Genomic DNA, 72,089 nt, shown 5'->3' on the forward strand with positions numbered 1-72,089 from the left:
TGTATGCAATATTTGAATGAAATGTTTGAAACGAATTTTTGATTCACACTTAGCATGACAGTTACTTATTATTCCTCCTCCATTTATGGGGTTGAGATCGTTTATTTTCCTCCCTCTCTGGCTTGCCAGTTGAGGTTGTAGATCGGATGAGTACTCATTAGCTAGCTAGCCACCTCCCTCATTGGTTTCGATTAATGGGGTTGAGATTGCTTTGTCGTGGTGTACAACACGGCATTGATCGGAAATTTTGTGTCATGGCTTAAGTTGTGTACGACTTTGGCAACACTGTGTTTATGCAATTGTTTGACTAAACTGTTGTTTAATATATTATTTGACAAAATGAGTTGTTATGAGCTTTGATATTTGCGAAATGTGATTGTGAAGTATTCAAATTATGTTTCATCAATAAATGATTTATGTATCGCATTTTAAATCTTTATTGTGCACCACTGAGTATGTTTATACTCAGCGATAGTTTAATTTACTGTCGCAGATAAAAGCAAGGAGAAAGCAGCAGAGTGAGCTACGGGATTGACAAGATCTTTTTGATCCCTTTTTGTACGGGTATTGTTTTATACCCTTATGGTTATTTTGATGTAAATCTCTGTAATGTCATAAGTATCAATGTAAATTGAGCGATTGTAAATAAACTATAATAATATTATTTTAGATTTTCTTACAGAATTTGATATTTGTACATATGGATTTTCTGCCTTATGTTTTGTGAATGGAATTATTGAACCTACTGAGTTGACAAATTTGACTTGGATTGTGAAACTGTTTTGAAATGGATTGACTTGAGTTGAATTGTGAATTATTGGAGGTTAGGAGTTGTAAAATAGTTTTGGAAGTGCTTTTTACAGGTATTTGAAGAACTGGTTTCTCAAAATACAGAGGGAACTCTGTCAAAATTTTTATAAAATTTGCGACAAAATTTGAATGGACAAAAATTTTTACTAGTATTTAAACTTTGAATAAATGGTTTTTAATTCTTACCAAAATGCTCACCACTTCCAAAATGTAAGAAAATTGTTTTAAAATCCCTTGTAGGGTACTTAATGAGTTATCGGTAGGTGAAGTTCGGTAGTTCATTAAGTATTCTACGGGAGCATGCTATGCCTTACGGAGGGGTAAGGTGTGACATGTTTTAGTGGTATCAGAGCATGGTTTTACAATAAATTTTGGCTATGTGTATGAACATTTTATTGATAAGTACTGTAACACCCTCCCTGTAGCAACTCCGTACATTCTACTGTTCCGGTGACCGGTGTCGGTCCGGACAGGTAGAACGTCTGGAAAAATATTTAAACTAAAGTCAGGAACCATAATTAACTCAAATATTAATAAGAAAAATTTAGTAAAAATTTTAGAAAAAAAATACAACCAAGTTAAACGAGCCGATGCCCTAGCGAGGGGTAAACCAGAGGGAAGTTGCGATTCTCGCAACGAGGAGCCCTAGACCCGGGGAAAAATTCATAAAATAATTTTTGGGACTCCAGAGAAGGGTCATTGAGGTTCCTATGGCATTAGAATGCCAAGAAAATATTTAGAAAAATTTTTCAATCAGTACAGACAATTTTGACCCGTTAAGCCAAACGGAGGGCATTTTGGTCATTTCGCCTTCAGAGGTGATTTTTGGCCAACTTGTCCAGTTGAGTAAATAATTAATATGACATAAAATATGGATAAACATTACTAGAAATTAAATTGAAGATGAGTAGTGGAGGAAAGAAAAGAAAGTGAAGAAAAAGCTTATTTATGACATCATTGTGATGTCATTTAAAATTGCCAACCAATCACCATTAAGTAACCATTTGACTAACTAATAAAAGAGCTAAATAAAGACTAAGGAAGACCAAAAACCAGCTGCCTTCTCTTCAGCCAAAAACGTGAGTTTCTCTTCTTCCTCCCTCCATTGATGTTCAATCAAGCAAGCTTAATTTCCTACCTTGTTTCATCATAAAAACCTAACCCCACTTCATTAAAATTTTACCCTACACCTTAAACAAGCTTTTGGCAGCCAAGAAGGGGAAAGAAAGAGAAGTTTGAGTTGGGAAAAAAACTGCCCTATTCAAGGTTAGTGCACTATATACCTAAAACTCTTTAATTTCATGAAATGGAACTTGAATTTACTAAGAAAATGTAATTTAAATGAACAAAATTCATGTGTATGTGTACATGAGTTTTGGCTACCCTAGTGAAGGAATAGGAAGGAGTGTTTTTGATGAGCTTGAAGTGAACTAGAATCATGTAGGAAGTTTAGAAACATAAGAATAATAAGTTGGTATGCTAACTAAGGCATTTTGTAGAAAACCTAATGTGAAGCTAGGGTTTTGGGGAGTGAAAATTGATTTGGCTTAGGAAATTGTTAGAGCACATTTTAATGGTCAATTAGTGACCATCTTAGGTAAGTTGACCATAAAATGGACTGAAAAATAGGATTGCAAAGTGAAGTTGCAGGCTGCCCTAGGACAGCAGCAGAGGGACTGAAAATTCAGTCCACTTGCACTGCCATAACTTGGGCTGTGTTGGTCCAATTGGTGTTTGGCCAATTGGACATGAAACTAGGCTTATAATGGCACATTTTTGCTGAAGAAACCATGCCCAAAAGACCAAAGCAAGAGGACCAAAACTTGGCCCCAATCCGGACACCCTGCAACAGCCCCTGCATAATTGACCAAATGAACAGTAACTGTTCATTTGGCCATAACTCACTGTAGATTTGGTTAATTGACCTGAAAGTTTTACAGCAACAAGATAAGATATAGACAAACAACTTTCATGAAGAAACCTACCCCAAATAATGCCATTAACCCATTCAAATGATTGGGCAAAGTTAAGTTATCAAACCTGCAACTCTGCAGATTTACATTTGAACAGTAATGTTTGGATGACTATAACTCCCTCTAGAAAACTCGGATTTAGGCGATTCTTGAACCGATGGAAACCTAAGGTATGGTAGAACATTTCATATGAAGAAACTTAGGCCAAATTATGAACTTAACTTGATCAAATTACTGACCAAAGTTGGACCAAAATCTGCCAAAACCCAAAAGTGCAGTATGAACAGTGCACGTGAACAGTAAACTTATTTTGGCCATAACTTGAGCTAAAAAACTCCAAATGGAGTGATTCAAAAAAGGAAATTCAACTAGACAGAATAAGGAACAACTTTCATGTTTACCATTTCCTCAAATTCCCACTGTAAAAATAACAAATGGAACAGTAAAGATGAAGCACCAAATCTGAAAATTTTGTTCAATTAGCATTAAGCTTGGAAATGGTATTGGCAACCAATACCAACAAGTTTTAAATACAAAATGTGGTATGTTTGGGGTGTTAAAACCAATACACCTATTTTTTATCCAAAAGTCAACATTTTTGTTGACCAATGAGGTGAATAGTGACACCAAAACCAAAAATTGGCAATTTTGCCAAAATGACCTAAGCTTTGAGAAAGTGACCAAAACCAACAAGTTTTGAATACAAAATGTGGTGTGTTGGGAGTACTAAAACCAATGTACCTATTGTTTATGCAAAAGTCAACATTTTAGTTGACTAATGAAATGAATAGTGACATGAAAACTTGAAATTCAAAAATTGTGAAACTTAAAAATGCAAAATGCCCTAGTAGGCCTAATGTGATTGGTTTGGATAGGTTGGCATGCCAATAGGGTATTGTTTTAGCAGTACTGCGAAAGGCTTTATGCCTGTATTCATGGCTTTATGCCCGTATTCATGGCTTTTATGCCCGTATGCATGGCTTTTATGCCCGATTATGTGATATCATGGCTTTTTAGCCATCTTGATCGCATACATGGTTGGCGTTCTGCGTCCCATGGTATGACGGCCGAGGCACCTGCGGTGTCGGTGCCAACGACCCGTTATCGATCCGATCGTTGATATAGGTTACTTGGGCATGGAAAAGTATAACTGTGATTGAACTGATTATTAAAGAAAATACGAAAATTAAGTATCAGGAATGATTACAAAAATACAAAGAAGCTCAAGATCATGAAGAAAATAATTAACGAAATGCATGAAGAACTTAATATCATAAAACATGATTAGCCCTCGACTAAACAATAAGTTGGTAATTATTTATTTCTTATGAACACAATAGCAAGGAAATTATTATTTTATTTGCATATTATATTTTCTTGTATTATTGGCACCACTAAGCTTTATGCTTAGCGCGTCGCTTTTGCAACGCAGCGTAGTGCGAAAGATTTGGACAGAGGGCCCGGGCAGTTACGCATAGTGTCCGTGTCACCTCACAAAGCTGATGCATTGGTAGGACACTAGGTTTCATTTTGGTATTTTGTAACTAATGTTTATTTTCTCATATGTAATTGAACGTATGTAACATATTTTGATGTTCATGTAAATAATGAAAATTGTATTTGTGAATGGAAGAGTGAATGTCTATTTATGACTTGTACATGATTAACAAACGAGATGAATGATTGAGAAATGAATGTGAACTGAAAAATATTGAGATTTTGATAAATGGAGTTGAGATGAATGAATAAGAATATAGGAAGTGTTTTTCACAGGTCCCGAAGAACGGTTTTCTCCATTTTTAGCCGGTACTTTGCCGGATTTTCTATAAAATTCTCGGAACCTCAAATAAATTATAATTTCGATAAATGGCTTAAATAAATTATATTTCACAAGTTATATTCAAAAGGAAGAATAAAAATGAATTAAGATAAAATAGAGTGCTCGGCACACTGAGTGGCATAACTTGCTCGGCTACACTGTAGTCGGGTAAGGGGTGTCACATTTATTGGTATCAGAGCGCGGTTTAGGCGTTTCTGGGCCTAGATTGAGTCCATACCATGCATTGCATCTGTAAGAGTCGAGGTGACACTAATGCAGATCCGTTTGTCTTTCTTATTTTGAATAGGATATGGACCCTTCATCACAGAGAGCAGTCGAGGAGGAAGTGGAGAGTCATGCTCCACCTGTAGCGGTGAGGCGGGGGTAGGGGAGAACCTACTCCACCAGCTCAAGTAGAGCCTGCTCAGCCTCCACAGGCCATGTTCCAGCAAATGGCCGATTTCTTTAGACAAATGGCCGGAGTAATGCCAGCACCACCACCACCACCACCACCACCAGCTCCACAGTAGAAATCACACCTGGAAAGGCTAAGAAAGTTTGGAGCAGTGGACTTCTATGGTAAGAGAGAAGATGATTCTGTTGCAGCCGAAAATTGGTTGAATAGAACAGGCAGAATTCTAAAACAACTCCATTGCACTCCAGAGCAAAACTTGGAATCTGCTATATCTCTGCTGCAAGACGATGCATATGAATGGTGGGACACTGTGTCCAGTGAAGTGCAGCCAGAAATAGTGACATGGGACTTCTTTCTCTCCGAATTTAAGAAGAAATATGTAGATCTTGTATACCTAGAAGAGAGAAGAAGAGAGTTTATTAACTTTGGCGAGACAGTTGTCAGTGGCCGAGTATGAGAAGGAATTCGTAAGATTGAGCCGCTATGGAAGGGAGATAGTCCCTAATGAAGCTGAAAGGTGTAAGAGATTTGAAGAGGGATTGAATGATAATATAAAGATCATGATCACTGCCTTGGGGATCACAGACTTCGCTAAGTTAGTGGAAGCTGCATTAAAAGTGGAGAAAGTGAGAATAAATGAACAAAATAGGAAAGATAGGCAGCGTAAGAGGGAATTTGGACCAGGACAGTCAAGTATACCAACTGATAGTAAGAAGTTTAAGGGTTCTAGTTCACAAGATCAGACACAGGGCCACAGAGGCCAGATTGGAATATCTATAGCTAGTTCCCAGGGCACAATAACAAGGGGATCAACCGGTGCTCGAATGTATGCATTGTGGTAGAAGACACAGAGGGGAGTGTCGACTGTTAACTGGGGAGTGTTTCAAGTGTGGGGCTACGGATCATTTCATAAGAGATTGCCCTCAGAGGAGTGGTTCAATAGCTCCGGTACAAGTTGATAGACCTTCCCCTATAGTTCAAAGGGCTAAAAGATCGGGTAGAGCAGAAACGGCTGACATTTCACAGAAGATTGTTTCAGAGACAGTTGAAAAGCCCGAAGTCAGGGTGGTACCACAAGTATATGCTATGGAAGCTCAGGAAGAGCCAAACCCAGACACTGATGAGGCGATACAAGGAAGTGAAGAAACAAGGAGGTAGCAACTCCTCGATTACTTAAGTCAGGTAAATTTCGAGGACGAAATTTAAATTAGAGGGGAAGAGTTGTAACACCCTCCCTGTAGCAACTCCGTACATTCTACTATTCCGGTGACTGGTGTCGGTCCGGACAGCTAGAACGTCTGGAAAAATATTTAAACTAAAGTCAGAAACCATAATTAACTCAAATATTAATAAGAAAAATTTAGTAAAAATTTTAGAAATAAAATACAACCAAGTTAAACGAGCCGGTGCCCTAGCGAGGGGTAAACCAGAGGGAAGTTGCGATTCTCGCAACGAGGAGCCCTAGACCTGCGGAAAAATTCATAAAATAATTTTTGGGACTCCAGAGAAGGGTCATTGAGGTTCCTATGGCATTAGAATGCCAAGAAAATATTTAGAAAAATTTTTCAATCGGTACAGACAATTTTGACCCGTTAAGCCAAACGGAGGGCATTTTGGTCATTTCGCCTTCAGAGGTGATTTTTGGCCGACTTGTCCAGTTGAGTAAATAATTAATATGACATAAAATATGGATAAACATTACTAGAAATTAAATTGAAGATGAGTAGTGGAGGAAAGAAAAGAAAGTGAAGAAAAAGCTTATTTATGACATCATTGTGATGTCATTTAAAATTGCCAACCAATCACCATTAAGTAACCTTTTGACTAACTAATAAAAGAGCTAAATAAAGACTAAGGAAGACCAAAAACCAGCTGCCTTCTCTTCAGCCAAAAACGTGAGTTTCTCTTCTTCCTCCCTCCATTGATGTTCAATCAAGCAAGCTTAATTTCCTACCTTGTTTCACCATAAAACCCTAACCCCACTTCATTAAAATTTTACCCTACACCTTAAACAAGCTTTTGGCAGCCAAGAAGGGGAAAGAAAGAGAAGTTTGAGTTGGGAAAAAAACTGCCCTATTCAAGGTTAGTGCACTATATACCTAAAACTCTTTAATTTCATGAAATGGAACTTGAATTTAGTAAGAAAATATAATTTAAATGAACAAAATTCATGTGTATGTGTACATGAGTTTTGGCTGCCCTAGTGAAGGAATAGGAAGGAGTGTTTTTGATGAGCTTGAAGTGAACTAGAATCATGTAGGAAGTTTATAAACATAAGAATAATAAGTTGGTATGCTAACTAAGGCATTTTGTAGAAAACCTAATGTGAAGCTAGGGTTTTGGGGAGTGAAAATTGATTTGGCTTAGGAAATTGTTAGAGCACATTTTAATGGTCAATTAGTGACCATCTTAGGTAAGTTGACCATAAAATGGACTGAAAAATAGGATTGCAAAGTGAAGTTGCAGGCTGCCCTAAGACAGCAGCAGAGGGACTAAAAATTCAGTCCACTTGCACTGCCATAACTTGGGCTGTGTTGGTCCAATTGGTGTTTGGCCAATTGGATATGAAACTAGGCTTATAATGGCACATTTTTTCTGAAGAAACCATGCCCAAAAGACCAAAGCAAGAGGACCAAAACTTGGCCCCAATCCGGACACCCTGCAACAGCCCCTGCATAATTGACCAAATGAACAGTAACTGTTCATTTGGCCATAACTCACTGTAGATTTGGTTAATTGACCTGAAAGTTTTACAGCAACAAGATAAGATATAGACAAACAACTTTCATGAAGAAACCTACCGCAAATACTGCCATTAACCCATTCAAATGATTGGGCAAAGTTAAGTTATCAAACCTGCAACTCTGCAGATTTACATTTGAACAATAATGTTTGGATGACTATAACTCCCTCTAGAAAACTCGAATTTAGGCGATTCTTGAACCGATGGAAACCTAAGGTATGGTAGAACATTTCATATGAAGAAACTTAGGCCAAATTATGAACTTAACTTGATCAAATTACTGACCAAAGTTGGACCAAAATCTGCCAAAACCCAAAAGTGCAGTATGAACAGTGCACGTGAACAGTAAACTTATTTTGGCCATAACTTGAGCTAAAAAACTCCAAATGGAGTGATTCAAAAAAGGAAATTCAACTAGACAGAATAAGGAACAACTTTCATGTTTACCATTTCCTCAAATTCCCACTGTAAAAATAACAAATGGAATAGTAAAGATGAAGCACCAAATCTGAAAATTTTGTTCAATTAGCATTAAGCTTGGAAATAGTATTGGCAACCAATACCAACAAGTTTTAAATACAAAATGTGGTATGTTTGGGGTGTTAAAACCAATACACCTATTTTTTATCCAAAAGTCAACATTTTTGTTGACCAATGAGGTGAATAGTGACACCAAAACCAAAAATTGGCAATTTTGCCAAAATGACCTAAGCTTTGAGAAAGTGACCAAAACCAACAAGTTTTGAATACAAAATGTGGTTTGTTGGGAGTACTAAAACCAATGTACCTATTGTTTATGCAAAAGTCAACATTTTAGTTGACTAATGAAATGAATAGTGACATGAAAACTTGAAATTCAAAAATTGTGAAACTTAAAAATGCAAAATGCCCTAGTAGGCCTAATGTGATTGGTTTGGATAGGTTGGCATGCCAATAGGGTATTGTTTTAGCAGTACTGCGAAAGGCTTTATGCCTGTATTCATGGCTTTATGCCCGTATTCATGGCTTTTATGCCCGTATGCATGGCTTTTATGCCCGATTATGTGATATCATGGCTTTTTAGCCATACTGACTGCATACATGGTTGACGTTCTGCGTCCCATGGTATGACGGCCCGAGGCACTGCGGTGTCCAGTGCCAACGACCGTTATCGATCCGATGAGTTCAAGATAGGTTACTTGGGCATGGAAAAGTATAACTGTGATTGAACTGATTATTAAAGAAAATACGAAAATTAAGTATCAGGAATGATTACAAAAATACAAAGAAGCTCAAGATCATGAAGAAAATAATTAACGAAATGCATGAAGAACTTAATATCATAAAACATGATTAGCCCTCGACTAAACAATAAGTTGGTAATTATTCATTTCTTATGAACACAATAGCAAGGAAATTATTATTTTATTTGCATATTATATTTTCTTGTATTATTGGCACCACTAAGCTTTATGCTTAGCGCGTCGCTTTTGCAACGCGTAGGTACTGAAGATTTGGACAGAGGGCCCAGACAGTTCTGCATAGTGTCCGTGTCACCTCACAGGCTACAGTGCATTGGTAGGACACTAGGTTTCATTTTGGTATTTTGTAACTAATGTTTATTTTCTCATATGTAATTGAACGTATGTAACATATTTTGATGTTCATGTAAATAATGAAAATTGTATTTGTGAATGGAAGAGTGAATGTCTATTTATGACTTGTACATGATTAACAAACGAGATGAATGATTGAGAAATGAATGTGAACTGAAAAATATTGAGATTTTGATAAATGGAGTTGAGATGAATGAATAAGAATATAGGAAGTGTTTTTCACAGGTCCCGAAGAACAGTTTTCTCCATTTTTAGCCGGTACTTTGCCGGATTTTCTATAAAATTCTCGGAACCTCAAATAAATTATAATTTCGATAAATGGCTTAAATAAATTATATTTCACAAGTTATATTCAAAAGGAAGAATAAAAATGAATTAAGATAAAATAGAGTGCTCGGCACACTGAGTGGCATAACTTGCTCGGCTACACTGTAGTCGGGTAAGGGGTGTCACAAGTACAACTGCTCAAGTGTCTTTAATTGATACATATGACATATTTACATCATGAATATGCACTAATGGAGGTCAACCTCCTTGTGTTTGATCTTAGGAAGTAGAAAATTTGTAAAAAATGGAATGGAAGGAGGAGATCATTCCGAAGAACAATCTGTTGAGGCTGAGGTTCAAGGAGAAGCCCCAGCACTCCAGAATGTGAGTGGGTCAGCCACTCCAGCTCCTGCTCTAGCACCGCAGTTTCCTGCTCAATTTATGCAGCAGATGGCTGCCTTCTTTCAGCAAATGGCGGGTAATGTGCCACCCTAAGCTCAGATGCCAGTACCTACAGCACAACCACAGCCCTCAGCTAGGCAGTATGAAAAATTGATGAAATTTGGGGCCACCGAGTTTAAAGGCACTGTGGATCCACTGGAAGCAGAACAGTGGTTGGAAAGAATGGAACGGGTTTTTAGAAAGCTGCGAGCAGGCGTAAGAAATGAAGTTTGAGTATTCTGTCTCCTTATTACAAGGGGATGCCTATGAATGGTGGAAGACCATCCCCCACAGCCTGGTGGAGCCACCTATGTTAACCTGGTCAGACTTCTTGAGGGAGTTGCAACAGAAATGGGTTCCCGATGCATATGTGGACATGAAGTTGCAAGAATTCTTGAGTTTGAAACAAGGGAACCGAACTGTAGCAGAATATGAGAGAGATTTTTCAAGACTAAGCCACTATGCTGGAAGCTTAGTCTCCACCCCCAGAGACAGATGCAAGAGGTTTGAGTCCGGGCTAAGGCAGAGTCTGAGAATGCAAGTTGTGGGATTCAGACATCAGAATTTTGCCGAATTGATCTCACAGGCCCTAGAACTAGAAAGGATAGAATCAGAAGGGGCAGTGAAGAAGGGTCCACAAGAGAAAACTGAAAAGACTACTGAACAAACATCTGGAAGTGGTTCTGGGAAGAGGAAACAGTTTGGGGGATCTAGCTCCCGTAGAGGCCGAGGTAGATTTTCTGGCCAAAGACCACCTCGGTCTGGTCAACCGACCCAACAAGCTTCTCGAGGATCTCTATCGGTCCGGCAGTGTGAAACGTGTGGTAGAACTCATGGTGGGGTTTGTTTCAAAGCTACTGGAGCATGTTTTAACTGTGGAGGGAGCGGACATTTCGCGAAGGATTGCACTAGTCCGCGCCGGTCTGGATCTTTCACTACATCTGAAGGATCAACCCAAGTCTCTGCACCCAGAGGGTCACAGTCAGCTGCTAGAGGCAGAGGCAGAGGTAGGGGTCCTGGTAACACCCCTGGAAGTCAGAGCACTGTCAACCAACCAGCACCCAGTGGCGCACCAGTCAGAGTGTATACTATGCATCAGAGGGAGGAAGCTGAAACATCAGACGTTGTGGCTGGTATTTTCTCCATCCTTGACCAAGATGTGTATGTGTTATTTGATCCTGGCTCCACACATTCATATGTTAGTGCTAGTGTGATGTGCTCTACTGCTATTCAGTGTGTACCAATGGACTATGATGTGCTAGTAACTAGTCCATTAGGCCAGGAGGTCAGGGTAAATAGGCTATATAGAGATTGTCCTTTGGTGATCCAAGGACACACTTTTTTGTCTGATTTAATTGAAATGCCCTTCAGAGATTATGACATTATCTTGGGTATGGATTGGTTAGCCAGGCATCATGCTATGATTGACTATAGACTGAAGACAGTCACTTTTGGTCTTCCTCAGTATGGTGATGTAGTAATACAGGGGGAGAGGCAGTTATTATCTTCAAACATCATTTCAGCTGCACTGGCTAGAAAATTGATTAGAAAAGGGTGTGAGGCGTACTTGGCACATGTGATAGACACCCAAGTGGGGAGTCCAGCACTGAAGGACATTCCTACTGTATGTGACTTTCCGGATGTGTTTCCTGATGAATTGCCAGGATTACCTCCAGAAAGAGAAGTGCAGTTTGAAATTGATGTTATGCCTGGTGTGGACCCAATCTCCATAACGCCATACAGAATGGCACCAGCGGAACTAAAAGAATTGAAAGTGTAGTTGCAAGAGTTGCTTGATAAGGGCTTCATTCGCCCTAGTGTGTCACCTTGGGGAGCGCCAGTATTATTTGTAAAGAAGAAGGATGGCACTCTCCGGCTATGCATTGACTATCGGCAGTTGAATAAGGTGACAATAAAGAACAGATACCCATTACCCCGTATTGATGACTTGTTTGATCAGTTGAGGGGTGCAGCTGTATTCTCCAAAATTGACCTGAGATCAGGTTATTATCAGCTGAAAGTACAAGAGTAGAGTATTGCTAAAACTGCCTTCAGAACCCGCTATGGCCATTATGAGTTCTTGGTCATGCCATTCGGGTTAACTAATGCTCCGGCTGCTTTTATGATCTGATGAACACTATCTTCAGACCATACCTCGACCAGTTTGTTGTGGTATTCATTGATGATATATTGGTCTATTCGAGGAATGCAGAAGAGCATGATAGACATCTGCGGATTGTACTACAGACTTTGAGGGAGAAACAACTATATGCCAAATTGTCAAAATGTGAATTTTGGCTGAATGAGATATCCTTTTTGGGGCATGTAGTATCAGAAGAGGGCATTAAGGTAGATCCTAGCAAAATTGAAGCTGTCCTTAATTGGAAGCCACCCAGAAATGTCACAGAGAATCGCAGTTTTCTGGGGTTAGCTGGATACTACCGTCGATTTGTGAAGGGATTCTCCATGTTGGCATCTCCATTGACCAAGCTGCTTAGAAAGGATGTGAAATTTCAGTGGACGGACAAATGCCAGCAAAGTTTTGATGAATTGAAAAGATGTTTGACAGAGGCTCCAGTCCTGACTTTACCTACACCGGGTAAAGGGTATACAGTTTATAGCGATGCTTCTCACAATGGGTTAGGTTGTGTGTTGATGCAAGATCGAAATGTTATTGCCTATGCATCACGCCAGCTAAAACCGCATGAGAGGAATTATTCGACGCATGATTTGGAGCTTGCAGCCATTGTGTTTGCTCTTAAGATCTGGAGACATTATTTGTATGGGGAGAAGTGTTACATTTACACAGATCATAAGAGTTTGAAGTATTTGGGCACCCAGAAAGAGTTGAATTTGAGACAGAGGAGATGGTTAGAATTGATAAAAGACTATGATTGTCTGATAGACTATCAGCCAGGGAAAGCTAATGTTGTGGCTGATGCCTTAAGTCGCAAGACTATGGCAAGTCTACGGGTTACTCCTTTGTCTTTGGTACATGAGTTAAGATCATTGCATGCCAGCTTAGAGGTTAATGATGATGGGCAAGCAGCAGTTGCATGGCATGTACAGCCAGTGTTGATTGATCAGATTAGAATGGCTACTCAGAATGATCAGAAGTATCAGAAGCTGTTGGGAGAAGTCCGGCAGGGCAAGAAACCAGAGTTCTCAGTTAGAGATGATGGTTTACTGCTACACCAGGGCAGAATATGTGTTCCTATTGATGTTGAATTGAGGAAGATCATTTTGAAGGAAGCACATGAGTCTCCTTTTGCCATGCACCCTGGTGGCACAAAAATGTATAAAGGGTTAAAGGAGCATTACTGGTGGATGGGTATGAAGAGAGATGTGGCAGAGTTTATTTCTAAATGCCTAACTTGTCAGCAAGTAAAGGCAGAGCATCAAGTACCCGCTGGGTTGTTACATCCACTACCCGATGCAGTGGAAATGGGAGAGAATAACAATGGATTTTGTGATGGGACTTCCGAGGACACAGAAGAGTCATGATGCAGTTTGGGTCATTGTTGACAGACTAACCAAGTCTGCTCATTTTCTGCCAGTCCGAATGAACTATAGTTTGGACAGATTGGCCAGGTTGTACATCGATGAGATTGTGAGATTGCATGGAGTGCCAAGATTCTATCGTGACGTATGCAGATCCTAGGTTCACTTCTAGATTCTGGGGTAGTCTTCAGAGAGCCTTAGGAACTAGATTGAACTTCAGTACTGCATTCCATCCACAGATAGATGGCCAGTCTGAGAGGGTAATTCAGATTTTGGAGGATATGCTACGGGCTTGTGTGATTGAGTTTGAGGGTAGTTGGGATACACACTTGCCTTTGATTGAGTTTGCTTACAACAACAGCTACCAATCAAGCATTGGGATGCCTCCATATGAAGTTTTGTATGGCAGAAAATGTAGAACCCCGTTGTGTTGGGATGACGTGGGTGAAAGAAAGATGATCGGACCCGAAATTGTTCAACAGACTGAAGAGAAAATTAGGGTGATCAGAGATCGACTTAAAGCTGCGTCAGACCGTCAAAAGTCCTATGTTGATTTGAAAAGAAGGGATATTGAGTATGCAGTGGGTGAGAAAGTTTTCCTCATGGTTTCTCCTTGGAAGAGAATTATGAGATTCGGCAGAAAGGGAAAACTAAGCCCTCGTTTCATTGGGCCATATGAGGTTCTGGAGAGAGTGGGTCCTTTGGCTTATCGTTTGGCACTACCTCTAGAGTTGGAGAAGATACATAATGTCTTCCATGTGTCTATGTTGAGGAGGTATCGATCAGACCCATCTCATGTACTACCAGTAAAGGAAATTGAAGTGAAACCAGACCTCACATATGAAGAAGAACCCATAGAGATTCTGGCATATGAGGTGAAACAGCTACGGAACAAGTAGATACCGTTAGTAAAAGTACTGTGGAACCATCATTCGGGCCAGGAGGCTACTTGGGAATGAGAGGAGGACATGAGGAGACAGCACCCACAGCTATTCAGAGATTGATACCAGGTAAAATTTCGAGACGAAATTTATTTTAAGGAGGGGAGAATTGTAACACCCCCGTTTGCATAGCCTGGTATATTTCACTGTTCCGGTGACCGGTGTCAGTCAGGACAATTATTGGGATTAGGGCCACATCTAAGACAACTTGAGAAGCCATAAACATAAATAATTAGTAATGTTTAATTAGTTAACTATAAATAAGAAAAACAGAACAGAAGAGGTTAAACGAGCCGAGAGTCACAGCGATGAGTGACCTCCTCGGGAACGACTGCGAAGTCATTTTAAACTCAAATTTCGAACCGTAAAAAGTGACGCTGCGGTCCTTAGGACCCTTATGAACACAGTGGAAAAGAGAAAATCATGAAAAAGAACTGTTAAGCCAGTCAAATAATTAGGTCAGGGAGCCGGAAGAAATATGGAATTATTTACAAACCGGGATGAACCGGTGAGGGGCAATTTTGTCAATTGACCCCGAGAGCTGACTCCTTACCTAACTGTCAAATAAAATCGGAGAAAAGAAAATTTTGGAATAGAGAATTAAATTAAAGAACTAATAGAAAAAAATAAATAAATAAAAAAAAAAGAGGAAGAAGATGGAAAAGTCAAAGTTGATGACATCATGAATGATGTCATAAACAAATTAATTTAGTGAATTATTAAATTGGGATTTGTGGTCTTCCATAAGATAAACAAAAGAAAAGGAAAAAAAAAATAAAACACAAATCTTCTTCTCCCAAAACGTCACTCTCTCTCCCTCACCCTCTCCCTCTCTACAAACTCCCTTAAAGCTCAATTTTGAGCTTGAAAATCATAAGATTTCACCATAGAAAAATTAGGCACCATAGTTAAAGCTTATCTAGGCAACTTGAGAAGAGGATTGAGCAAGAAAGAAAGAAGGAAAATTTGAGGGAAAGGAGGAAGAAAGTTGCTACACAAAGGTTAGTATGCTAAACTCTTTATTTATCCATTCAAATGCATAGGTGATGGTTGAAAGTGAGCTTAGAACTTGATTAAATGAAACAAACATGGGAGAATGACCATTGCTGAAATTTGGCCTGGTTGAAGGGAGTATGAATTGCATGAATTTAATGGGTTTGAATGAGTTTAGAAACCTTCCTTAGTTGAATGATTAGCATTAAAATCATTAAGTGTGATTAATTGCACAATTTGAGTGAATTAGGGTTTGAATGTTAGGGTTTTGAGGCAAAATTTTGGAGAAATGCATAAATGGCATTTTTAACCTATTGTGAAGTGATATAATGGTCAATTATGACCAAATAACTTGTGTGGGAATGATAGGAAACTAAGTTAAATTCGGAGGTCCAATGGTCATGCTGCTGGCAGCATGACCAAACCCACTTTGAAGGACCAAAACTCAAATTTTACAAGTCCAATTGATATGCCACCAATTGGAGATGAAAATAGACATAAAAGATCACAATTTTCATTAAGGAACCATGACCAAAAACTGACCAAAACTTGGTGAAACAATTGACCAAAGTGAATTGATAGCAGGCTGCCCTGCACCAAACTGACCAAATGAACAGTAACTGTTCATTTGGTCATAACTCGAGCTAGGTAGGTCAAATTGACCTGAAAATTTACCAGAAATTAGATATGATATAGACCTAAAACTTTCATGAAGAAAACCAACCCAAATTAGGCCATTAACTGATTCAAATCATTGAGCAAAGTTAAATTTACTGTACTGAGATTCTGCAGATTTTTCATTGAGCAGCAATGTTTGAATGGTTATAACTCTCTCTAGAAAACTCGGATTTAGACGATTCTTGAACCGATGGAAACCTAAGACATAGTACAACATTTCATATGAAGAAAGTGAGACCAAATTATGAACTTAACTTGATCAAATTATTAACCAAAGTTGGACCAAAAATCTGCCAGCACCAAAATCTCAGTATAAACAGTACACGTGAACAGTAAAATTATTTTGGCCATAACTTGAGCTACAAAACTCCGATTGAGGTGATCCAAAAATGAGAATACAATTAAGACAATAAGGAACATTTTCTATGAAGGAAGTTTTGTCAAATTCTAACAGTAGATCGACCAATGGAATAGTGCAACTTCGGAGCACAAAACCGAAAATTGGCAATTTTGCCAAAATGACCTATGCTTTGAAAAAGTGACCAAAACCAACAAGTTTAATGAACAAAATGTGGTATGTGGGTGAAGTTGGAGTTCCCGTACCTATTAATCCTTAGAAAGTCAATTATTTGACTTAAATAGTGCAGTGAATAGTAACCCGAAACACAAAATTTCGAAAACGTCGAATTTAACACGTTAGAAATAGGTAAATGCAAAGTTAAAATTTATTTTGGGATTTATGTTAAGTTCTAGTACTGAAACATTGTAAAATTTTGTGTTTCAGTTGAAAAGAATATCGGGAAGGAACCCGAGGAAACGAGTCGAGGCTAAGGGACGACTCGCTTGAGGTTTGTGCACAATAAACCCTATTTAAGCATTTTATCCTTGAAAAATTGATTTATTACGCATTATGAATTCATGAACTTTTGTGTTGCCACCTTGTGATCAAATTGTAACTTTGGAAATGGATTTGATTTTTGTATGCAATATTTGAATGAAATGTTTGAAACGAATTTTTGATTCACACTTAGCATGTGATTACTTATTATTCCTCCTCCATTTATGGGGTTGAGATCGTTTATTTTCCTCCCTCTCTGGCTTGCCAGTTGAGGTTGTAGATGGGATGAGTACTCATTAGCTAGCTAGCCACCTCCCTCATTGGTTTCGATTAATGGGGTTGAGATTGCTTTGTCGTGGTGTACAACACGGCATTGATCGGAAATTTTGTGTCATGGCTTAAGTTGTGTACGACTTTGGCAACACTGTGTTTATGCAATTGTTTGACTAAACTGTTGTTTAATATATTATTTGACAAAATGAGTTGTTATGAGCTTTGATATTTGCGAAATGTGGTTGTGAAGTATTCAAATTATGTTTCATCAATAAATGATTTATGTATCGCATTTTAAATCTTTATTGTGCACCACTGAGTATGTTTATACTCGTGATAGTTTAATTCTTGTCATGAGATAAAAGCAAGGAGAAAGCAGCAGAGTGAGCTGCGGGATTGACAAGATCTTTTTGATCCCTTTTTGTACGGGTATTGTTTTATACCCTTATGGTTATTTTGATGTAAATACTGTAATGTCATAAGTATCAATGTAAATTGAGCAGTTGTAAATAAACTATAATAATATTATTTTAGATTTTCTTCTGTAAATTTGATATTTGTACATATGGATTTTCTGCCTTATGTTTTGTGAATGGAATTATTGAACCTACTGAGTTGACAAATTTGACTTGGATTGTGAAACTGTTTTGAAATGGATTGACTTGAGTTGAATTGTGAATTATTGGAGGTTGGGAGTTGTAAAATAGTTTTGGAAGTGCTTTTTACAGGTATTTCAAGAACTGGTTTCTCAAAATACAGAGGGAACTCTGTCAAAATTTTTATAAAATTTGCGACAAAATTTGAATGGACAAAAATTTTTACTAGTATTTAAACTTTGAATAAATGGTTTTTAATTCTTACCAAAATGCTCACCACTTCCAAAATGTAAGAAAATTGTTTTAAAATCCCTTGTAGGGTACTTAATGAGTTATCGGTAGGTGAAGTTCGGTAGTTCATTAAGTATTCTATGGGAGCATGCTATGCCTTACGGAGGGGTAAGGTGTGACATTAGAGATGTAGTATTTGAGTTATTTTTGTGGATTTGAACTAGGTTAGTCCCAATTTGAGTTAGGGATGATCTTAATCCTTGGTTGAAGGACCAAAAGTTAGAAATAGACTTAGATTTAATTAACTTAGATCTAGAAATAGACTTAGACTAAGAATTAAAAGGATTTTATAGATTGATTAAAGATTTTAATGGGTCTTAGTTAATTTTAAACACTGCGAAAGTATGATTTAATTAATCAAGACACTCTTTGTTTCACTCAAAAGAGATTTCAAAGGATTTTAGAATCAATCTTCTTTAAACTCACAAATTTTATAAATTAGGCTAACTAGGAAAAATCTCAAATTGACTTGAATAAGAACCTTTAACTCCGAAATCGTCTTTTACAATTATTGCTTGTTATTTTATTTTTGAGTGCTTAGTTTAATCTCATTTTGTCAATTTTCATTATTAATTTCTCAATTTATTTATTTAGTCAATTATTAAATTAATCATTGTTTAAATTGAGTTTTGCATTTTCAAACCTTAAACTTCGAATTCTCAAATCTCTTTTATTTGTTTGCTTAAATTAAAAATTTAGTATTGTTCATTTTATATTAAAAATTCAATTTATAACATAACTCTTTGTGGGAAGAATTTCTTTTTCCTTACTACTTGTATGACCCGTTCACTTACGATGATCCACATAAATTTTTTAACGATATTGCCTGGGAGTTGCTTGTTTAAGATTAAATTCTAGATTATTTTAGTTGTTTATAGATTTTATTTTTATATTATCTTTTCACTTTCTGTTTTTGTTATTCTTTTTAGGTACTTTTTGATTTTTTTTTTATGAGAAGAATTTGTAGCACAAGTGACACATCTCTTTTATACAATCTTAAAATTAAGAAGTTTTGTAGAGCCAACATGAAAGAAACCAAAAAGAGAAAAGAAGCTTTGAGAGCTAGCATGTCACACCCTACCCCTCTGTAAGATGTAACATGATCCCGTAGTATACCTAATGAATTACCAACTCCGTCTACTGATAACCCATTAAATACACTACAAGGGATTTTAAAAATTTTTCTTACTTCTTTTACAGTGGTGAGCACTATTTACAGGTGTTAAAAACCTTTTTGAACTAAAGTGATAGAGCTAACACATTTAAATTATTTGGAATTTCTGTAAAAATTTTGGCAGAGTACCATCTGTATTTTGGATAAAACAGTTCTTCAGAAAAACCTGTAAAAAACACTTCAATATGTATTTGCAAATCTCAACTCCAACATATTTCTCAACACAACATATTTCTCAACTCAAATCCATAGTGATTTTTCAAAGACTGAGATACAAGAAATATAATACAAAACTATTTAAGTAAATGAAATCTCAAATTTACATTCACGATAATTTACATTTAATTACATACCAAAATATTTTACAAGAGTTTTTATACAACTGCTCAAATAATTTACATACATATTATTACATACATACATCAAAACCTATGTACATGGGTATACCTATGATATACCTGGAGCTTATCTGAAAGTGTCCTCAAAGCAACTTAATCACTGCTCTATGCTCTTCTTACCTGCGACAGCATGCAAAGCTATCGCTGAGTGGTGAACTCAGTGGTGCACAACTATAATTTAAAACATAATACAATATACATTGACAAAATTTACAGTAAATAATTTGGAAATCTGAATACTCATCAAATTCCACAACTCAAAATATTCATTGCCAATAATGTAAATTATTTGTATAAATGACTTTGATCACAAAATTCAATTTATCAAATCATGACTATCCATTTAAGTAATTCCAATAAAATCAATTATACATAAACCATAATTGAAATCACAATTCCTTACCATTCAAAAGCCATTCTGTATCTCAAAAATCATTGTGTATCTCAAAAATCATGTTGTATCTCAAAAATCAATCTTTATCTCACTAACTATGCAAGACTAATCCGAAAGGGCCATATTTGATGTGATTCTAACTCCCTATGGTCGGGGAGGTCGAATCAGATTCTAACTCCCTATGGTCGGGGAGGTCGAATCATCGTGCACAGTACAATCACAATAATGAATCTTCCGCAAGGGCCATAACAATAAAATAAACTTATATCTAACCTCAAATCAGAGGAAAATCTAAGCCTGTGCACGTACCATGGTAATCAAAACACAACTAACTCCATTGTCTTCTCAACAAATGAGAGAGATGGGTAATAACCTAGTCAAGCATCTATAGTGAGATATAAAACAATATCACAATCCTTTTAGTGAGCATAAATCACAATATAATTCGATTCAAAGTCAATTCCAATATCCAATAATTTTTTATGCTCATCACAATTCAAATCATAAATTTACATTTTTCCATGAAAATTACCATCACAATTCAAAACATGTTATATCACAATTTTTCGAAACATAATTTATTCAATCCATAACAATGCTTAATACTTGTGGAAATACCATTTCACAAAGATAAATTCATACATACTATAGCAATTTCAATAATCATTGAATTAAATCCAATGCTTGTTAAACATAGTTCATAAGAAAATATGTCATTTAATCATATAAAATATTCAGAACAAAATCAGTTAAAACTAGTTGTGCACAAACCTCTGATGACTGTCTCTCGGTCTGGACTCAGTGTTTCCTTCCCTTTTCCTGAGTCTTTGGTAACTGAGAAACACAATTTGAAGTGTTTCAGTACTAAATTAAATTGTCTCTAACGATAATGTTCGATAAACAATTCATTGAATACCTTTATTTGCTTAATCACCTAATATACCGACCCTCGATGCGTTCTAGGTAAATTAGGTTTTAGTGTCATTAATATGTCACACTCGATAGGGTTTTAGGTTTGGTACACGCTACCAATTTCATTTCTATGTATTATGCATTTCCTTGCATTTTATTGCAATTTGTTGGATTCCGGGATACTGGTTTGACCTAGCTGGACGGCCTAGTTCCCTCGGTTTTCGGGTTTCGGTCAAAACTACAAACTTGTAGATCTATGTCTTATGGACCGCAGTGCAAAATTTCGGGTCAATCCGAGTTAAGTAGACCAAGTTATGGTCATTACACTATTGCTGGTCAAATGGCATCAAATTAGGTCATTTTTAGGTCAATTTGGTCAACTTTGGTTCGGCCAGTTTTTGGACCCGAACTTGTGCAAGCTTTATGACTTGCTTCTGGTCATTTCTGGGCTTTGGTGCCTTCATAAGACTTGTAGGTATGAGTCTTAACTATTCATGGTTAAAATTTCAGGTCAATTGGACCTGTTTTGAGTGAGTTATGGCCTAAACACTCACTGCTGCCCAATTGGTCATTTTTCAGGTCCTAATTGCACCTAATCCGAATTGGTCATTTTCTTAGGTCACCTTGCAAGCAGAATTTTGGTATGTTTTCTCAATGAAAGTTGGCACATTTTGTGCCTAGTTTCACCTCCAATTGGTCTCATACCAATTGAGTTTACACATTTAAACTTATTGGCTAAAATGTACACTGCCCTTGGTTACTTTGCTTAACACACATCAATCACACACATTTACCTTGCAATATGTTTACTTCCCTACCAAATCTGTTTTGGTACATTACCAAAACCACATCCCACTTCACATTAACATCTCTTTGGGCAGATTACAATTATCTTCAATACACCAAATATAACTCTAATTCCCAAAGTCCAAACACAATTACACATACACATAACATTACTAGTTTTTACATACTCTTTACACAACAAGTTCACATACATATCCATCAATCCTTCTATGTCAATATTCTGCCAACCCTTCCATGAATACATACATTTATTCAAGTGTCCCCAAGCTGCCGAAAATCTTCTTCAACACCAAATTGCCCTACAATTCATCAATTCTCATCCAAGTGCCAAAAATCACCATATAAATATGAAGTAATTCACTAGGTTATTAAATCATCATGATCAACATCATTTCTCATCAAATATATGCACAATTATTTCATCAAATACATGACTCCATGGCTGTCCAAAATGAACACAACAATAACTCTTCAAACTCAAAAATTTTCTTCACAAATCCAACACCCATAACATGCACACAAAATTTAACAAAGCCATCTTCAAAAACACTAACTTACCTTATGGTTGGAGCTTGTTAAACCTTGCTTAAACTTCTCAAATTTGGTATCAAACTCTTCCTTGTGATGAGTAGACAAGCTTTCATGAAGCCACTTAAGGGATTGGAGTTGAAAATGGGGAGGTTAAGTGAGCTTGCATGAAACGCCCATGGAGTTTTCTCTCACCTTCATTCACGGCAACTTTGGTACAATGGAGAAGATGAAATTTTCTGATGGTGTAATGGAAGTACACCTGCCCCACTATGTGTTTAATTAATCCTTTAATGGTCCACTAACTCCAAATAATCATATAATAAGCCAATTGTGCATTTATTCCACATTAACCCATGATTTTAGCTATTTGTATTAGGTACCACTAAACTAATTTTTCATTTTATTTTCTAAGTGTAATACTATTTATTTTTAATGGACATTTAGGTCAAAAGACAATTCGTGATGTCAAATGACCATAATGCCCCTATTCGGGTAGCATTCCTGATTTTTCGGTAACACCGGGTTTTGTCCGTTTTTCGATTTCTCACTTTTCTTTGTACTAATTATTTAATTTTTCTTTGATCTTCCTAATGATATCTATTCTTCAATAAGAGTCTATTTAAGTCCCAAAAATGTTTTCCAGGGTTCCCCGCAGTCCAGGGCTAGTCAACGGTCCACGCCGTGACTTCCCGGTGCGGTCACCCATCGCTAGGGTTCTCGGCTCGCTTAACTTGGTTACATTTCTTTGCTATTATTTTTCCTTTGTTTTTCTTGTATTTTCTTTTCTTGTATTTCATTATTTTATGTCTTCTCACTCATATTGAAGTGTGGTTCTAGGCATCCTAGCTGTCCGGACAGCACTGGTCACCGGAGCAGTAGAACAAACTACCGAAGGGGGTGTTACATAGCAAAATTAAAGTTGAAACAAAAATGGTTAAGGAAAGAGTTAAATTTGGTAGTAATGGTAGAAATAATTAGAACAATGAGATGATGCTCATGGGGAAGAAATTATCAATGTTAATGTGCTTAGAGGAACTATGATGGGTCATGCGTTCCCTCATTTTGATGATTTGAGAGACCATTACAAGATCAAGAATTGATGCAAATAGCTATAAAATGGATTTTGTGGTACGCCAAATGATTCAAAATTCTCAATTTTGGGGGGTTATCCTTTAGAAAATCCCTATACTCATCTTGAGAAGTTTGCTATGATTTGTGATATGCAAAATTAACCAGTAGTGTCTGATGATGCAACAAGGCTTAAACTATTTCCATTTTCTTTAAAGGACAAAGCTCTAGATTAGCTTAATTCTCTACCTCACAACTCTATCACCAATTGGGAGGAGCTCACTGATGCATTTCTAGCTCTATACTTTCTACCTAGAAAAACTCAAGAATTGAGAAATTAGATGATTACTTTTTGACCTAGAGAGGAAGAGACTCTTTATGAGTCATGGATGAGATGGAAGGAATTGGAGTGACAATGTCCACATTATGCCATACCTAAATGGATGATTAATCAGAATTTCTATAGAAATGTTACTCCTACAATTAGAGGGATTATTAATGCTCAAACTAGAGGTGAATTTATCATGAAGCATGAGAATGAAGCTTATGAGTTGTTAGAGAAGATAGCAAAGAGCACATATCTGTGGAGTAGTCTAAGAGTTCTAGCTCCAACATAAAAGAAGCGAGTTGTAGAAATGTATGAGCTTGATCTATTCAATATGATCAATGCCAAATTTGATGCACTCATAAATTTGCTTACAAAAAAGATGGAAGATCTAAGCATGCTAATCAATTCATCATCTTCTTGAAGTTCTTAAGAAGTTGCTTATGCAGAAGTTATAACAAGTTATGGAATGGATTATGGAGAAAAAGTTTCTTATTTTGGGAATTATGGGCAGAAGTAGATGGGAAACCATTATTCTCAGACATACAACATCTCAATTTTTCATGGGGAAATCAATAAAATCAAGTCCCAACTAAGAGTTTTTCACAACAATAACAAGGGCAACAATAACAGTAGCCTAGGCAACCACCACTTGGATTTCAATAGAGGAATACAAATCTTGCACCTCCACCAAGATAATAAGAATAAGGTTCTACCATAAAGGCTTTGCTACAACAAATTCTTACTAACTAAACTAAGCATGATAAAGAGATGAGAGAGATGAAGGCAAGGTTGGAACAAATGCAAAAACACAATAGGATGTTGAAAAATTAGATAACACAATAAGCAAGCTCCTCAAGTACCAAGTCTATGGGAAAGCTTCCTAGTTAGACAAAAAACCTAAAGGAGCAATGTCATGCCATCACTCTGAGCAGTGGTAAAATGGTGCATAATGAGAAGAGTGAAAAGGGTGAGAAGAGAGTAAATGAGGAAGATGTTTAGGAAAGTGAAAAACAAGAGAGTGAAAAGGAAGCGGGTTAAAGAAAAAGTTAAGAAATGTTTGAAGAGAAAGAGGAGAAGTACATACCTCTAAAGCCTTACAAGCCATAGCTTCTTTTTCCATAAAGGTTTCAAAAATCCAAATTGGATAAGCAATTTGGGAACTTCCTAAAAGTTTTGATGAAGTTGTATATCAATGTGCCTTTATTGATGCATTATCCAAAATGCATTCTTATGTGAAGTTTTTAAAATAAATTCTCTCAAAAAAGAGGAGACTCGAAGATCAAGAGATTGTGGCCCTAACAGAGGAATGTATTGCCATCCTCCAAAAGAAACTCCCCCCAAAGCTCAAAGATCTAGGAAGTTTTTCAATTCTATGCCACATTAGGGAATCATGTTCTACAAAAGCTTTATATGATTTAGGGGCTAGTTTCAGCCTTATGCCTTTATCCATTTATGAGAAGCTCAACATGAGGGATCTTAAGTTAACCCACATTTCTCTTCAGTTAGCAGATAGACCAATTAAATATCTGAAAGGGATTTTGTAGAATGTATTACTGAAGGTTGGAAAATTCTACATTCCAATTGACTTTGTCATTTTCGACATGGAAGAGGATTCTAAAATCCTAATCAATTTGGGGAGGCCTTTCCTAACTAAAGCAAGAGCATTGATTGATGTCAAAAGTAAAAAGCTTACTCTTAGAATTAGAGAGGATCAATTAGTCTTCAACATTGGCAATGCTAAGAAGAGTCAACATTAAGATGCAGACTCTTACTTGAGAGTTGATATAGTTAAGGAGCACATTAGAAAGAGTACTTATCCGAAGAACTCTCTAGAAAATTGCCTTATCCATAAAGGGAGTATTAATGATGAAAACCAAAAGTGGCTACATTTGCACAATATTTGGAGAGTAGTCCACCTTTTCTTATGGCACCAATCTTTTAAATTGAGCAAGTGGAGAAAAGTGAAGTCAAGCAACCATCTCTCAAAGAAAAAGATGCACCAAAAGTTGTCAAGAAAGAAATGGTTGGATTTTTAAACAAAGCGACAAAGATCTTCTCATGTGATGGAAAGAATATGAAATATAACTTCATTAAAGCACCTATTGAAAATAGATTCAATAATTTCCAATTTCAACTACCATGAAACAAGTCAAGGGTCAAGCTAATGACCTTAACTTAGCACTCTTGGGAGACACCCCAAGTACTTTTGTTTTGTTTTAGTTAATTTTATTTTATTTTGTTTTGTTTTGATTTGTTTTGTTTTCAATCACCCCTAGCTAACTTAGCACTCTTGCACAAATTGCCATGAAATGGAAGAGGAGAAACTACAACATTAGGGAGTATTTCAAAACTGATTTGGCTTCATTTGGCATGGTGTAGAATTGATAATTATGTAGCAAGTTAAGGAGTTGTTATGAGTTTTCTAGTCTTTTACTATCAAAATTTTGAAAAAGCAGTTGTGGCGATGTCCTAAATTTATCTCTTTCATGTTTATTTTGTGGTGAGATATGTGCTTTGACTGAAAAAGTTGAGTGAACGACTGATTTGTGCAATTTGAGGATTACATTAGTATGTAAATTCTAATTTTGATGTGTTTGGGTTTGAATTCTGATTTTGAAAATGCATATTCCTTGCTTTTCATTCAATTTGATGAGATTTTGGATTTTTGGCATGTTTATTTTCAAAATGAAAGTGTATTAGCATAATTTGGGAGTTTATTGGTGTGTTAAAATTGCAACATTTTTTGTTTCTTTTTAGTTCACAAGTTTAAGGCACCAAAAGGGTGTGTAGAAATCTAACAAAAAGGAAAGGGCAATGCTGAAAATAAGTTTCACTAATACCAAACGATAATAAAATGGTTGGCATTGGTAGGTTATTAATTTCATATCATATGCATGCCCTTTTTTGCTTTATAATGTTGTTGGACACCCTTGACACCTAATATCATTTTCTCTTTGAATATTTAGAAGAAAAAGGTTGGGCTTAATAACTTGCTGAATAAATCCATTATTTAATGCCTTACTGACTAATTATTAGAATTTGTTTCTTATTCTATGGCTATGGAAGTTGCTACTTGTGAATAGTGAAAATTTGTATCTTACCTATAAATTAAATTCTCTTTACTTGTTGTTCATTGTTTGGGATGCCATTTAATATGAGGGGACTTTAACCAACTTATCTATGTGACACCTTATTGATTGATTATTGGACTTGTACTATGGTTATGAAAGTTGCTACTTATGAATGGTAAGGATTTGTGTTTTTATTGTCACTTGCTTATAACTCAAATTCTCTTTCTTGTAGTCCATTATTTGGGATGTCATTTAGTATGAGGGGACGTTAGGCAACTTATCTATGCTTGGAATTATGGCTAATGAATTGGGAACTTTATTCTCTTGATCTTAATTTACTTTATAAATGGCAGATGGCCTTTCTGCTGACTATGGATGGTCAGGCTTTTCTCAATTAATATAAAATGTCTATGCATGAAAATTGTGAACACAATATGAAAAAAAAAAAAAAGATTCAAGCTTTTGGCCCATGATGAAATTTGGTGAAGAACCTAAAGTTGGGATATCGGATGATTTCTTAGCAGTAAAGAAGATATTGTCCTTTATTGCGCTGAATAAAAGTAATGAGTCTTGAGGTCGGAATCAGAATATAATATTTCATCGCATTATTTAAAATTATAAAAATGTACATGTGCTTGAAACTTCAATTTTTGTATGTTAAATTTAACATGACTTCTTAATGATGAAGATTCTAATAATATTTACTTGTAATGTAGGTTTATCTACACAAATTTTCAAAATAGTTTTCTGATGATATTTATTTAGAATTGATAAATTTGTCACTTCTGTTTTCAAGATTGTGTGTGTAACTATCTATTTGTCTCATGCATAATGGTTTCTATAGGAAGCTTTTTTTTTTAATTACTTTCGATAGATAAATTATTCAAACTTAGGTTATGCCTATGAATCGATTCCATCACTAATGCTGTTATATGATTAAGTAATGTCGAAATGTTCTTCTAAAACTACAACTGATACCCCAAATAGATCTTTGACATCTGATTGTTCAGAAGCAGGGTCCATTAATAGTAAGTTCTCTAATGGCTCTTTATGGTCAAGCTTTTTTTGCATTTGCTTTCTCAGTCTTTGAAACATATCATGAGTCAATAGCTTTTGAAAAGAAGGAAACTCATACTAGAAACAATGGTTGGACATCAACTGTGAAGAAAATTATGGTAGGTGGCTCAATGAGGATAATTCACGAGTGTGTTTTAGGTCCAAGTAGGATGGGGATATCTAGCACAACTTGTGATGTGACACCCCTTACCCGACTATAGTGTAGCCGACCAAGTTATGCCACTCAGTGTGCCGAGCACTCTATTTTATCTTAATTCATTTTTATTCTTCCTTTTGAATATAACTTGAGAAATATAATTTATTTAAGCCATTTATAGAAATTATAATTTATTTGAGGTTCCGAGAATTTTATAGAAAATCCGGCAAAGTACCGGCTAAAAATGGAGAAAACCATTCTTCGGAACCTGTGAAAAATACTTCCTATATTCTTATTCATTCATCTCAACTCCATTTATCAAAATCTCAATATTTTTCAGTTCACATTCATTTCTCAATCATTCATCTCATTTGTTAATCATGTACAAGTCATAAATAGACATTCACTCTTCCATTCACAAATACAATTTTCATTATTTACATGAACATCAAAATATGTTACATACGTTCAATTACATATGAGAAAATAAACATTAGTTACAAAATACCAAAATGAAACCTAGTGTCCTACCAATGCACTGTAGCTTGTGAGGTGACACGGACACTATGCAGAACTGTGAACGGCCTTACTCAATCTGTGGTCTACTGGGCCCTCTGTCCAAATCTTTAGTACCTACGCATTGCAAAAGCGACGCGCTAAGCATAAAGCTTAGTGGTGCCAATAATACAAGAAAATATAATATGCAAATAAAAATAATAATTTCCTTGCTATTGTGTTCATAAGAAATGAATAATTACTAACTTATTGTTTAGTCGAGGGCTAATCATGTTTCATGATATTAACTTCTTCATGCATTTCGTTAATTGTTTTCTTCATGATCTTGAGCTTCTTTGTATTTTTGTAATCATTCCTGATATTTAATTTTCGTATTTTCTTTAATAATCAGTTCAATCACAGTTATACTTTTCCATGCCCAAGTAACCTATACTGGACGACTGGACTGGATAACGGGTCGTTGGCACTGGACACCGCGGTGCCTCAGGCCGTCATACCATGGGACGCAGAACGTCAACCATGTATGCGATCGATGGCTAAAAAGCCATGATATCACATAATCGGGCATAAAAGCCATGAAAACGGGCATAAAAGCCATGAATACGGGCATAAAGCCATGAATACAGGCATAAAGCCTTTCGCAGTACTGCTAAAACAATACCCTATTGGCATGCCAATCTATCCAAACCAATCACATTAGGCCTACTAGGGCATTTTGCACTTTTAAGTTTCACAATTTTTGAATTTCAAGTTTTCATGTCACTATTCATTTCATTAGTCAACTAAAATGTTGACTTTTGCATAAACAATAGGTACATTGGTTTTAGTACTCCCAACATACCACATTTTGTATTCAAAACTTGTTGGTTTTGGTCACTTTCTCAAAGCTTAGGTCATTTTGGAAAAATTGCCAATTTTTGGTTTTAGTGTCACTATTCACCTCATTGGTCAACAAAAATGTTAACTTTTGGATAGAAAATAGGTGTATTGGTCTTAACACCTCAAACATACCATATTTTGTATTTCAAACTTGTTGGTATTGGTTGCCAATACCATTTTTTAAGCTTAATGCTAATTGAGCAAAATTTTCGGTTTTCATGCTTCATCTTTACTGTTCTATTTGTTATTTTTATAGTGGAAATTTGAGGAAATGGTAAACATGAAAGTTGTTCCTTATTTTGTCTAGTTGAATTTCCTTTTTTGAATCACTCCATTTGGAGTTTTGTAGCTCAAGTTATGGCCAAAATAAGTTTACTGTTCACGCAATCGCTCATGCTGCACTTTTGGGTTTTGGCAGATTTTGGTCCAACTTTGGTCAGTAATTTGATCAAGTTAAGTTCATAATTTGGTCTAACTTTCTTCATATGAAATGTTCTTCTATGCCTTAGGTTTTCATCGGTTCAAGAATCGCCTAAATCCAAGTTTTCTAGAGAGAGTTATAGCCATCCAAACATTACTGCTCAAATGAAAATTCTGGAAATCTTAGTACAGTAAACTTCACTTTGCTCAATGATTTGATTAGGTTAATGGCATAATTTAGATTGGTGTCCTTCATGAAAGTTGTTTGTCTATATCTTATCTTGTTTCTGTAAAAATTTCAGGTCAATTGACCATATCTACAGTGAGTTATGGCCAAATGAACAGTTACTATTCATTTGGTCATTTCTGCAGGGGCTGTTTGCAGGGTATCCGGATTGGGGCCAAGTTTTGGTTCTCTTGATTTGGTCTTTTGGGCATGGTTTCTTCAGCAAAAATGTGCCATTATAAGCCTAGTTTCATGTCCAATTGGCCAAACATCAATTGGACCTACACAGCCAAAGTTATGGCTGTGCAAGTGGACTGAAATTTCACCACTCACTGCACTCACAAGGCAGCCTACACATTCACTTGGCTATACTATTTTTCAGTCCAATTCATGGTCAACATACCTAAAATGGTCACTAATTGACCATTAAAAGGTTCTCTAACAATTTCCTAAGCCAAGTCAATTTTTCACTTCTCAAAACCCTAATTCCCATATGAGTTTTCACAAATTCCTTATTTAACTCTTCCATTCTTTGTATATGTATATGTATACACTTTAAACATAAGCTCTAGTTCACTCTAAGTCCATCAAAACTATCAAAATAATTCCTTCACAAGGGCTGCCAAAAATTCATAGTATGTATACACATAATTCATGTTCATTTAATTTACAATTTCTCACTTATTTCAAGCTTCTAACATGGAATCAAAGAAGTATATATATAAGTAGGCACTAACCTCACTTTAACCTCTTGTAGGCAAATTTTTCCAAGTCCCAATCTTCACTTTCTTTCTTCTTCTTGGCTGCCAAACACTTCCCAAGAGGTAGAGACAAGCTTTTAGTGAAGGGACTTAGGGTTTTATAGTGCAAATTCATGGGGAAAATGGAAGTAATTAAAGAAAACTTCCATGGAGGGTTATGGAGGAGAGGATCACGTTTTGAAGAAGAAGATGGCTGCTTGTTTTTGGTCTTCCTTGGTCTTTATTTATCTCTTTTATTAATTAGTCAAATGGTTACTTAATTGTGATTGGTGGACAATTTTAAATGACCTCATAATATGTCATAATTGGCATTTTATTGTATTTTCTTTTCTTTTCTCTTATACTAACTTCAAATTAATTTTTTCATCAACATTAATTCATATTTTAGTTCATAATAATTATTTACTCGACTGGACAAGTCGGCCAAAAATCACCTCTGAAGGCGAAATGACCAAAATGCCCTACGTTTGGCTTAACGGGTCAAAATTGTCTGTACCGATTGAAAAATTTTTCTAAATATTTTCTTGGCATTCTAATGCCATAGAAACCTCAATGACCCTTCTCTGGAGTCCCAAAAATTATTTTATAATTTTTCCCACGGGTCTAGGGCTCCTCGTTGCAAGAACCGCAACTTCCCTCTGGTTACCCCTCGCTTGGGCACCGGCTCTTTTGACTTAACTGTATTTTATTTCTAAAATTTTTACTAAATTTTTCTCATTAATATTTGAGTTAATTATGGTCCCTCACTTTGATTTGAATATTTTTTCGGACGTTCTAGCTGTCCAGACCGACACCGGTCACCGGAACAGTAGAATGTACGGAGTTGCTACGGGGAGGATGTTACAAGTGACATATGGCTTCTAGGTATGTGCTATAAGATTTCACAAGAAGAGTTCTCTGGGGATGTAGCTATAAGCAACAATTTTGCTACTTTCACTAATGATTTTCAATAAAAAATTTTAATGACATATTGAAAAGTTTTGTATAATGATATGTTTAGCTCATATTTGAATATAGCTAGCAAACAAAAAATTAGGGAGAACTATTTTAATTTTTAGTATTTTACAGGTTTTGATGTAATTGGAAATTCAAAATTTACTAGTGATGTAGGCTGGATTTGCATGCTTCGAAGCAATTAGATGCTTATTGCTTAGGTATATTGCTTTATCATTTTTCACCTTAGACTTTTCTAAAGAGCATTTCATTATTTTTGTATAGCTTGCTGAATGCTTAGTAATATATGCTTTGTTATTACACTTTCATTTTGCATAATCAGTGTCCTTTGGTTTCTAAATGTGCAGGCATTGCTTTTTCATCATTTCGGGAGATCTTGGAGAAAACATTTACACAAGGTAAGATGAATGCATCTTATTGATGTCTTTCTCTATTCTGTTATTCTTGTTTGGCAGTCAAATATGAAAATGGAAATTTAATCTCTCTTGTAATAGAGTCATAAATCACATTTAATGTGTAGTATGTATGCTTATGTTAGATTTTTTTTTATTATTAATTACATAGCCATTAAATCATTAATAGGCTGAGATCTTCCACCTTTTTAGTGATTCTGAGGTATCACCATTCCCTATCCATAATCTTATTTGCATTGGAGAGGCTTAGAGCCTTGCAGCTAGGTCACGGACCATATGCTGTGTGCCACTCCTGGGAATCACTTGACTGGCCTAAGAAAGAGGAAAACAACCTTGAATACCATTCCCTTCCAATGGTTATTTATGTTTTTTCTGGTGATAAAGATGCGGAGCAGGGTGGAGCTCTGGTTGTCTACATTAAAAATGCCTCTAGATATTGTTTGGAGTTTTTTAGAGGTCAAGCAAATTGGGCACTGATTCTTCTATTGGTTCCTTTGGTTTTTGGACTTCATAAAGTAAATCCAAGGTTTGTAATCATGTTCTCTAAGTTTATCTTGTCTATTAAAATCATTCCCCCCCCCCCCCCCCTTTCCCTTTTCTGCAATTATGTCTCCCTTTTAACTAATCTTCTTAGTTCTATTTCTACAAATTATGTTCAAGTTGTACAACTTCATGTTACTTAATAGCTTAATTTCTCTAAATTTATCTATTACGTAGTTTGCATATAGCATAGTGATCTGAGGGCTCCCATTTCATGGTTTATAATATTGATCTTCGACCCTTTATGGGATAAAGCTAGGTTGGATTTTTTGTGCCTTACTAAAGCTTTTTATACTTTTCATTTCTAAATTTTGATTCCTGTATACCTAGTAGATTGCACATGAATATTTTTTTAAGTGTTTTTAATGGAGCTGTCATATGGCAATTATTTAGTTTAGTAATTTGGTTACATTACCTCCACTGATTTTATTATTTTTGTGTTTGTGGAGAGTTGATGGATGGGATTGTCAATGTTTGAGTAGAATATTTATTGATGCCTTAATCATGAATGGATTGAAGTTTTTGGTTATTATAAATAACAATACAATTTGACCAAACTATCTAGGGGTTGATTTCATTTATTTGTATCAGGAAACAGAGAAATGTTGAGCCTTTTTTTTTTAATTTGATACCATGTTGAACTTGAGTATATATCCTTATTTAAGCTCTATTGTTATTAGTCTTTGAAGTTATTTTATTACTATAAGTTTGTAACATACTATAAGAAGACCACTCGTTTTGCTCCTCTACACCATGTGTTTTTGTTACTAGTAAAACAAGTAACATAATTTCTTTTTCTTGATGTTCTTTTTTTATTATTTTCTTTAAAAGAAAATCTTTAGCAAACTATTACTTAGAGACATAAGCAAGTACTGGATGATGGCTTTCTTTTTCCTTTTGTAAGACATTCTTGTATGCAATTTGTGCAATGGTCATATAGAGAATAAAAGAATATGTTATGAGTTAACATCACAAAATTTTAGAGTCTAATGAAGGTCAATAATGCATTTACATGCTAGGGCTATAAAGTTCTATATGAGATCCTAACAACATAAATGTCATAGCATTCTCAAGCATTTCTTAACCTAGCTATATTAGGCTCCTTAAACTTCTTGTAGTTCACCATATGTATTCTATGCTCTCATTTTCACATCAAGATACTGTTGTTTCTCAAACATTACATGTAGTAAGGATTTTATTTTAATACCAACCAAGTCATTGGTGAATCATTTTTCTCTTTCTATTTTCAATGAATATATCTCTTTCCTTGTATGACTTAGATGTTTCCTAATACAATGTTACAGCCTTAAAGAGCAAATTACCTCTTTTGTAGTTTTTGTTGGTATAATGAGCATAATATCTAACTTCCATATAGGATAACCATTTCTTTTCTTAAATTATTACCAGGTATATTCCATCTCTGCAAGCAATATTTACTTCTCTCCAAAGTCTTGGCATCATAGGTGGGTAACCTAGAGCCTCAGCTTACATTGTTGGTGTGCAAGATGACATTACTTTTTACTTTGATCCATAAAATGTTCAACTAGTAAAGCATAATATTTAATTTCTTTAATATTAGTTGCTCAATTGCCCATCATCACTCGGTGTGAAATTTAAATGACTAATTTTATACGTTTGGTCAACAAAATGTGTCAACTTATAAAAAGTTATAGTGCCTTACCTGTGGGGTTTTGCTATTTAATTGAATTAAAGAAACTATATTTTTATTTTGAAAAATGATTATTGATACTTGCTAATTGTTCTTTATTTTATAGATAATTGAGGTATGGGTTGCACTGAAAGGGTTTATCCATAAGCTAATTGTGCATTTCTAGGTAGTGTCCTCTAACTTCTATAATTAAAGGGAATATTACTATTATTTTCCAGAATTGCAGGGGAGAATTTGAAAGAAAAATGCACCTAATGGTGCAAAGTTAGCAATTTAATATATTTTTTTTCATGCATCATGCAAACCACTTATGCTATTGAAAAATGCATAATTTGGCCATAACAAATTATGTTTCAATTGTTAACATGCCTAATTGCCATTAGAAAACAAAAGCCCTAAAATTAACAAGTTAAATATTAGGGATTTTACCCCTTAAGTGCTGAATCACATCCAAACACCTAATCTACGGACTGGAGACCAGCAATTGTTGGCCCTCTAGCTTGTCCACACAAGCAAAGTGATCAAAGCACCCTTGAACCAACCAAAGCCCTTGCCTTGTTCTTCCTTGAATTCGGCCAGAGAAACACTTTCTCAAACTTTAATTTAAGAGTAGCAACTTCTAATGTCTCTTAAATCAAGCAAGAAATAAAAGAAAAGTTTTTGGCTATGGAGAGAGGAGAGGTTCAGCCAACTTGAAGAAAGGAAGAAGATAATATTTTGTCTTCTTTTTATCCTTTTTATTAATTTCAATTTCCTTAATTAAAATCAATTTTACAAGTGTCCACATTTAATTCAAGAACCAAATGTGTTTTCTAAATATAATTAGTCCACTTACCAAGCTAATTTTAATTAAGAAATTAAAAATTGGATTAATTTGTATTTTCATAAAATTAATTAATCCAACACTTTCTCTCTCCTTTGACTGAGTCAAACTAGTCAAATTGATCAAGTCAAATTAGTCAAATAAACCAAAATTAATTTCTTTTATTATACTTAATTAATCAAGTTTATATTTAAACACTTTAAATATTAACTTGAATACCTCCATAAAGAAATTTAGTTTCAAGTAATGCTAGAGACTTTGAAATCTAATTAAAAACTAAATATATTAATTTAATTTGATTAATTAAACTATTTAATTAATTAATCAAATTAATTATGCTTTGATCATATTGTTCCTTTGTGTGTGACTTACTAAGTTCATTAAAATGAGAATAATATTAACTCTTTAATATTATTTAAACAATTCCATAGTTAAAAATGAAATTTCCTTTTCATTTTTAATTCTCATAAATCATGGTTGACATTTAACATAATGTACCATGACTATCCAATTAGTTATGAATTATTCTTTAATTCATGAACCTTGATCATATATACCATGCATTAAAATTTCTCAATTACAACATCTCGATTCTAGCTAGAGTCATGGTTTATGTCAAGCTCTTAATGCTTAGAATCATATGTCCTCATTTTAATTCTAATTCTTAATTATTAAGACTTTTCAGTCAGAAACTCTTTTCTGACTAAGTCTATCTGTCCTAGCTGGGAACTTAAATTATTAAGAACAATTTAAATGGACATAGGATTTTATCCCTATTTACTTAGGGTAACGAATCCTATCTTGACTAACACCTATCTCTATAAATAACTAGTCGGAGCCAACACATGCCCATATACTCATATCTAATACAAGTATGAAAGTAATATCAAGATCAAACCACCTATATACAAAATAATTGTGTTATCTCAGGTCAAGGGATTATATGCATTATTATGATCGATATGACAATATATTGACAAGAGTAAACTCCATGTACAAGTCATATTTATATCACTGGTTTGGCTTACTTATCTCATAAGTGCCCAGCATGTTTGTCATATGGCATGGGACTCACCATTCCATCCCATTCGTATCTCATACTAATCCATGGAAACAAACAAAGGTGACAACATATTTGGATAAATTATACCCAATGCGGTATCCTAGATTGTGAACCAAAATTTATAACACTTGTACTAGAATGTTCCGTCACTCATATTCTTAACATCTTAAGAATGGAACATCTAACAAATTGTTAAAGGACATTTTTAATTAAATTTAAACTATTTAAATTTAAAAGAAAAGGATATATGCCATTAAAGAGAATAAATAATTACAAGGTATAATTTCATGATATGTTGTAGGGTATACTACTAAAAGAATTGATAATGCTATGTACTTTATTATTTATGATGAAAACTTCGTAAGATTTTGGCTAGTAATATCAATTACCATATAGGCCAAAAACAATTCATTTAATGTGGCTAGATATTAATTGATATTTACTTTAATAAAACAAATCCTAATCATACATGGGTTACTTGATGGATGTACCAGATTAAATTTTAAAGATATATATAGACTAGTCCTCTCTTTACCCATAAGGTCATACGCATTCTCTTTCATAAAGTTAGAGATATTAGGGTCATCTCAAAAAAGTCTTCCATCACTAAAGTTTTGTGTGTGAATCAAGAAGGGTCAAAAAGGAGAAATCAGTTTATTGAATCAAATGGTCTCTTTTAATTATTACCATGGCTCAATTAAACTCCACATCAAGTATGCTTTCTAGATCTATGAGAATTTATTTATTCAAAATCCACTATTAGGGAAATAGTTGAATCTTATGTTTATGATTTATATTATGTTTATGATTTTTATGATCTATTAAGAATTATTTACATGTGATATTAGAGCCCTAGGTTTTAAATAATTAAATTTCTCCATTAAATTTATGATGATGAACATTATGTTGATATTCTTGCTTGTTGTTAGATCTAGGTAGAATTAAACTGTATATCGTGAAAGTTTAATGATTAACGTTAGTGATGATGATGATGATGATGATGATGATGATGATGATGATGATGATGATGATGATGATGATGATGATGATGATGATGATGATGATGATGATAATAATAATAATAATAATAATAATAATAATAAAATTTGATCGAATTAAGTTTTAGGCATGAAAATTATTAACACAACGAAAAATCATGTTATACAGAGATTTAAGTTTGGGATCAAGTTCTCTCAAAAGAAAGAAATTAAAAAGAAACAAAATAATAAAAATAAATATATCAAAGTGGCTGAATTGTTTTGACCATGAATTTCAAAATGTATGAAAATGTATTTGTGATGGAAGATACTTAAAATAAATAAATTAATAAATTAAAGTTTGGCCCAAATTTAATTCGGCCATGAAAGCTCAACACAATGAAGAAAATGTATTGAAAATAATACTTTTTGAGGACATGTTCTCCTGAAAGTAAAAAAAAAAGTAAAATTATGTTTTCTACCCAATCTAATTATGATTTGTAATTAAACCTAATGAATGGACTAATATTAGGCTTATTAAAATACATAATTTATATGTATGCCTTATGACATTTGTTTTAGTTTGTAAGTCACTAAAATGGCCAAACTAAAATAAAATAAAATAAAAAATAGTTTGCTAGTCACCGAAGTGGCTGAACTATGAATGATGTTTACATGCATATAAAAATTATCAATTATCCATACTAATAGAAGCCTATGACGAAAAATGGATTAATTGATACCCACTAGTCATCAGAACTTACGGATTTTTCCCAAAGGTAAATCAATTATTCTATGAATAGTGAGAATTATGAAGACAATAATATTTTATCACATATATATTAGACGTCCAAAGACAACATGTATATTTGATATAACCAATCAAGTTTAAAGGTATTTAATTTAAGATAGTATATTATAGTATCTACCCAGAGGTGAACTATAATATACTTTAACTTTTTAAGTTATCTAAATCTATTTTGGGGAAATAAATATAATATTGTAGTTGTTTCTCTTCATTCACAAGCTTAATCTATTGTTATTTTAATGGATTGAACTTCTTTGAATGGTGTGAACAAGTCAAGTTCCATGTAAGTGTCTTGGACCTTGACTTGGCATTACTGGAAGATAAACTCTTAGCTATTATGGATATAAGTAGTGGGGAAGAGAAGTTAAACCATAAGCAATAGGAATGGTTAAACAGATTGACCTTATATTTTTGCGAATGACTATTGCCAACATCAGTGTAATACTTTCACATTAGGTAGTTTCGTACATTCTACTATTTCAACTACTAATATCTGTTCGGACGGCTAGAATGCCTAGAACTATACCTAAACCACAGATAGAAGTCATAAACTAAATTAATAAAGATCAAATGAAATTGGATGAAAAATAAGAGAAATGAAGTACAAATCGGTTAAACAAGCTTAAGTCCCGAAGACGAGTGACGGGTTCGGGAAGTGACTGTAAGTTCAGTTGCTAACCTAAATTTGTATGGAACTCTATAGAGCCTTTAATTAAGGACTAAATTAGAAATTATTGGGAATTTAAAAATCAAAGAAATGAAAAAGGGAATAAGCACAATTAAGTGAATCAAAACTTAAGGACTCATCGGGTATTATGAAAAAGGATGGATTATAACCCGATGAGAGGCATTTTAGTCAATTCACTCCTAGAGTTAACTTTTGACCTAAATGTCAATTAAAATGAGTAGAATTAAAACATTGAAAAGGAATTTAATTTATGAAAATATGTATGAAAAGTTAAAAAGGACATAAGAGGAATTAATGAATTTGTTAAAATTAAAATAATTATAATTAAAATTATAATTTGTAAAAGTTTAGATAATTATAAATAGAAGACAAAAATTCATTAAAAACAAAATAATTTCCATCATCTTCCTCCCCCATGGTCGATTCTCTCTCCCTCTCTCTACACCTCCATGGTTGTTCATCTTAAGCTCTATAAATCCTATTCTATTCCATATTTTCTCTAAAAAATTCTTAGTAAACTTGATCTTGGACCTTGATTAGAAGATTGGAAGCAAAGAAGAGTATAGAAATTGAAAGAATTAGAAGATTTGAAAATCACCATTGGAGGTAAGTTACCCTTCTAACTTAATTAGTTATTTATGTGTTGAATTAAGTGTGATTGTAGGGAAATTACATGGCAAAGCATGAAAATTTTGCATGTTAAAGGGGTATGAATTTTTGGCCAGCCTTGGAAGGGAAGGGGTTTTGGTGTTTTATCTTGATTAAACATGATTTCCTAATGTTGATAGAGGTGTATACATGAATTAGGTAGTTGAATTTGATTGGATTTGTTGAAATTGGAATATGTGAATTTAGGGTTTGGTAAAATTAGGGTTTTTGTGGTATGAAGTGAAATTAGGGTTATCGATGTTAAATTATGGTCATTTGATGTGTATTGAATGTGGAATGAAGTTGAATTGATAAAAGAATTGGTGGAAGTGTAATTGAACAATTGGTGTTGAATCTAGATGCTTGAGTCCAGTGTGTTTAGAAGCCTATAAGTTGAGCTATACAACTCCAATTAGTGTGAAACTAATTTGAAATAAAACATAAGATATAATGCTAAAATTTTCATAAAGAGAGTCTACCCATAAAATGACCATAGGGAACCTTAATTAGGGCTTGAATCCAAGTTACCAATTTTGGATCTGGAGAAAATGACCAAATGAACAGTACTTAGTTAATTAAGCATAACTCACTCTAGGAAACTCCAATTTGGGTAATTCTTGAACCAAAGGAATTCTGAGACATAGGAGAAGAATTCTTATGGGGACCATGAAGTCAAATTATGACCCTAACTTAATCAAATTACTAGACAAAGTTAGTCCAGCAAATCTGCCTTAATTCTGGACTGAACCTGAAAATGAGAGTAATTAGTCATTCGACTAGTTTTGTCAAAATTGCCATAACTTAATCTACACAATAGAAAATTAGGTGATTCCAAAGCCAAAATAACCATTAGATATAGAACTACAAATTTCATGTTTTGACCTAAGCCCAATTCTTAGGGCAAAGTAGGGGAAATGTTGAGAAAATTCAGGAATGCCAAATCTGGAAATCTTGCACTTCAACAAAATTGCCTTATGACCTCTGAATGGTTATCAGGCCATAACTTCCTCTACAAAATTCCAATTGAAGTGATTCAAAATGATTTGGAAACCTAAGACAAAGGCCTAGAACATTTTTTTAGGGACTGGTCCAAATTCTATGCATAAGGTGCTTGGATATAGAATGAAACTTTAAGGTACAAATCTGGAAAATATAGAATTGCAGGGTAAGACATTCGGAATAGTGTTTATTATTTTGGCCATAACTAGAGATTCAGAACTCCAAATTGAGTGATTCAAAAAGGAAATTAATTAGATATTGTGGAATAACTTTCATAGAGATTGCATTATCAAATTATGACTGGAACTAGGTTGAATTTGGGTTCTAAGGTCAGGTTACAAAACTGTCCAGAACCAAAATCAACTATAACTTTAAATTCATTAGAAATTTGTTTGGTTAGCTATGAGTGGAATTTATAATGAGTATTAAAGCTTTGTAATTGTGAATCTTCAGTGGATAACGAGACCTCCAAGGAAGGGAAGAACTAAGTTAAGAAAAGAAAATTGAAAGAAGGTTTGTGCACAACTAAATCTCTCTTTTGCTTTAAAATTTGTAATTTGATTGAATGGACTTTTATGAATCAAATATTCTTTTCTTTTACATTTAACAATTATTTACATTATTTTGAAAATTTTAAATTGTGAAATGGATTTATGATTATGGAAAGGCAGATATTGGCTATTTGAAATTATTATAGCAAGGGGATGAGCCGGTTTGAATGCTTTTAGAAGTGTTTTGAGTATTGATGCGTTGCCAACCCTATATGGGGATTTTTGATAAATAAAATGTGATTATTTGATTTGCAATGTGATTATTGAATGGAAATTATTTTGAATATGTTTTGAAACCACAGTTAGCATGGCAATTTGATTTGTGTCCCTCATTAATTGAGGTGAGATTGATTATGTTACCTCCCTCTCTGGCTTGCCAATTGAGGTTGAGATCGGATGAGTACTCATATTGCTTGTAACACCCCTATGTTCGGTAGTGCGTTCTACTGTTCCGGTGACCAGTGCTGTCCGGACAGCTAGGATGCCTAGAACTACACTTCGTTATGAGTAAGGAGACATAAAATAATGAAATACAAGAAAAGAAAATACAAGAAAAACAAAGGAAAAATAATAGCAAAGAAATGTAACCAAGTTAAGCGAGCCGAGAACCCTAGCGATGGGTGACCGCACCGGGAAGTCACGGCGTGGACCGTTGATTAACCCTGAACTGCGGGGAACCCTGGAAAATATTTTTAGGACTTAAAGAGACATCAATTGAAGTATAAATATCATTAGAAATATCAAAGAAAAATTAAATAATTAGTACAAAGAAAAGTGAGAAATCAAAAAACAGACAAAACCCGGTGTTACCGAAAAATCGGGAATGCAACCCAAACAGGGGCATTATGGTCATTTGACATCCCGAATTGTCTTTTGACCTAAATTTCCATTAAAAACAAATAATATTACACTTGGAAAATATAATGAAAAATTAAATTTAGGGTACCTAAAGTAAATAGCAAAAATTATGGGTTTAATGTGAGATAAATGAAAGTTAAACTTATAATATGATTAATTTGAGTAAGTGGACCACTAAGGAATAAACTAAAAACAAAATGGGCAGGTGTACACCTATTATACAATCTGAAATCTTCATCTTCCTCACTTGGTCCATCCATGCCGAAATGAAGAAAGGGAAATCCTCCATTGCCGTTTGGTTTAAAGCTTCATCCTCTCCTTCAATTTACCTCCAATCATCTAGGTTTCTTCATTAAAGATTACCTCCACATCACAAGGAAGAAGTAGATACCAATATTAAGAAGTTTTAGTGAGGATTAAGCAAGTCCCAACAATAGGTAAGTTTGAGTTTTTTGAATATTTCTTTGATAAAGTTTGTATACATGTTATGGGTGTTTTCTTTGTGAAGGAATTTTTAAGTTTTGAGGAGTTCTTGATATGTCCAATTTTGGACAGCCATGGAGTTCTATATTTAATGAAGTATTCTTACATATATTTGATGTGAATTCATGTTGAGTAGGGTGATTTAATGTCCTAGTAAGTTAATTCCACATGTATATGATGATTGTGCACTTGAAATGGAAGTTGACGAATTGTGGGACACTTTGGCATTGTGGAACATTTCGGCAGCCTTGGGACTCTTTGATGAATGTTGAATTCATGAAGATATTGGATGAATTGTGATATTGAGGATTAATGAAAATGTATGTAAATTGGTTATGAAAGTGTATGTAATAATTAAGAATGTTTATGTGTATATGTGGTTGTATTTGGACTTTGTAAATTAGAGTTTCATTTGGTGTATTGAGGATGTTTGTATTCTGCCCAAAGTGACTTTAAGGTGAAGTAGTAAATGGTTTTTTTAATGTACCAAATCAGAATTGGTAAGGGAAGTGGACTTAGAGTAAGGTAAATGTCTAATTGATACATATTTATGCAATGTAATTAAGGACAGTATGCATTTTAGCCAATAACACTAAATATGTAACTCCAATTGGTATGAGACCAATTGGAGGTGAAACTAGGCACAAAATGTGCCAACTTTCATGAAGGAAACATACCAAAATTCTGCTTGCAAGATAGCTTGAAAAATGACCAAATCCGGATTAAGTGCAATGAGGCCTGAAAATTGACCATTTGGGCAGCAGTTAGTGTTTAGGCCATAACTCACTCAAAACAGGTCCAATTGACCTGAAATTTTGACCATGAATAGTTAAGACCCATACCTACAAGTCTTATGAAGACACCAAAACCCAGAAATGACCATAAGCAAGTCAAACAGCTTGCACAAGTTCGGGTCCAAAAACTGGCCGAACCAAAGTTGACCAAATTGACCTAAATTCACCAAATTTGATGCCATTTGACTAGCAATAGTAAAATGACCATAACTTGGTCTACTTAACTCAGAATGACCTGAAATTTTGTTCCGCGTTCCATAAGACATAGATCTACAAGTTTGTAGTTTGACCGAAACCCGAAAACCGAGGGAACTAGGTCGTCTGGCTAGGTCAAACTAGTATCCCGGAATCTAGCAAGTTGCATTAAAATGCACTGAACAAGGAAATGAGTTTGGTAAAATGTACCAACCCTAAAATACTATCGAATGTGACATATTAATAACGTTAAAACCTAATTTACCTAAAACGCATCGAGGTTCAACATATTGAGTTGATTAAGCAAATAATAGCTTTCAGTAAATTATTTATCAAACATTATCGTTAGAGGCAGTTTAATTTAGTACTGAAACACTTCAAATTGTGTTTCTCAGTTAGTAAAGACTCAGGAAAAGGGAAAGAAATACTGAGTCAAGACCAGGAGACAAATATCAGAGGTTTGTGCACAACAACTATTTCTTTTGAATTATTGTCAATTAAAATAAATTATGACTATTTGTATATTATTGTTTTAAATTGTGAAACTGTGAAAAATTGTTTGAATGAGATTTGATGGATACTTATTGATTGAAAAGCACTGTAAATGATTTGAAACCACAGCTATCATGTATACTGATTGTATTCCTCACTAGCTTGTCTAGTGGGACGAATTGAATTCCCTCTCTGGCAGAAGTGTTGAGGTGTGTGCCTGTTGAGGACGAATAGGATGAGTACTCATATTTTTGCTAGCTAGCTATGTTATTCCTCATTAGTCATTGACTTTTGGGACGAATTGGATACCTCATTAGCCATCGGCTTTTAGGACGAATTGAACTTTGGAACATGATTAAGCTGTGTGTGATTTATTGATATGTATTTTAAGGTTGTGAAATGGAGTTTAAATTCTTATTGACATTCACTGTCTTTTGAATTTAACTATGTTTTGATTACTGAGATTTATTGTGATATTGTGTTAAATTCCTTATGACATTATTGTCTTGAATTTAACTATGGTTTTTAAGTATCCACTATTTATTTGAATTATGAATTGTGATTTAAATTTGTATTTGGTTAATGTTGTGCACCACTGAGACATTGTCTCAGCGATAGCTTTTTATTGCTGTCGCAGGTAAACAGACGGACACGGCAGCAGATTAGGCTGCTAGTACCTCCAGCGAGAGATTACCGGGTATAATGAGTATACCAACATTTTGCATTTTGTACTGTAATGTATGACCACTGTATGTACATATTGTTTTTTGGTTTTGAGCAGTTGTAAATTCAAATTGTACCTTGAAGTTGTAAAATAATTATGAGTTATTTTGGCTTGTAAAAATTGTATTATATTTATTGTATCTCAGTCTTTGAAAAATCACTGTGGATTTGAGTTGAGAAAAATGTTATGTTGAGAAAAATGTTGGAGTTGGGATTTGGAAATATATTGAAGTGCTTTTTACAGGTTTTCTGAAGAACTGTTTTATCCAAAATACAGATGGCACTCTGCCAAAATTTTTACAGAAATTCCAAATAATACAAATGAGTTAGTTCTATCACTTCAGTTCAAAAAGGTTTTCAACACCTGTAAATAGTGCTCACCACTGTAAAAAAAGTAAGAAAAGTTTTTAAAATCCCTTGTAGTGTATTTAATGCGTTATCAGTAGACGGAGTTAGTAATTCATTAGGTATACTACGGGATCATGTTATGCCTTACAGAGGGGTAGGGTGTGACATTGCTATCTAGCCCCCCCCCCCCCTCCCCCCTCCCCCCCTCCGTTATTAATAATTGTTAATGGGTTGAGATTGGTTTTTCATGGTATACAATATGGTATTGATCGTGAAATTTTGTGTCATGGGCCTAACTGTATGATTGTTGGCAACACTATTTATTTGTGAATGCTTTGATAAAGTGTGATTGAAATAAATGATTTGTATGATTGAAAAGTTTAACTTTAATTTTATGAATTGTGGAAAATATGGATGTTTCAAACTCTTGGTTATGACTTGATAAATCATATTCTATATTCAGTTTGAAAATTAGTAGTTGTGCACCACTGAGTTCAACGCTCAACGATAGCTTTTATACGTTGTTACAGGTAAAGAGAAAGATAAAGCAGTTGAGTGAGCTGCTTGTAGCCGTGGTTTGAGGCTGAGTTTGGAGTTATCTTTGGATATATACTAGGTATACCCTTGTAATTTCATTTTGGATGTATTTGTAGCTATATGTATATATGTAAAGACGATGAGCAGTTTGTACATAAACTTTGTAATAGTATTTTTGTAACTTTGAATATTTGTAAAGTTGTAATTAAATGTTTCTTTTGTATTGTAAATGAGATAGTATTAATTCTTGATGTTGAATGAAAAAGAGAAATTTCTTGATCTTGGATTGATTTTAAATTTATGTATAGTAATTGTTACAGGTTGATTTTTAACAAGTGTAAATTTTGGGTTTTTATGAAATTACAGCCATAATCACGCAGTTTTCCGCAAAAATAAAATGAAATAAGATTATTTAAATTGTAAAACACTTAAAAGATTTCTTAACAGTTCCTAAATTTTTCAATAATAATTTAACTTAAAAATGAGTTTGATTTTTTTAAAATCCCTTGTAGTACATTTAATGGATTATCGGTAGGTAAAGTATGGTAATTCATTAGGTAAACTACGAGATCATGTCATACCTTACGAAAGGGTAGGGTGTGACAATCAGGCTACAATTTCATAAACTGAAAGTGCAAAAGAATACCTTAATCTTGTGAAAGATAAGTTCCATTCTAAAGTTAATTCACTCATTGGTACTCTAATGGCATGACTAATGACCATGAAGTATAATGGGTCGAAGAGTATGCAAAAGCTCATTATTGGAACAAGTAATATTGTAGTGAAACTAGAAACCTTAAGGATGATGGTTGATGAATCCTTCTTAGTGTAGTTCATTCTAAACTCATTACTGATCTTGATGTGTGTCGATTGCATTAAGGAAAAGCCAATCAAACACAATAAGGAAAAAGCCATAAAATGGTTGAAATAATACACACTAATATATGTAAGCCTTTTGATGCTCCATCTTTTGGTAAAGAAAAGTATTTTATTATCTTTATTGATGATCTTTCATGTTATGGATATATTTAATGAAAAATCTCAATCAATAGATGCACTTAATGTGTGCATAAATGAGGTTAAAAGGTAATTAGACAGAAAGGCAAAAATAGTAAGTTTAGATAGAGGTGGCGAATATTATGACAAATATAATGAATTGGGATAATATGTCTTGCTCCATTTGTAAAGTTCTTAGAAAATCGTAGCATATGTGTACAGTACACTATGCCAAGTATTCCTCAATAAAATGAGGTGGTTGAAAGGCAAAATCATACTTTAATGGATATGGTTATGAGTATGATAAGTAACTCTTCTTTACTTATATCTTTATGTTTATACGCACTTAAGACCACAATATACTCATTATATAAAGCAAGGTAGTCTCAAAAACACCTTAAGTGTAACGTCCTGAACTTCTGGGCTCTGAACAGTAGTATTTTCAGGCCATGAATAGTACTCTTCAAAGCGACCAAAAATGAGATGAAAATAAATTGAAATAGGTAGTATAAAAATTAAAGTGACCATCAGGTTATGGATTTAAACGTCATTATAAAAAAAGATTGACTATAATCCGATGAGGGGCATTTTAATCATTTCACCCTCAGAATTGAATTTTGACCTAAATATCAATCAAAATGAGAGAGATTAAAATATTAAAAATGAATTAAAAACCATGAAGAGTGTAGGAAATTCATAAGGGACATGAATGGAATTAATAAAATTTAATTTCATTTATGACTTAAGCATGACTATAAAATGAATTCATTAAAAATTTAATTGAATTAAATGAGATAAGTATACAAATAAAAGACAAAACTTATTAATGAAGCCATCATCTTCCTCTTCCTATTGCCTTGGCCGAAACTCACCCTAAAGCCATCTTCCTCCATTTTTGTATGCTCAAGCTCATGAAACCCTATTTTCTTTTCATAATTTCCATAACTCCCAACACAAAATCTTGATTTTAGACCTTGATTAAGGATTTGGGAATAAAAAGAAGGAGAAAAAGTAAAGAATTGGGGAACTTGGAAATTCAACAAAAGAGGTTAGTGCAATTTCTAGCTTTCTCCCTTATTCGATTCTTGAAACTAAGTTGAATTATGTTAGAATTGATTAAAAATTTGAAGAAATTAATGCACAATTGAAACCCTTGAAATTCGGCCAACCTTTATGGAGTGATGGGCTGATGTGTTTGATGAATTTAAACTTGCCTATGGGTATTGATGAATGCATATACATGATTTGTAATGGAAGTTTGAGTGAAATGTATGAATTTGAAAAGATGACCAATTAGGGTTTAGAGAAATTGGGGGTTTTGGTGATATGATGCATAATAAATGTTCTTGAGGTCAATTAGTGACCAATTAATGTGTTTTGATGATGAATTGATGTTGTTAGTTGAGATGAAATAATAAATTGGAAGTGTTGCTTGTGTGCTGGAATTATGGACCTGTGAGTCCAGTGTGTTTATGTGGCCATAAGTAGAGCTACATTGCTCCAATTTGTATGAGGCCAATCGGAGATGAAACTTAAGACCTAAAGCCACAAATTTCATGAAGAAACCTTTCTCAGAAACTGACCACAAAGTGCCTTAAAATTAGCTTGAATCCGGAATGACATATTCTGGACTTGTGGAAATAACCATATAAATAGTAAATATTCAAATAGGTGTAACTCATTGTAGAAAGCTCTAAATGACCTGATTCTTGAACCTATGAAAATCTTTGACATAGTATAATATTTTTCATGAAGATCAGGAGACCTAATTTTGAACCTAACCCAACCAATTTGCTAGATAAATTTACTCTAATAAATCTGCTTGGACCAAACTTGACCTGGAAATTCTAGACCTTAGGCCATCCGACCAGTTGTGGTGAAAATGCCATAACTCAGTCTATAAAACTGCAAATGTAGTGATTCAAAAGCCAAAATCTTCATAAGACCTAGTACTACCATTTTGTTGTTTTGACCAGAATCCAGAACCAAATGCAACTTAGGGAAATTGCTAGGAGAAATCAGAAATTACCAATCTAGAAATTCCTGTGCCTGGATAGATTGGCCATTTGACACCCAAATCGTAAATGAATCATAACTTTCAGTAGAAAACTTCAATTTGGATGAGCCAACTTGATCTCAAAACTTAAGAAATAGAACTAAAATTTTGGTTTAGAAGCCCTGCCTAAATTTTGAGTGTAAGGACCTCAAATATGAATTGCAAAGACTGACCTTGGTATGATGACCCGAGGCACTACGGTGTCCAGTGCTCAGAAACCCGCGTATTGTAACGCCCTCATTTTAGATAGTCCGTATGTTCTACTGTTTTGGTGACCAATGTCTGCCCGGATAACCAGAATGTCTAAAACTATATTTAAACTCGAGTGAGGAGTCATAAATAACTCAAATAATGGCAAGAAAAATTTAGGAAAATTTTAAGAAATGGAATACAACAAGGTTAAATGAGCCGGTGCTTCAGCGATGGGTGACCTAATGAGAAGCGACTATTAAGACAGTTAGCAACCCTAAATCCATGGGAAACCCTATAAAATAATTTTTGGAACTCCAGTGGTGAGTTATTGAGCCTTAGATAGCAATAGAATGCCAAGAAATTGCTCAGAGAATTTTCTAAATTGGTACTGACAATTTTAGCTCGTTAAGCAAAACGAAGGGCATTTTGGTCATTTCACCTTCAGAGATGATTTTTGATCAACTTGTCCATTCAAGCAAGTGAGACTTATGGCATAAAATGTGAATAAATATTGATGAAAATTTAATTAAAAATGAGTAAAAGAAAGAAGAAAGAAAGATAAATCGAAAACTCAGTAATAATAAAATTCGGTCAATGAAATTTGGAAGTCCCACATTGACCAAGAATGAAATTTATTAAGTCATAAAGCTAAATTAATTTAAGTAATTGAGATTAAAAAAATTTTAAATTAAATATAAGTATTAAAAAAATCAAAATAAATGATTATAAAGATTAAAGGAATTACAAGTTTGCCATTCTAATATAATTACAACTTTGCCATTAAATATCTAAATAATATAAATATCATTAAAAGAAGAGAAAAATAAAAAAAATTCATCTTCATTTCTAGCAACCAGCAGGCCAAGACATCTCTCTCTCATCTTTTCCTTTCTTTTCTCCATTAGAGCTTAAGATAAGCTTTAACAACCCTAAATTTCCTTATAAACTGTAATTGAAATTGAGAGAAAAACTGACATTGAGCATCAACTTGAAGAATCCAAGCAAGAAAAGAGAGGAATTTGAGAGATTTTGTGAAGATAAAATTCTGCTAAAAAGGGGAACAATAAAGGATTCAAGCTTTGGTTGATTGGAAGGGTGAATTGAGGTTGATTGAACCTAGGAAACAAGGTTAGTGCCATTAAATCTTTTAGATTTTGAAATTTGCCAATTAAGTTAGGGTTTTCTGAATTTGGGGATTTGTTAAATTATTGTTGAATTGATGTTGTGAGATCAATTATGGATTATTTGAAGTGCCATGAATGTGAATTGAAGTTTGGAAGTTGGGTGGAATGAAAAATTGGGAGTATTGTTTCATTGCAGGAATTCTGGACCTATGAGTCCAGTGCGTTTAAATGACCATAAGTAGAGCTATGTTGCTCCAATTGGTGTGAGGCCAATTGGAGATGCAACTTAGAACATAATGCAACATTTTTCATGAAGAAACCATGTCCAGAAACCAAACCCAAAATGACCAAAAATTGGCTTGAATCCGAGTAATCATATGCTAGACCTGGAAAAATGACTATATGAACGGTAAATGTTCAAATGGCCATAACTCACTCTAGGAAGGTCAGAATGACCTACTTTTTAAACCATTAGAAAAATTAGACATAGGAGAACATTTCCTATGAAGAACTCAAAGCCCAGTTCTGACCCTAACTTAATCAAATTGTTAACCAAATTTAGTCCAACAAAATTGCCAAAACCAAACTGACCAGAAAATTCTGGACATTAATGAGCCTGACCAGTTTTGGCAAAAATATCATAACTTGGTCTACAACACTGAAAATGAAGTGAAACCAAAGCCAAAATTTCTATAAGACCTAGAACTACAAATTTGGTGTTTTGATGAAAACTCAGAACTCGATGGAACTTAAAGAGATTGCTAGGACAATTTAGTATTCCAAATCCTAAAATTGAACCAAATAGACACTTGACCTTAGAATAGTATTTAAATCATATCTCCGACTAGGAAAATCCAATTGAGATGAGCCAAATTGCTCTGGAAACCTAAGAAACAGGACTCCAACTTTGATTCAGGAACCTTACTCAAATTTTGAGTTCAAGTAACCTAAAATGGGAATCAAAGATGCTGACCTAAACCTGAAATCTTAAAGACATAGGGTTCATGAGTCCAGGTTAGTTATATGGCAATAATTCACTCTACATAACTAGAAAAATTATGATTCTTGAACTTGAGTTATCCTAAGACATAAGGTAACAACTCATATGAAGGATAGTAGGTCTAAAAATGACTGTAGCATACCCAAATAATTAGACTAAATTGGACTCAAGAATCTTCCTGGTTCTGGATCCAGAAAGGGTCAATTACCAGTTATGGTAATTTGACCATAACTTGAGCTACAAAACTTCAAATAGAATGATTCAAAATAAGAAAATTAAAGTAAAGACATTAAGGAACAACTTTGATGAAGAAGGTTTAGCTAAATTTCCACTATAGATAGGTCCAATGGAATAGTAAACTTAGGTGACCAAAACTAAAAATTTGGAAATACATCTAGGGAACTTTGAATTGTAATTGGCAACTAATGCCAAAAAGTTTATAACCCAAAATGTGGTATTATTATGAATTTAGAATTTGCAATCCTCTTATTTATTAAATAGTCACAATTTACATGAAAATTAATGTGAATAGTAAATACAATGACACAAAATGTAAAAACTAAATTGCTAGAGGAAATTGAGGTATGAAATTTGAAATCCATGAAATGTTCATGGATTACTTAGATTAGGAATGATAATTCATATAAATTTTGTAATGAATAAATGAATCACATGAGTGTGTGAATGGGATATTAGTTCTCGTTATGAGAGAAAGGAAGAATGTTTGGAGTACAATGGCATGTGAAACAATTGATGTGAATTGTGATCAATGTATATAATATGATGAATGTATAAATTACATAGGAATGCGATTTGAAAATTTTGCTTCCATCAAAATTAGAATTAAAATGCTATAAAATATAAATAGAAATTATAATGAAATAATAAAACATATTAATGCTTAATGGTACCTATGTGCCCATGAATTGCCTAGACATGAGTGTCAGATTGGATAGAATGGCATGCCAATAGGGTATTGTTTGAGCAGTACTGTGTAAGGCTTTATACCTGTATTTAGGGCTTTATACCCTCATTCATGGCTTGTATACCCGATTATATGATTATTTGTTACCATGGCTTTTAGCCATATTGATTACATACGTGGTTGACGTTCCGTATTTCACGTCCCATGGTATGACGACCTGAGACACCACGGTGTCCAGTGCCCAGTGACCCGCTTATCCAGTTTAGTTAGCCTGTCATAGGTTACTTGGGCAGTGAAATAAATTAAAAATATTAGAAATTAAAAACGTTAGAAATTAAATAAATGGGTTAGAAAGACTTGAAAAGAATTAGTTAGAATTAAGAACATTAGTTATTATGAAACAATCCAAACTACATAAAAAATGTTAAGTAAAGTGATGAAAGATTAGCAAAAATAGGTATAATTTAAATAAATATCACAAATGTACCTTCTGTAACCATATGATTATAAACTTAGTATTTTTATTAATTTTGTATGTTGTATATTATTACTGTGAATTTAGGAACTAAGTGCTTCCAAGAGGAACAAATTAGAACAAAAGATAGTTAATACTAGAAATATCATATTAAATTAAATTAAATTCCTGAGTATCCAAATGATGCTTCATTTCTTTCTTTATTTGTATATATTATTTTCTTGTTATATTATCGCACCACTAAGCAGCAATGCTTAGCGCGATGGATTGTTTCCTTCACGCAGGTACTAAAGATAAAACCCAGTGGGCAATAGAATGGAATTTTAGAGTTCAAATCTGCAGAAGTGTTCAAGGTTGTCACCTCCTCAGTAATGCATGTAGATAGGGCTCACGAAAGTCATATTATGTATTTTGTGCATTATAATTAATTATTATATTGAAATGTAAATTATGGAATTGCAATTAATTTGTATATCATGTAAATTATGAATTTATGTAATTAGTTTGTAAATTATGTAATTAATGGAAATTTGAGAATTTTGATATATGAATTGAGCATGGAAATGAGTTGCAAGAATTGAATGTGGAATGATTATGATGAGCATAGATGAGATTTTTATTGTAAAATATTATTGAAAATTCCAAGCAGGTGAATAGTGAAATACGCCAAACGGTTATAAAATAGAAGAAATTATGTAACGATCGAGCTCCAACCACTAGAGGAATTGTCCGCTTTGGCCATAAGCCTCACGGTTTTGTCCCATAGGTGGAATGGAGAACTTCCCAGGAGGTCACCCATCCTAGGATATCTCTCAAGCGAGCATGCTTAACCTTGGAGTTCTTCCAACTCTCCAGGCTATTCCACTAAAAGGCGCCTCTTGTTATTAGTTCCTCCATTTTATATATCATTACTTTTAGAAACCAAGACCATCTCCGTGCTTTGCCGATGTGGGATTTGCCTAAGGGACCTTTGTCCCCCCCTTTTAGGACTCAGCATCCTAGCTGAGGTTTGCCCCACCATCGCCCAAGAGGACACGTGAGCGGCTCTAATAGCAATTGTAACGATCGAGCTCCAACCACTAGAGGAATTGTTCGCTTTGGCCATAAGCCTCACGGTTTTGTCCCATAGGTGGAATGGAGAACTTCCCAGAAGGTCACCCATCCTAGGATTTCTCTAAAGCGAGCACGCTTAACCCTGGAGTTCTTCCAACTCTCCAGGCCATTCCACCAAAAGGCGCCTCTTGTGATTAGTTTCCCCATTTTATATATCATTACTTTTTGAGCCCAAGACCATCTCCGTGCTTTGCTGATGTGGGATTTGCCTAAGGGACCTTTATAAATGTGACACCCATTACTCGTCTACAGTGTAGCCGAGCAAGATATACCACACAGTGTACCGGAACACTATATTTTATCTCAATTATTTTTATCCTTCCTTAATTTATTTCTTCATGGTTATGAAGTGCAATTTGTGAAATTTAACTCATTTAAGTCATTTATTGAAATTTTAAATTCATTTGAGGTTCTAAAAATTTTATAGAAAATCCGATAGAGTACCGACTAAAAAAGGAGAAAACAGTTTTTCGGAACCTGTGAAAAACACTTCCAATAGTCATTCTATTCCACAACTCCCAATTATCACATCAATTTTCAACAATTTCTCAATAATTCTTCCATTTGTCATTCATTCATTTAACATCATAATCATGTACATTTCATTTATAAACACAAATTTACAATTACTGACTTTTCATACTAAATTATATTACATAAGTTTCAATTTATACATGAGAAAATAAAAGCTTGATTACAAACAGTACAAATAATATAAAATACCAAAATGGGACCTAGTGTCCTACTAATGCACTGTAGCCTATGAGGTGACACGGACACTATGCAGAACTCTGAACGGCCTCACCCAGTCTGTGGTCTGCTGGGCTCTCTGTCTAAATCTTCAGTACCTACGCAATGCAAAAGCGACGCACTAAGCATAAAGTTTAGTGGTTCCAATAATACAAGAAAATATAATATGAAAACAAAAGTAGAAATTTTTTAGTTATTGTACTTATAAGAAATAAATAATTATTAACTTATTGTTTAGTCGAAGGCTAATTACATTTTATGATATTTACTCTTTCTAGCATTGTAACACCCCTATGTTCGGTAATGCGTTCTATTGTTCCGATGACCAGTGTTGTCCGGACAGCTAGGATGCCTAGAACTACACTTCGATATGAGTGAGGAGACATAAAATAATGAAATACAAGAAAAGAAAATACAAGAAAAACAAAGGAAAAATAATAGCAAAGAAATGTAACCAAGTTAAGCGAGCCGAGAACCCTAGCGATGGGTGACCGCACCGGGAAGTCATAGCATGGACCGTTGACTAGCCCTGGACCGCGGAGAACCCTAGAAAATATTTTAAGACTTAAAGAGACATCAATTGAAGTATAAATATCATTAGAAATATCAAAGAAAAATTAATTAATTAGTACAAAGAAAAGTGAGAAATCGAAAAACGGACAAAACCCGGTGTTATCGAAAAATTGGGAATACAACCCGAACAGGGGCATTGTGGTCATTTGACATCCCGAGTTGTCTTTTGACCTAAATTTCCATTGAAAATACATGATATTATATTTGGAAAATATCATGAAAAATTAAATTAGTGGTACCTAATGTAAATAGCAAAAATGGGGTTCAAATTGAGTAAATAACACTTTAAAACATGTTGAATCATTATTTAGGGTGAGTGGAGCACTATGGATTAAATTAAACATTAAGTGGGCAGGTGTAAACCCACTGAACACTTCATCATCTTCATTCCTCCTCCCATGCCGAAATGAAGAGCTTGAAAATCCTCCATGGCCGATTTGCTTGAGCTTCCTAATCTCCTCCATTTTCACCTCCAAACACCAAAGTTACTTCACTAATTTTGATCCCCACCTCACAAGGAAGAAGTAGATACTAAAATCAAGGGAGTTTAGTGAAGATTTAATAAGCCCCAACAATAGGTAAGTGTTTAAATTGATTTATTCCTTAAGTAAAGTTTTTGGGAAGCTTGAGATGAACAAATTGATGAAGTAAAATTTGAGGTTTTGGTGAGTTGTTATTATGCATTAGTTTAGGCAGCCATGGTAATTAAAGAGTTTGAATTATTTTCACATGCAATTGATGGGTATTGATGTTGATTAAAGTGAATAAAAGTTTTAGTAGGTTAATTCTTGGTGTATGTTAAAGTTGAGCACTTGAGTTGGAAATTTTGTTGAATTTAAAATTCTGTGCGTGAATGCCTAAATGGATAGCCATGAAATTGTACACCAAATGAAATATTATTACATGTATTGTGAAGAATTAATGTTGACTAATGTGATTTAAAGTGTTGGTAAGTTAACTTCATGCATATGTAATGGTGGACCAAGTGGAAATTTGAGTTTGAAGGTAATTATGGAGGCTTGACAAATGTGGCAGCTTGTTAACTCTTTGAAGGATGCTGGAATTCATTAAGTTGTTTAATGAATTGTGGTCCTAAAGTTTGCCAAAAATGTATGTAAGTTAGTGGTGAAGATATATGTTATGATAGTGGACATGTAAATGAGCATGATTAGGTGATTAAATTGTTGTAATTGAGTTTGACAAATTCTGCACTTTATTGTGTATGTTGAATGTGATTGTAAGCTGCCAAAATGATCAATAATATGTTGTGAAATATGTTTAGGTTAGGGTACAAACCAGAAGTGGCATGAAGGTGAAGTTTGGTAAGTGTTAAAGGTGATCTTTGATGAGTATGAACAAAATACAATAGGGTAGTTTATGTTTTGAGCCTAGAACCTTAAGTGTGTAGCTCCAATTGGTATGAAACCAATTGGAGGTGAAACTAGGCACAAAATGTGCCAACTTTCATGAAGGAAGCTTGCCAAAATTCTGCTTGTAAGGTAGCTTGAAAAATGACCAAATCCGGATTAGTGCAATTAAGGCCTGAAAATTGACCATTTGGGCAGCAGTTAGTGTTTTGGCCATAACTCACTCAAAACAGGTCCAATTGACCTGAAATTTTGACCATGAATATTAAGACCCATATCTACAAGTCTTATGAAGACACCAAAGCCCAGAAATGATCATAAGCAAGTCAAACAACTTGCACAAGTTCGGGTCCAAAAACTGGCCAAACCAAAATTGATCTAAAATGACCTAAAGTGACCAATTTTGATGCACTTTGACCAGCAATAGTAAAATGACCATAACTTGGTCTACATAACTCAGAATGACCTGAAATTTTGCCCCGTGTGCAATAAGACATAGATCTACAAGTTTGTAGTTTTGACCGAAATCTGAAAATAGAGGGAGCTAGGTCGTCCGGCTAGGTCAAACTAGTATCCCGGAATCCAGCAAATTGCAAGAAAATGCAAGATACATGGAAATGAGTTTGGTAACATGTACCAACCCTAGAAGACTATTGAAGGTGACATATTAGTAATATTAAAACCTAATTTACCTAGAATGCATAGAGGGTCGACATATTAGGTTGACTAAGCAAATAATAGAATTCAGTGAATTAATTATCAAGCCTTATCGTTAGAGACAGTTTAAATGAGTATTGAAACACTTCAAATTGTGTTTCTCAGTTAGCAAAGACTCAAGGAAAGGGAAGGAAACACTGAGTCAAGGCCAGAAGATAGTTATCAGAGGTTTGTGCACAACAGTTATTTCTTTTGAATTTTTCAATTGAAATAAATTATGACTATTTGTATATTATTGTTTTCAATTATGGAAATGTATTTGAATGGATATTTATTGCTTGAAAAGCATTGTAAATGGTTTGAAACTGTGGAAAAATTGATTTAGTGTGATTTGTGAATATTGAAGTTAATTATGAATTGTGTTGCCATTTTGTGAATGAAATTATAACTTTGGAAATTTGTGGGATTCTTACGAATCATTTGAATAAAATTTTTGGAATTGATTTTGTGTTCACACTTAGCATGACAGTATCACATCATTCCTTCTCCATTTATGGGGTTGTGATCGTTTATTTTCCTTCTCCATTTATGGGGTAGTGATCGTTTATTTTCCTTCTCCATTTATGGGGTTGTGATCGTTTATTTTTCTCCCTCTCTGGTTTACCAGTTGAGGTGATCGGATGAGTACTCATTATATAGCTAGCTTCCTTCCTCATTGATTTCGATTAGTGGGGTTGTGATTGCTTTGTCGTGGTGTACAACGCGGCATTGATCGGAAATTTGTGTCATGACTTAAGTTGTGTATGAATCGGCAACACTGTATTCTTAAATTATTCGACTAAATTGTGTTATTATGAGCTTTGATCATTTGTGAAATGGAGTTTAAATTCTTATTGACATTCATTGTCTTTTGAATTTAACCATGTTTTGACTATTGAGATTTATTGTGATATTGTGAAATAGAGTTTAAAATTCTTATGACATTTATTGTCTTGAATTTAACTATGGTTTTACGTATCCATTATTTATATGATTTATGAATTGTGATTTAAAGTTGTATTTGGTTAATGTTGTGCACCACTGAGACATTGTCTCAGCGATAGCTTTTCATTGCTGTCGCAGGTAGACAGACGGATAGGGTAGCAGACTAGACTGCTAGTGCATTCAGCGAGAGATCATCGGGTATATTGAGTATACCATATTTTGCATTTTGTACTGTAATGTATGTTCACTGTATGTATATATTGTTTTTGGTTTTGAGTAGTTGTAAATTAAAATTGTACATTGAAGTTGTAAAATAAATTATGAGTTATTTTGACTTGTAAAATTTGTATTATATTTCTTTTATCTCATCCTTTGAAAATACTGAAAAATTATTGTGGATTTGAGTTGAGAAATATGTTTGAAGTGCTTTTTACAGGTTTTTTGAAGAACTGTTTTATTCAAAATACAGAGGGTACTTCGCCAAAATTTTTACAGAAATTCCTAATAATTCAAATGTGTTATCTTTTTCACTTAAGTTCAAAAAATTTTTAACACCTGTAAATAGTGCTCACCACTGTAAAAAGAAGAAAGAAAAGTTTTAAAATCCCTTGTAGTGTATTTAATGGGTTATCAGAAGACGAAGTTGGTAATTCATTAGGTATACTACGGGATCATGTTATGCCTTACAGAGGGGTAGGGTGTGACAAGCATTTTATTAATAGTTTTCTTGATGATTTTGTGCTCTTTTTTTTTTTTAATGAAATCATTCTTGTTCTTTATCTTGATATTTAATTTCCTTACTTCCTTTAATAATCAATTCAATTACATTTATACTTTTTCATGCCCAAGTAACCTATACAAATTGACCAGACTGGATAAACGGGCAAACTAGCACTGGGTACCAGGTACCTCGGGCCGTCACACCATTGGTCACAATGTGTCTCTCGGTGTGCAGACAGAATGGCTAATAAGCCATAAAAACAATAAGGCACAAAGCCAAGTATAACATCATAATCAGTATAGCCATGGGCTATCATATCACAGAATGGCTTGAAGCCATACACAGTACTGCTATTAGAACCCTATTGGCATGTCAACCTATCCAAACCAATCACACTAGGCCTACTAGGGCATATTACAAAGTTATTTCTTGAATATTTGTACTTAACATGTAAAGTTACTATTCATTTGGTCATTTAAGTCAAAATATTGACTTTCTCATATATAATAGTTACATGAGTTTTAGTCACATAGATTTACCACATTTTGATTCCCAAAAGTGTTGGCATTAGTTGTCAATCCATACTTCTAACCAATGAAAAATAAATAAAAAATTTCAGTTTTGGGTGCTAGAGTTCACTGTTCTATTAGGCCATTCTACAGTGAGAATTTGACTAAGTGTTCTATATCAAAGTTATTCTTTATTGTGTCTAGTTATATTTCACTTTTTGAATCACCCTATTTGGAGTTTTCTAGCTCAAGTTATGGCTATTTTACCATAACTGGTCGGATTGCCTTTACCCAGAATTTCTGGGCAATTTTGATTCTGCCAGATTTGGTAGTTCAATTTTGGCTAACAATTTCATTTAGTTAAGTCCAAAATTTGTATTTGTGTTCTACATGAAAGTTGTTCTAAATTGTCTAAGCTTTTCATTGATATAAATTTCAGGTCAATTGGACCTTTCTACACTAAGTTATAAGCAAATGAATGAACACTATTCATTTGATCATTTTGCCCAAGTAGAATTGGTTCTACCCAGATTTGGTCAATTTTTAGGGCATCCTAAGTTTGTTTTCTGGATAGGGTTTCTTCATCAAAGTTGTGCCATTATGTATCTAATTTCATGTCCAATTGGCCTTGCACCAATTGAACCTACACAACTCAAGTTATAGTGCCCAAACATGCTGGACTCACATCCAAACCTGCAGGGTACTCAAGGCAGCACACCCAACCTCAATTCTTATGGCACAATTCACTTCATTTTCTACTCAAACACAACCAAATGGTCACTAGTTGACCATTAAAATGTTCATACACTATTGTATGAGAAAACCCTAATTTGGTTCAAACCCTAATTTGTTAAAATTACAAATCTCATGCAAGTTCATCAAATTTCAATTTTATTCATATATAGACTTTAAGTAACATAAATATACAAGTTTAATTTAATCAAATACTTCAAAACCTTAACCCTCTCCAAGGGACTGAAATTTTCACTTCCTCCTTAAACCTAGATTTCTTTCATTTTAGATAAAATTTTAACTTCCATCAACTCATTTGCAAGATTCAAATAACAATTTTAAGGTTTCATGGCACATACCTCTCTTATGGAAATTCCCAAGCTTGAAAAACTCTTCTTTGCTTCTTCTTTTTGCTGCCTCTAACTTGCCCAAGGTGTAAGACCAATTTTTCATGAAGGGGTTATGAGGTTTTATGGTGTAGTTGGCTAGGTTTTGGAGCTTGGGTGAGTGCATCAATGGAGGTCTCTCTCTTTCTCTCTCTCTTTCTTTTGGTTCGGCTGTTATGGAAGAAGAAGCAGCTGATTTCTTTTGTTTTTATCTCATTTTTGTTTCCTTTGTATCTCTTTAGTTAATTTGTTAAATTGTGATTGGGTGGGGGCATTTTAATGACATCATGTGATGTCATAATTCTCAATTTCTTTCATTTTTCTTTTCTTTTCTTTTCTACTCATTTTCAATTAAATTTTTAGCAATATTTATTCATATTTTAGATCATAATAATTATTTACTTAACTGGATAAGTCGGCTAAAAATCATCTCTGAGATGAAATGACTAAAATGCCCTCCGTTTGGCTTAAAGAGCCAAAATCGTCTGTACCAATCGAAAAAATTTTCTAAGCATTTTCTTGGCATTCTAATGCCATTGAAACCTCAATGACTCTTCTCTGGAGTCTCAAAAATTATTTCATGAATTTTCTCCCAAGTTTAGAGCTCCTAGCTGCGAAGACCGCAACTTCCCACTAGGTTACCCATCGCTAGGGCACCGGCTCAATTAACTTGGTTGTATTTTATTTCTAAAATTTTTCCTAAATTTTTCTTATTATTATTTGAGTTATTTATGGCTCCTCACTTTATTCTAAATATTTTTTCAGACGTTCTAGCTGTCCAGACTGACACTGGTCATCGGAACAGTAGAATGTACGTAATTGCTACAGTGAATGTGTAACAATTCTTCCCCTCTAACAAAAATTTTGTCCTCAAAATTTACCCGGTGTAAATAATCGAGGAGCTGCTAATTCCTTATTTCTTCACCTTACCAGAGAAAATAGATCTGCATTAGTGTCACCTCGACTCATATGAATGCAATGCATGTTATGCACACAATCTTATTCTATCTATCGATGCCTAGGAACGCCTAAACCGTTCTCAGATACCAATAAATGTGATACCCCTTACCCGTCTATAGTGTAGCCGAGTAAGATATGCCACACAGTGTACGGGAATACCATATTTTATCTCAATTATTTTTATCCTTCCTTAATTTATTTCTTCATGGTTATGAAGTACAATTTGTGAAATTTAACTCATTTAAGTCATTTATTGAAATTTTAAATTCATTTGAAGTTCTGAGAATTTTATAGAAAATCCGGCAGAGTACCGGCTAAAATTGGAGAAAACGGTTTTTCGGAATCTATGAAAAACACTTCTAATAGTCATTCCATTCCACAACTCCCAATTATCACATCAATTTTCAACAATTTCTCAATAATTCTTCCATTTGTCATTCATTCATTTAACATCATAATCATGTACATTTCATTTATAAACACAAATTTACAATTACTGACATTCATACCAAATTATATTACATAAGTTTCAATTTATACATGAGAAAATAAAAGTTTGATTATAAACAGTACAAACAGTATAAAATACCAAAATTGGACCTAGTGTCCTACTAATGCACTATAGCCTGTGAGGTGACACAGACACTATGCAGAACTGTGAACGGCCTCACCCAGTCTGTGGTCTACTCAGCTTTCTGTCCAAATCTTCAGTCCCTACACGTTGCAAAAGCGACGCGCTAAGCATAAAACTTAGTGGTGCCAATAATACAAGAAAATATAATATGCAAATAGAAGTAAAAATTTTCTAGTTATTGTGCTTATAAGAAATAAATAATTACTAAATTATTGTTTAGTCGAAGGCTAATTACATTTTATAATATTTACTCTTTCTAGCATTTTATTAATCGTTTTCTTGATGATTTTGAGCTCTTTTTTTTTATTGAAATCATTCTTGTTCTTTATCTTGATATTTAATTTCCTTACTTCCTTTAATAATCAATTCAATTACATTTATACTTTTCCATTCCCAAGTAACCTATACAAATTGACCGGACTGGATAAACGGCTAAACTAGCACTGGGTACCAGGTACCTCAGGCCGTCACACCATCGGTCACAATGTGTCTCCCGGTGTGCAGACAGAATGGCTAATAAGCCATAAAAGCAATAAGACATAAAGTCAAGTATAACATCATAATCAGTATAACTATAGGCTATCATATCACAGAATGGCATGAAGCCATACGCAGTACTGCTATTAGAACTCTATTGGCATGTCAACATATCCAAACCAATCACACTAGGCCTACTAGGGCATATTACAAAGTTATTTCGTGAATATTTGTACTTAACATGTAAAGTTACTATTCAATTAGACATTTAAGTTAAAATATTGACTTTCTCATATAGAATAGTTACATGAATTTTAATCACATAGATTTACCAAAAGTGTTGGCATTAGTTGCCAATCCATACTTCTAACCAATGGAAAACAAATCAAAAATTTCAGTTTTGGGTGTTAGAGTTCACTGTTCCATTAGGCCATTCTATAGTGAGAATTTGGCCAAGTGCTCTTGATCAAAGTTGTTCTTTATTGTGTCTAGTTACATTTCACTTTTTAAATCACCCTATTTAGAGTTTTCTAACTCAAGTTATGGCTATTTCACCATAACTGGTAGGATTGCCTTTAACCAGAATTTCTGGGCAATTTTGATTCTGCCAGATTTGGTAGTTCAATTTTGGCTAGCAATTTCATTTAGTTAAGTCTAGAATTTGTGTTTGTGTTCTACATGAAAGTTGTTCTAAATTGTCTAAGCTTTTCATTGATATAAACTTCAGGTCAATTGGAACTTTCTACACTGAGTTATGATCAAATGAATGAACACTGTTCATTTGGTCATTTTGCCTAGGCAGAATTGGTGCTACCCAGATTTGGTCAATTTTTAGGGCATCCTAAGTTTATTTTCTGGATAGGGTTTCTTCATCAATGTTGTGCCATTATGTATCTAATTTCATGTCCAATTAGCCTTGCACCAATCGAACCTACACAACTGAAGTTATAGCTGCCCAAACATGCTGGAATCACATCCAGACCTGCAGGGTACTCAAGGCAGCACACCTAACCTCAATTCTCATGGCACAATTCACTTCATTTTCTACTCAAACATAACCAAATGGTCACTAGTTGAACATTAAAATATTCATACACTATTGTACGAGCAAACCCTAATTTGGTTGAAACCCTAATTCGTTAAAATTACAAATCTTATGCAAGTTCATCAAATTTCAATTTTATTCATATATACACTTTAAGTAACATAAATATACAAGTTTAATTCAATCAAATACTTCAAAACCTTAACCCACTCTAAGGGACTGAAATTTCCACTTCCTCCTTAAACCTAGATTTCTTTCCTTTTAGATAAAATTTTAACTTCCATCAACTCATTTGCAAGATTCAAATAACAATTTTAAGGTTTCAAGGCACATACCTCTCTTATGGAAATTCCCAAGCTTGAAAAACTCTTCTTTTCTTCTTCTTTTTGCTGCCTCTAACTTGCCTGAGGTGTAAGATCAATTTTTCATGAAGGGTTTATGAGGTTTTATGGTGTAGTTGGCTAGGTTTTGGAGCTTGGGTGAGTGCATCAATAGAGGCCTCTCTCTTTTTCTCTCTCTCTTTCTTTTGGTTCGGCTATTGTGGAAGAAGAAGCTGTTGATTTCTTTTGTTTTTATCTCATTTTTGTTTCCTTTTTATCTCTTTAGTTAATTTGTTAAATTGTGATTGGGTGGGGGCATTTTAATGACATCATGTGATGTAATAATTCCCAATTTCTTTTATAATTCTCTCCTTTTCTTTTCTACTTATTTTCAATTAAATTTTTAGCAATATTTATTCATGTTTTAGATCATAATAATTATTTACTTAACTGGAAAAGTCAGCCAAAAATCATCTCTGAAGACGAAATGGCCAAAATGCCCTCCGTTTGGCTTAAAGAGCCAAAATCGTTTGTACGGATCGAAAAATTTTTCTAAGCATTTTCTTGGCATTCTAATGCTATTGAAACCTCAATAACTCTTCTCTGGAGTATCAAAAATTATTTCATGAATTTTGTCCCTAGTTTAGGGCTACTAGCTACGAAGACCGCAACTTCCCTTTAGGTTACCCATCGCTAGGGTACCCGCTAATTTAACTTGGTTGTATTTTATTTCTAAAATTTTTCCTAAATTTTTTTTATTATAATTTGAGTTATTTATGGCTCCTCACTTTAGTCTAAATATTTTTCCAGACGTTCTAGCTGTCCAGGCTGACACCGGTCACCGGAACAGTAAAATGTACGGAATTACTGCAGTGAGGGTGTTATAAATTTTGTTAGTTTCTTCTTTAGAAATATAATTTATTTTTAAAATATAATGAGAATAAATTATTAAAGGAATAAAGTAAGATAAGATAGGGCGTTCCGGCACCGAGTGTGGCATGCCTTGCTCGGCCACACTATAGACGGGGGAGGGGTGTCACACGTATCCAGTTAAGTCAGTCTGTCATAGATTACTTGGGCAGTGATAAGTGCTAAAGAATAAAAAAAAAATTTAATATCAAATAAATGTGAAATAGATTATAAATCATAAAATACATTTTATTCAGACGAATATAAACATGAATCAACCTTATTTATTTATTTAGTTTATTTTTATATTATTATTGCACCACTAAGCATTATGCTTAGCGCGTTGGTTTTTCCATCGCGTAGGTACTGGAGATAAAGCCCAGTAGATACCAGATTGGGATTTTGGAGTTTAGATCTGCACTTGTGTCCAGTTGTCACCTCCTCTGCAGTGCATTTTGGTAGGGTCCACTAAGCCATATTAGTACAATTTTTGTACATTGTAAATATTTTTAAAGTTCGTATTGTAAATTATGAACTTGTATAATTTATTTTGTACATTATGTAAATTATTGAAATTTGTAAGTTCATGTATGAATGGAATGTAAAATTTGATATGGATGAATGACACGGGAATTCTATTGAAATGATTATGGAATGAAATTATGATATTGATATATTTGAGATAATGTTGAAATATGAGATTATATTTGAGATTATTTTCAAATAGATGAATAGTATAATATGCTAAATGTCAATAAAATAGGAAAAACTCCGTTGGTTTCTCTAATGAAAATAAACTAAGTAATAAATTAAAATGGCATATAAAATTGAAAGTGAATAAAGTAAGATAAGATAAGGTACTCCGGCACTGAATGTAGCATTCCTCGCTCGGCTACGCTGTAGATTGGGTAAGGGGTGTTACATTTAGAGGTGTCAGAGCACAGTTTAGGTGTTCCTAGACCTAGATAGAGTGCATAACATGCATTGCATTTAATAAGAGTTGAGGTGACACTAAAGTAGATCTATTTTCCTATCTATTTCAAGTTAAGGTTGATTGCGTATTCCGCAAGTATACGGATCATTCAAGTAGTAAAGAAAAGATATCATCCACAGAGATTTATTGTTTGAGTACCAAACTATAAAAGTCACGATTATTTGGGCTATCGATAATGCGTTCCAAAAGTAAAGTAAGAGATGTAGCAAAATAAATTGGAAAAGTAAGGAAATTATAATAAATTAAGCAATTAAAATTATGAGCACTATACTAATTTACTAAAATTTCAGCAAATGACAAAAGATTTAATTAATTAATGGTAAAAATTGATTCTAGAGTTGAAGTTTATGAAGTAAATGTCATTGGGATTTGGATAGGCGAAACCAAGATTAAGGAAAATATAAGTTTGAAGGAAGTTGATTCTGATTTCCTTTAATTTCTCTTTCAAGCAAACTAAAGTGTGTTTTAAAGGAAACTAAACCCCATTCTCATGCGATGTTTAATTTGTAACACCCCCATTTGTATAGCCCGGTATATTTCACTATTCCCGTGACCAAAGTCGGACCGAATAATTAAGGTGATTAGAACCAGACTTAAGACAACTAGATAAGCTATAAACACAAATAATTAGTAATTGCCAATTAGTTAAGTATAAACAAGAAAAATGGAACATAAGAAGTTAAACGAGTCGAGAGTCACAGCGTGGGTGACCTTCTCGGGAACGACTGCGAAGTCGATTTAAACTCAAATTTCGAATCGTAAAATGTGACGCTGCGGTCCTTATGACCATTATGAACACAGTGGAAAAAAGAAAATCACAAAAAAGAACTGTTAAGCCAGTCAAATAATTAGGTCAGGGAGCCGGAAGAAATATTAAATTATTTACAAACCAGGTTGAACCGGCGAGGGGCAATTTGGTCAATTGACCCCGAGAGCTGACTCCTGATCTAACTGTCAAATAAAATCGGAGAAAAGAAAATTTTGGAGTCGGGAATTAAATTAAAGAACTAATAGAAAAATAAAAGAAAAAAAAAAAGAGAAAATGAAAAAGGTGTAGGGAGATGACATCATGCATGACATCATGCATGATGCCATAAATCCCATAATTAATAATTTGATTAAAATGATTTTTTTGGTCTTCCATAAGAAAAAATACTTAAAAGAAAAGAAAAGAAAAAAAAAATACCATTTGGGTCTTCTCATCCAAAGTGCCGTCTCCCATCTCCCTCAGTTCTCCATGGTTACACCTCTATTAAAGCTTGCACTCAAGCTTAAGTTTCTTCACTCAACCCTAATAGCTTCCATAAAAACCTCATTAGAGCTTGTTTTAGTCACTTGAGAAGAAGATTGAAAGAGGAAAGAAATACAAAAGATAGAGATTTGAAGGAATTGGAGTTCTAAGAAAGGTTAGTAAGCAAATTTGATAATTTTAGTTTAATTCTTACATTTCTAACTTATTAATCTTGTAAATAAACTTTAAATGAAAAGAAAAAAGTTGTTGAGGGACCATGACTGAAATTCGGCCAGCATGTGTATGGGAGTATATTTGTATGATTTGATGGATTTGAATGAGTTTATGGACCTCCATTAGTTGAATGATTATAGTTAAAAGCTTTGAAATTAGCTAAATGCAAAGATATTGTGAATTAGGGTTTTGGGACACTTAGGGTTAGAGACAAAAATGTGAGAAACTTGTAAATGGTGTCTTTCAACTAATGTGAAGTGAAAAATGGTCATTTATGACCAAATGAGTTGTGTTGGAATGGTTGGAGTTAGGGCCAAATTCGGATGGAGTATGGTCATGCTGCTGGTAGCATGACCAAATTTCTTTTGAGGGATCAAAAATGAAATTTTACAAGTCCAATTGGTATGGGACCAATTGGGAATGAAAATAGACACTAAATGACACAATTTTCATTTAGGAAGCATGCCCAAAAAGTGACCAAAACCTAGTGAACAAATTGACCAAAGTTGGAAAATTGCAGGCTGCCCTGTACAAACTGACCAAATGAACAGTGTTTGTTCATTTGGTCATAACTTGAGCTAGGAAGTTCTAAATGACTTGAAATTTTACCAATGGTTAGATGAGATATAGCCTAAAACTTTCATAAAGAATACAAACCCAAATTATGCCATTAACCAAGTCATTTGGCCACCCCAATTTGGTGACCCAAAACTGCTAGCACCAAAAATTGCCCAGAATTCTGGGTTGAGTCTAATCCGGCAGCCATGGTTCAAATGGCTATAACTTGAGCTACAAAACTCCAATTGGAGTGATTCAAAAAGGAGAATAAACTTAAGACATTAGGGAACATTTTCTATGAAGAAAGTTTTGCCAAATTCTAACAGTAAAGTGACCAATGGAACAGTACAACCTAAGGTAACAAAACTGAAAATTTGCAATTTTGCCTAAAGGACTTAAGTTTTGAGAAAATGACCAAAACCAACAAGTTTGGTGACCAAAATGTGGTATGTGGGTGAAGTTGGAGTTCCCATACCTATTAAGCCTTAGAAAGTCAACAAATTGACTTGAATAGTGTAGTGAATAGTAGCTCCGAAACACAAATTTTAAAGAACGTCGAGTTTAGCAGATATAAGCTAGATAAAAGTGAAATTGAATTTATTTTTGGATTTATGCTAAGTTATGGTACTGAAACACTGTGAAACTGTGTGTTTCAACTAAAAAAGACTTGGAAGGTCTGAGAGACTGAGTCAAGGCCTAGAGGCGACTCACGTCAGGTCTGTGCACAATAATTCTTGTTTAAATATTTTATCTTTGAAAATTTGACTTCTGTGATTAATTATATATTGTGTTGCCATTTTATGATCGCAAATATGACTTTGGAAATTGATCAGATTTCTCACAAATTATTTGATTAAATTGTTTTGAATTGATTTTTTAATTCACACTTAGCATGACAGGGCCTTATTATTCGTCCTCCATTTATGGGGTGAGATCGATTATTTTTCCTCCCTCTCTGGTTTACCAGTTGAAGTTATAGATCGGATGAGTACTCATTAGCTAGCTAGCCACCTCCCTCATTGATTTCGATTAGTGGGGTTGTAGATTACTTTGTCGTGGTGTACAACACGGCATTGATCGGAAATTTTGTGTCATGGCTTAAGTTGTATATGACTTGGCAACACTGTGTTTATTGAATTATTTGACTAAATTGTGTTATTATGAGTTTTGATAATTTGTGAAATGTGATTGAGAAATATCTAAATTGTGTTTTGTTAATGAATGATTTATGTATTGTATTTAAAATTTTTATTGTGCACTACTGAGTATTTTTATACTCAGCGATAGCTTATTTTGCTGTCGTAGATAAGAGCAAGGAGAAAGCAGCAGAGTGAGCTGCTATTGAATTGAGGACCACATTGATCTTTTTGTACGGGTATTATTTTATACCCTTGTAGTTAATTTTGATGTAAATATTGTAATGTTTTATGTATCAATGTAAAGTTGAGCAGTTGTATAATAAATTGTAATAATATTATTTTTGGATTTTCTTCTGTAAATTAAGATTTATATTTGTGAATTTCATACTATATGCACTGTGGATGGAAATATGAAATATCTTAAGTTGATAAATTGTTGGTTGAACTGTGGAATGAAATAGAATTGATTTGAGTTATGTTGAATTGAGAATTTTGAGCTGATTTGGGTTGGGAGTTGAGGAAACAATTATTGGAAGTGTTTTTTATAGGTTTTTGAAGAACTATTTTCTCCAAATACAGACGGCACTCTGTCAAAAGTTTTATAAAATTTGCGGAAAAATTAAAATGGTCAAAAATTTTTACTAGTATTTAAACTTTGAATAAATGATTTTAATTCCCACCAAAATGCTCACCACTTTCAAAATGTAAGAAAATTGTTTTAAAATCCCTTGTAGGGTACTTAATGAGTTATCGGTAGGTGAAGTTCGGTAGTTCATTAGGTAGTCTACGGGAACATGTCATGCCTTACAGAGGGGTAAGGTGTGACATTTTTTAGTGGTATCAGAGCATGGTTTTTCAATAAATTTTGACTATGTGTATGAATATTTCTTTGATAAGTACAACTGCTCAAGTGTCTTTAATTGATACACATGGCATATTTACATCATGAATATGCACTAACGGAGGTCAACCTCCTTGGGTTTGATCTCAGGAAGTAGAAATTTTGGGAAAACGGAATGGAAGAAGGAGATCATTCCGTGGAACAATCTGTTGAGGCTGAGGTTCAAGGGGAAGCCCCAGCACTCCAGAACGTGAGTGGGTCAGCCACTCCAGCTCCTACTCCAGCACCGCAGTTTCCTGCTCAGTTTGCACAGCAGATGGCTGCATTTTTCCAGCAAATGGCGGGAAATGTGCCACCCCAAGCTCAGATGCAAGCACCTATAACACAACCACAGTCCTCAGCTCGGTAATATGAAAAATTGATGAAATTTGGGGCCACCGAGTTTAAGGGCACTGTGGACCCACTAGAGGCAGAATAGTGGTTAGAGCGAATGGAACGGGTTTTCAGGAAGCTCCAGTGTGCACAAGAGCTAAAGTTCGAGTATTCTATTACCTTGTTGCAAGGGGATGCGTATGAATGGTGGAAGACCATCCCCCACAGCCTGGTAGAACATCCAGTCCTTACTTGGTCAGACTTTTTGAGGGAGTTTTGACAGAAGTGGGTCCCCAATGCATATGTGGATATGAAGTTATAAGAATTCTTGAGTTTGAAACAAGGGGACAGAACCATAGCAGAATATGAGAGAGACTTCTCTCGACTGAGCCACTACGCTGGAAGTTTAGTCTCCACCCCCAGAGACAGATGTAAGAGGTTTGAGTCCGGGTTAAGGCCGAATCTGAGGATGCAAGTTGTAGGATTCAGACACCAGAATTTTTCTGAGTTGATTTCACAAGCCCTGGAACTGGAAAGGATAGAATCAGAAGGGGCGGTGAAGAAGGGTACACAAGAGAAAGAAAAGACTGAAAAGACTACTGGACAAGCACCTGAGAATGGTTCTGGGAAGAGGAAATAGTTTGGGGGATCTAGCTCCCATAGATCTGGTAGAGGCAGATTCTCTGGCCAAAGACGACCCCAGTTTGGTCGTGAGACCAGCCAAAGCACGCCGAGGAGTCAGACGATCAGCAGTGTGAAACTTGTGGTAGAACACACGGTGGGGTGTGTTTCAAGGCCACTGGTGCATGTTTTAACTGTGGAGGGAGCGGACATTTCGCTAAGGATTGTACTAGTTCGTGCCGGTCTGGACCTTCTGCTACATCTGAAGGATCAGCGTAAGTCTCTACACCTAGAGGGTCACAGCCAGCTGGTAGAGGTAGAGGCAGAGGTAGGGGTCCTGGTAACACTCCTGGGAGTCAAAGCATTGTTAACTAGCTAGTATCCAGTGGCGCACCAGTCAGAGTGTACACTATGTGTCAGAGAGAGGAGGCTGAAACATCAGACGTAGTAGCTGGTATTTTCTCCATCCTTGACCAAGATGTACATCTGTTATTTGATCCTGGCTCCACACATTCGTATGTTAGTGCTAGTGTGATGTGTTCTACTGCTATTCAGTGTGTACCAATGGACTATGATGTGCTAGTAACTAGTCCATTAGGCCAGGAGGTCAGGGTAAATAAATTATATAGGGATTGTCCTTTGGTGATCCAAGGACACATTTTTCTGTCTGATTTAATTGAAATGCCCTTCAGAGATTATGACATTATCTTGGGCATGGATTGGTTAGCCAGGCATCATGCGATGATTGACTGTAGACTAAAGACAGTCACTTTTGGTCTTCCTCAGTATGGTGATGTAGTAATACATGGGGAGAAGCAGTTATTGCCTTCAAATATCATTTCAGCTGCACTGGCCAGAAAAATGATTAGGAAAGGGTGTGGGGCGTACTGGGCACATGTGATAGACACCCAAGTGGGGAGTCCAGCAATGAGGGACATTCCTACTGTATGTGACTTTCCGGATGTATTTCCTGATGAATTGCCAGGATTACATCCAGAAAGAAAAGTGTAGTTTGAAATTGATGTTATGCCTGGTGTGGACCCAATCTCCATAACACCATATAGAATGGCACCAGCAGAACTAAAAGAATTGAAAGTGCAGTTGCAAGAGCTGCTTGATAAGGGCTTTATCCACCCTAGTGTGTCACCTTGGGGAGCGCCAGTGTTGTTTGTAAAGAAAAAGGATGGCACTCTCCGGTTATACATTGACTATCGGCAGTTGAATAAGGTGACAATAAAGAACAGATACCCATTGCCCCGCATTGATGACTTGTTTGATCAGTTAAGGGGTGTAGCTGTGTTCTCCAAAATTGACCTGAGATCAGGTTATTATCAGCTAAAAGTACAAGAGCAGAGTATTTCTAAAACTACCTTTAGAACCCGCTATGGCCATTATGAGTTCTTGGTTATGCCATTTGGGTTAACTAATGCTCCGGCTGCTTTTATGGATCTAATGAACACTATCTTCAGACCATACCTCGACCAGTTTGTTGTGGTATTTATTGATGATATATTGGTTTACTCGAGGAGTGCAGAAGAGCATGATAGACATTTGCGAATTGTACTACAAACTTTGAGGGAGAAACAACTATATGCCAAATTGTCGAAGTGTGAATTTCGGTTGAAGGAAATATCTTTCTTGGGACATGTAATATTAGAAGAGGGATTCAAGGTAGATCCAAGTAAAATTGAAGCTATCCTTAATTGGAAGCCACCCAGAAATATCACAGAGATTCGCAGTTTTCTGGGTTTAGCTGGAT

The 72,089-nt window shown here is 34.5% G+C and overlaps 1 long non-coding RNA gene and 1 pseudogene across 1 annotated transcript; one reads left to right on the plus strand and one right to left on the minus strand.

The window, feature by feature from the left end:
• Nucleotides 1-19,672: 19,672 nt before the first annotated feature.
• Nucleotides 19,673-22,340, minus strand: LOC131170571 (uncharacterized). Its single transcript, XR_009141356.1, has 3 exons — nt 22,106-22,340; nt 20,912-20,974; nt 19,673-19,866 (listed from the first exon to the last, which is right to left on the minus strand). It is a non-coding gene; the product is annotated as an uncharacterized LOC131170571 (long non-coding RNA).
• A 5,460-nt stretch (nt 22,341-27,800) lies between these two features.
• Nucleotides 27,801-34,313, plus strand: LOC110671995 (cysteine protease ATG4-like; annotated as a pseudogene).
• The last annotated feature ends 37,776 nt before the right edge of the window (nt 34,314-72,089 follow it).

This window comes from Hevea brasiliensis, chromosome 2 (assembly GCF_030052815.1).
Source record: "Hevea brasiliensis isolate MT/VB/25A 57/8 chromosome 2, ASM3005281v1, whole genome shotgun sequence".
In the NCBI taxonomy this organism is placed as follows: Eukaryota; Viridiplantae; Streptophyta; class Magnoliopsida; order Malpighiales; family Euphorbiaceae; genus Hevea; species Hevea brasiliensis.